This window comes from Melopsittacus undulatus, chromosome 3, assembly GCF_012275295.1.
Source record: "Melopsittacus undulatus isolate bMelUnd1 chromosome 3, bMelUnd1.mat.Z, whole genome shotgun sequence".
Taxonomy (NCBI): Eukaryota; Metazoa; Chordata; class Aves; order Psittaciformes; family Psittaculidae; genus Melopsittacus; species Melopsittacus undulatus.
This window is the reverse complement of record NC_047529.1, coordinates 62,444,599-62,516,444: the sequence shown is the minus strand read 5'-3', so window position 1 is coordinate 62,516,444 and position 71,846 is coordinate 62,444,599. Positions and strand designations below refer to the sequence as shown.

Below are 71,846 nucleotides of genomic sequence, written 5' to 3'. Positions count from 1 at the left end.
TTGTCTGTAACTTTTATTTAATATAAACTTCTACCCTTCATACTATTTTTCAAGACACTTGCATGGTGAGGACTGGAGTCACAAAGACTTGTTCGTTACTATGATTAATCACCTTTTTCTTTGCTATACAGGGGTGACCAAAAGAAACCCAGAAGTTGCCTCTTTCTTTCTGTCCGTCTAAAAAAGTTAAGCTTGGTTTTCCCTGTTCTTCCTAGCCACTTAAGTAATCTCTTCTATGCACAGGCTTTCTGTAGCTTTAAAGCAATGTTCTGAAATGACAGGACAAGAAGAGTTGTCCTACTGCAACACTTATTATGATGGGCGAATAAAAAACCTAATGGTTCATTTAGTATGACTACTGATACTAAATGTCAAACACCTGTTGGGTGTATAATAGGTATTACTGAAATGAAAACACTAAGTTTGCATTGGTATTTATTGTTGCACTGAGCCTTACATTAACATTTTTATAAACTTCTACAGGATTAATTTTCTTCAGCATTCCTTATGCTTTTATAAAAAAAGTTATTATGAAAATCGGTCTGAGATGCTAATTTAGCAAGCAACATAAATATTATTCTTGTTATTGATAGTAATTAATAATACATTACATGTATGTTGAACTTCTGCTAAACCTTGAATCCAACCTGTTTGAATCATTCATTTTCTGGATTTTCTTGGGTTTGTGTTTTTTTAATGAGGCAATTAAGAGTTTTATAGGCAACAAAATGCAGTATAGTATCTGTTGGGTCTGCAGTATTTCAGGGTTCTTTTCTTGATTTGCACCAGGTGGCAAAGCTACTTCAGTTGCTCATACAGCTCAGATTTTTTTCCATCTTACATATCTGGGAAACCAAGAGAGCTGCTGCCTCCTACAGATGCCTTTCAGTATGCTGTATCTCCCTGGAGTGTGTACTGTCTTTGCACCAGTTCACTCTGTAAGCAAGACTTAGCAACCTCTAATACAGGTTCAAACTTAGAAGTAGAAAGGACCAAGTAACTGATTTACTGTTTTCCCTTCCTTCCCTGTTGCATTTGATGTGCCAAATTGTCCCTAGATTTGTTACTGTGTGTTGACTTCAGTTACGAAAAGACAAAATGCTAAACTTCCTAAGAGCATTTCAGAAAAGCAGCGATAGCTCATCATGCAAAGTCTCTGAAGGCTGGGGTGGATAATTAATGTTCAATGTATTTTGTACATTTTTTATCTGTAGGACTTGACTTTTTGTGAGGTTGAACTTAGTTCTAGGGGGAGACAGTTCTGTTTTACTTGAATCAATTCAGTTCTTACGTGATAAGTGCAACTGCATATGTCTATTAAATAGTTAATTATATATTTTTCTCTTTAGTAGATATTTTGCACGTATTGTCAACTCTTTTTGTGTTTGACAGGTCATGCTAAATGTGTGGAAGTTGTAAAAACTTTTAACTTGCCATTGCTGATGTTGGGAGGAGGAGGATATACAATTCGTAATGTTGCTCGATGCTGGACATATGAAACTGCTGTTGCCTTAGATTGTGAAATTCCTAATGGTAAATATTAATACCCAAGTTAATGTTTTCTTAAAAGAATAATCATGAGAGGGTTTAAGTGAACAGATAGCAAATATTTCTAAGCATCTGTTTAGAATAAACAATGAAGAAAGTTATTGTTAGGATTTAGACAATAAAATTTCAGTAGCTTATGCACTAAATAAAAGTAAGAATTTGGGTCTTCTTTTATGCTTTGGCAAAAAATTAAATGATTGGATCATTTTTTGGAAATTCAAAACATCTAAAGCTTACAGAACCTTGCTTGTAACTTTTTAATATGAATGTCATTAGTATGATAGAATATATCCTGCATTTTGATTGTAACAGGTAGATCTAAGTAAGGTGAGCACCACAGACATACTATTTAAAAGAAATTAATGAGTGTGCAGGTGTCTGTTTTACTATGTAAAACAACTGTTTCTTCATTGTATCCGTGACTTAAAAGTAACTGTGAAAGTATATTGACTTTGTTCATTTTATTCAATTTTGCTTATACAAGCTATCTTAAAACAATTTAAAAGTCAAAAAAACAATAGTGGACTCCTTTTGCTTAGTTAAACAATGAAGTAGTTTCTCTAAGGAAGTTCCCCAAGGTCCTGCACTCCCTCTAGTTCTGGCCAAATATATTTCTAAACATGGTTTTGGAATGTCTCTTTGCAAAATTATTTGGACTGGTTTGTTGCATATCAGTCAACAGTATTTTTCATGTTGGACTGCAGCTTTTCCTGATAAGCTTTTGCTGTTATTTATCTCTTGCTGGATTCATAGTGTTTCTGTCTGACTTCAGTGGAATGTTGCTGTCAGTGAGAAAAGAATATTTGGACAGTACCTTTCAAGATGTATATTTTCCATTGTGCATGTCAATTTATATTCTTTGTCAGTCAAAGTTTTTGATGAGAGTCTTTAACTTTGGTGATTAGATGTTCCAGTCAGGGACAGTTGTGTGTGCAAGTATAAAAAGCGAGGGAAGGGGGAAATGAACAGACATGGGCATCACTGAATCTCTGTACAGTGCTCACTTACCATGGATGTTGAGCTAGCTGTAAATGTCAACTTAGTATTGAGTATTACTAATTTTACTGAAGGAATATTTTGAATGGCTCACTTAAGCCTTTTGAACCAGATTGATTTTGAAAACAGCCATAAGAAATCATCAGTTGATCTTCTCTTTCCTGCAGAAGTAGCATTTTTAATTATTTTCTCAAATCTATGTATGTTGTTCCAGTGTATGTTCTAACATGACTGCAGTAGAGCTTGCTCTTTTCTTTGTATTTTGCTAACAAATTTGAATTCATTTACTGAATAATTCAGAGGAAAAACACTGAACAGTTTAGGCAGTACTTACTTATTGATTACCGAAATGCTTCAGGTTTGATAGTTCTCTAACTAAAATCCTGTTAAAACAATTGTTGAATTTAAAATGTTTGAAATCTTTTCGGGTGACAAAGGTGTCTTTTGTGTCTTGGTTTATAGAGTTGCCATACAATGACTACTTTGAGTATTTTGGACCAGATTTCAAGCTTCATATTAGTCCTTCGAATATGACTAATCAGAATACACCCGAATATATGGAGAAGATCAAGTAAGTAGTGATTATTTTATTTGTCAAGTAGGTCATATGGATCACATTTGTCTAGAGGTTTGTTAGGGTGTTTTTTAAAACTCTATGCCTTTCTCTATTACAATCTAAAAATAAATGCTGAATAGGTTTTACATATATTTTTCACTTCTGTAAGAGGAACTTTTTAGAAGTCTCTTGCTACAAACAGTATATATGCTTGTGAAGTCCTATGCCTATAAATATGAAAATTTAAGACCCAGCTTGCATTTTTACATTTTCCACCCTCTAGACTGTTTTACTTGGCTTCCCCTTATAACTTTGTGGAAAGTTTATCCCACCAGGAAGGAGGCTGGTGTGCCGTGATGATTAGGATTTCTAATTCTCAGCTCCATGTCAAAACACAAACTGAGATTGCCATCCTCTGTACCTGTCAGCTGTAAAAATAAGAAGTCACATGTGAGCTTGGACACCCAAAACCATGGAAAGATAGCAATATGTGTGCAGGCAATTGAGTGACTTTGGTTTGACAAATCCACATGGTGTAAGTGCTCATTGCCAAGCTGATGGCAACCTTATGAAGTTTAACCATGCCACGTGCAAGGTCCTACACCTGGGTCGAAACAATCCCAGCCACAGCTACAGTTTGGGCAAAAAAGAGATTCAGAGCAGCCCTGCAGAGAAGGACGTGGGGGTATTGGTCAATGAGAAAATTAACATGAGCCCGCAGTGTTCTCTTGCAGCACCGAAAGCCAAGCATATCCTGGGCTGCCTCAAAAAGAGTACGACCAGCAGGTCGAAGGAGGTGATCCTGCCCCTCTCCTCTGCTCTCGTGAGACCTCACTTGGAGTATTCTGTGCAGTTCTGGTGTCCTCAACATAAAAAACACAAGGAACTGTTAGAACATGTCCAGAGGAGGGCCGCGAGGATGATCAGGGGACTGGAGCACCTCCCATATGAAGACAGGCTGAGCAAGTTGGGGTTTTCATCCTGGAGAAGAGAAGGTTCTGTGGAGACCTCATAGCAGCCTTCCAGTATCTGAAGGGGGGCCTACAAAGATGCTGGGGATGGCTCTTCATTAGGGACTGTAGTGATAGGACAAGGGGTAATGGGTTAAAACTTGAACAGGGGAAGTTTAGAATGGATATACCAAAGGTCTTTATTGTAAGAATGGTGAGGCACTGGAATGGGTTGCCCAGGGAACTTGTGAATGAGCCATCCCTGGCTGTGTTCAGGGCTAGGTTGGGCAGAGTCTTGGGTGACATGGTTTAGTGTGAGGTGTCCCTGTCCACGCAGGGGGGTTGGAACTAGATGACCTTAAGGTCCTTTCCAACCCTAACTATTCTATGATTCTATATGTCAGTGTTCATAACACAAATATATAAATCATAGTCAAATAAAGGGAGTTAGTTTTTGATAATGTGCAAGGGAAGGGGGAACACACCCATCTGTTCATTGATGGAATTCTGCAAAATTTCTCTGTGGTAGTGTAAGTGCTCCAGCTGGTGATCTGCCAGGCTGCTTGCTATATATTTGTGTATTGTTGAGCTTTTGTGGTGCGAGTAGCGTGCAAAATTTGGTTTTTAACACATTCCTGGGAACAGATTGTGTGTTTTGTATTGACAGAGGTATGATCTCATATCCTCATATTGGCACCCACAAGAAGAGCAATAACCCATCATTTCAGAGAATCCTCCTTCAGTTAGCTGTATGCTTTCTTAGAGACCTAGCATTAGGGACTCCCTGGATTGGCAAAACTCCTTTGCCAGGTCATGTGATTTAAACAGAGGCGAAGAGTATAAGGATTCCAGAAAAACACCAGTTACACTTTGGCTCTTCAAGATACTAAGATAGTTGTTATAAATGCTGATATTTGATACTTTCCAAACCTTTTTCTGTGCTTGGACTTCTTCGTAACTATAGTCTTGAGTCCCAGGAGAAGCCTATTGTCCTCCCTGTTCCTGCACGTGGTGCTTTGGAGTGTGGAGTCCATTGTATAAGGTTGCTTGGACAGAGAATATGCCTCTCTGTTCTCTCTGAAATGGACAACAGGAAATTTTATGCAGATGGATTGCTTTTGACCCTGGTATCACCGCTACATGTAGTTGGGAAGTCTTTATGCTTAAAGAGTCCGACTTTCTGAGAAACTAGAGGGTAGCTTATTATTCAGCTTCCTACTTACAAACAGAGTAATACTGTCACTTGATTCAGCCCATGTGGCCAGGACTTATGCTGACCCTGAGTGGAACTAAAGGTGGAAGTTGATTGAAATAAGTGTTTAAGAAGATCAGAAAAATTGATGCTCCAGTACACTGTGGATACTAATGATCTCTTAGGGATGGAAACTTTCTGAAATAGGCATGCCTATTTTTAATTGAACAGTGAAACAGCAACTGTAATGCAAAGCAGGTGAACCTTGAACTCAGTTTTCAGAATCTAATACAAAATCCAAGGAGGAGCTACTTTTGTATAGTAATAACTTCCCTTGCTTGTTACTTGTAGGCAACGCTTATTTGAAAACTTGCGTATGCTACCTCATGCACCTGGTGTACAGATGCAGGCCATTCCTGAAGATGCTGTTCACGAAGACAGTGGTGATGAGGATGGAGAAGATCCAGACAAACGCATTTCTAGTAAGAAATACATTTTCATGATGGAGCATGAGCGAGTAGTGTCATTTTAGACTTAACTGGTCTAAATCTTAGTCCTAGTAGTGTAGTATTGGAAGACTGGCATTTTTTTTTTTTTCCTGGGTAAAAAAATTTGCCACTGATGTGTTAGTTTTGCTGATCTTAAGGTGGCATCTGTGCAGACATCTAAACCTGTTAAAGGGGTCTAAAGAAGCACTGAAAGAGTACGGGGTTTTGAAATTCTTATGAAACACTGGCTATTGCAAATCTGAATTAGATACTCCAGAAGTCTCAGACGAATTTCAACTGAAGGCACACAGTATTTCGCCTCTGTCTTCTGCTATTCACAGAAAATAGGCATGTTTCTCCATAATGTGAAGTGCTTAAAAAAAGAAACAAAAAAAATTCACTTTTTGGGGGAAAGGTTTTCCACATTTGCAACACTACCCTTCATTTCATTACCATCAGCCTTTTTTCAGCTAGAGTTTCTTAATACATTTAACCTTTTTTGATGGTGATTGAAACCATCTTAAGTTCTTATTGATGCACTGTCCATTTTCTCAACTGTTTAAACAATGTTTTCTCTTGTGATATAGTTTTCAGTATTTGAAATTAATTTGTTAACTGTTAAAATACTCCCAATCCACCCCTGTGTCTCTATAAAGCTGTATTCATAAGCCATTGTGAGAGTCCCAGAATATCTTGAAAGGTAGTATTTGCATCCATAATTTGGTTCATCAACATTGAATGATTATATTTCTTAATTTGATAGTTCTTTTTTGTTAGACCTCTTGTAATTGAGTTTTATACTCAATTAAATTAATTCTGAATCCTAGTTCGAGCATCTGATAAGCGCATAGCCTGTGATGAAGAATTCTCAGATTCTGAAGATGAAGGGGAAGGTGGACGACGAAATGTTGCAGATCATAAGAAAGGAGCAAAGAAAGCCAGGATAGAGGAAGACAAAAAAGAGACGGAGGACAAAAAAGCAGGTAGGACTCCGGTGTGATTTCATCCTACATTTTAGAACGGCAGATATCAGTTCTTCCAGGAGAAAGATGCATTTTTTTTAACAGTTAATTAGCTGTTGAGATGATTTTTTTACATCATATTTAAGACATCTATTTTAAATAAGTCAGTTTCAACATGCAGCTATTCAGACCAGAGTAGTATTTTCTGCCAAGAGTTATTGCTTCCTCACAAATTTGAAATCTTACAGCCAGGGATTTGTATAGTTTAATGAAAATGGTGATTAAAGTTCTTGCTTTAAAAACATTAGACAAAGGGTTTGTTCCTGTTTGCTTTTGTGGGGTGGTCCCAGCTGACTTTCTCTGAAACAGAAGTGGGATGGGATATAGTGTAATTTGAAGGACTCCTGACTTTTCCAGGAACAGGCTGTGGTTTAAGGCTACAAGACTACCATAGCGGGGAAATCCAGGTTTTGTTACTGCATACCCTCATTATGGCTGGTCAAGAGAGACCTTGCCTCGGGGTATTTTGAGTCATTGGCTTAGTGCTCCCATCACTCCTTTGAAAGGCTGCAGTTCATGCACTGTGCTCATATGTAACCAGTGACTTCTTTTAAAAGCTAATTAACCCTGACTAGGAGTAGATTAAAAAAGTTACTTTTTTTCCTCCCAAAGTATTTTAAGGTTTTCTTGCATCTTTTGAATTATTTACAATCTTGTTATTTTTCAGATGTTAAAGAGGAGGATAAATCCAAGGACAGCAGTGGTGAAAAGACAGATGCCAAAGGGTAAACACTAATTAATAATGAGTGTCACCTTTTTGGAGCGTGTTTGTTTAAATCAGTACTTTATAATATCTTAAATTCTGAAGAGATCACTTTAAGTTCCTCATAATACTAAGTATTTTAGACTCATGACAGTAGTAATTAAAATAACATTTCTAAAGCAGTTAATTGAAAAATGAAACAACTTAATAGGTTATTTTTGCCTTTTTGCAGAGCAAAATCTGAACAGCTCAGCAATCCTTGAACAAAAGATAGCTCTCATCAGTTGCAGAACATAATACTAGAGTTGGAGAATATCTAAAAGAAGAAAAGTTTTCATATGGAGAGAGACTGCTGATTTCATTTTGTACTATTTGGCATGGACCGTATTTATTTTCAAACGGCTTTGTTCTGGTTTTTGGCAAGTTGTATTGTGAGTTTTCTAATTATGAGGCAGAAATTCTTTTCTTCACCATGCTTTATGTAATAGTATTTAAAAATGGATGTGAGTTATTATGTTAAATGTCTAAACTGATCTATTAAAGTAATTTGCCTTTCCTGAGCTGATTTTACCTTTTTTGTAATTCTATCTTTATTAAAAAAAAAAAAAAAAAAAAGAAAAATTGTACTTGGTTGTCCTTTGTCTTTCATTGAACTACAAAGAGGAAAAACTGGATATAAATAAGCAGGCTTACACTTGCTTGTGAATAAGCAGTGGAGTTAAATGGACAGCTGGAGAGGAGACAAATTGAACTGTAGGGCTTTCATTGACTCTGCACGTTTCACTGTCTTCTGTGTGGGGTGCAAACAAATGTATGGGAATATAAGTACATGAAATTTGAACAGGCTGAATAAATGGGTGAAGAGACCTTGGCATAAGGTGCTTGAATGGACTTGAATTTTAATTTAAAAGTTAAAACTCTGCAGTCATGTGCCTTGTACTGTCCAAGAACCTTTTCCACGTCACAATCTACCCAGAAGACTGACTCATTTGCTGTTTATGAAATTTGTATATTGTCACCTTTCAGAGCTTGGAAGATAGGAATTGAAAGTTTACGGTTGTCTTAAAACCCATTCTTATTTTTACAACTATGAGCAACATAAAACTTTTTCTCTTTACAAAGGGGTTTATTGCCTGCTGCAGCCTTTGATTCATTACTTAGTTCTAGTTCCCGAATAGAAACAGACCTGAGTGCCTGCATCCCTTTTCTTTTTTTTCTTTTTCTGTCTCAGTCTACAGCAGTTGTCTTGTAGGTTGGCATTTAATGAAATGCACAAGCTTTGGTATCAAGATTTCAGAGCAGTGAGCACAGAAGTTCAGAGAACCACATTGCTACCCCGTCTTTTTCCCTTTTTAAAATAAAAGTAAATCTTACTACTTTTTTAACCTATTCTCCATTAAATTCTGGGATTTTGTAGTCTGTGGCTTAATTGATTTAGTTTGTGTGAAGATTATAGTGTACTGATTTAAATAGTTTGTGCATTTGTTCTTGTCCTGGATTCAGCTGCAACAGTTATTAGTAGCTGCTGCAGTGCTGTGTTTTCAACTTTAGCCTGAGAACAATGCTGATAACACTGATGTTTGTAGTTCTTGCTAAGTAACATTCACTCCAATCAAGGACTTTTTCAGTCTCATGCTCTGCCAGTGGGGAGGGGCATGGGAAGTTGGGAGGGAACAGGGGCAGGACAACCTGACCCGAACTAGCCAAAGGGTTATTCCATACCACAGCACATCATCCCAAATATAACTACGTCAGTTTTGTCCAAATGGTATACTGAAGTCTCTTCTGAAGGCATGTCATGTGTTGAGTAATTTGACTTTTCCCCTTTTTCCCCTCCATAATGTAACTTTTAAGTAAAGCTGGGACTGCTTGAATATGTAGGAGGGGAAAGGTTCTGTTAATGGCTTTTTAGTACATAGCTTTTTGTTGTTTGGTTTTGGTTTTTATTTGTTTTGGTTTTTAATCTTTCTGGGCACTTCATCTTTGACTCTTCCATTTGGATCCTCGGGTAAACCTGATGAGGGTTAGATTCTTAAATGTAGGATTTTTCATCACCCATGTAGTAGTGCTATGTTCTTTCCAGGAAAATATTCATATGACTCATAAAATCATAGAATAGTTAGGGTTGGAAAGGACCTTGAGATCATCAGGTTCCAACCCCCCTGCCATGGGCAGGGACACCTCACTCTAAACCATGCCACACAAGGCTTTGTCCAGCCTAGCCTTGAACACTGCCAGGGATGGAGCATTCACAGCTTCCCTGGGCAACCCATTCCAGTTCCTCACCAACCTTACAGCAAAGAATTTCCTTTTTATATCCAATGTAAACTTCCCCTAAGTTTTAACTCATTACCCCTTGGCCTATCACTGCAGTCCCTAACGAAGAGTCCTTCCCCACCATCCCTATAGCCCCCTTCAGATACTGGAAGGCTGCTATGAGGTCTCCACACAGCCTTCTTTTCTCCAGGCTGAATAGCCCCATTTGTCTGATGTTGTATTAGAAAATGAAATTTATTTTTTTACTGCAATTTGAGCTGACTAGTGCTTTCCTGACATTTGCATAATAATATTTTAATAGTAAATTTGCCCAGTGATTTAAATACTAAGCTAACTTGTTCCTGTATATGACTACAGAAAAGCCTTACAATTCAGTTTTATAGAGGGTAGTATGAACTCTTCATTGCCTGTTTCAAGTGTTTGCTATGTTTTAGAGCCTGAAATTTAGCAGAAAGATGGTTATTCTCTAGTTAAAGATGCTGTTAATTTTAAATAGGTTGTGGATTAATTGTTGGTTCTGTTGTGCATGAAGACCAAGTTTATTAATAGAATTAGTAGACTGGAAGTATTTAAAGGGATAAATTAGTAGGGTTTCTTATTGTGAAAGAGTGTTGCTGTCAGTAAATTCTTTGACTTGTCAGTTTGGTTTTGGTAGGCTGAGTACCTCTTCACCACATGGGCACTACTGGAATGAAGTATTGCTGCTTCTGTTTTGAGTGGAGATATTTAAGGTACAGAATGCAGAATTTACAGAATTTAATAAGGTACAGAAATACAGAATTTAAGGTCTGTGCCCTGGCCCAATGGCGTGCTTGCCTTCCTCTGGTCTCATGTTACCTATTCCTGAATTGGATACCCCCACTTTTTCCTCTTTTTTTCTTTTGATAAGAAGAAAAAAGCTTTTCATTTAACATTTCTAACATCACGTAGCTCTTCTGCAGCCTTGGTGTGCTGTAATAGAATCTGGATTGCAGTTGACTTCCAAAAGAATGGGAAGACTATTTGGAGAGAGGTGGGAGGTTGTTGTGGAAATTAACTTATTTACTCTTTCAGTGGCTCATACACTCTGGACACCTCCTAGAGTATCTGCAATTTCAGAGATGCTTTTTGTGACCTAACAGGCTTGGGAAGGACTTGCTGCATTTTTCTTTTCTTGATTGAACTATGGATTTAGAGACAGCATCTGGGAGCAGGTGTGCAGTCTCCCAAGTGAATCTAACACCTGCCATCTCTAGGGCAAAGAGGATAAAAGTTGGATTTCTGGAAGTTGTAGGAAAGATGTAGGATTGTGCTAAGAGGATGGGGAGAGGTCAGTGATACAGTAAGGAATTCTGTTTGTAAGGATTTTGGCACTCTGCATTTTGTTACAGAAGTTTTCACTTTATAGAACTGAACAGAACATATATTTGCAGGGTATTAGTGTTTTCAGTAAGTTGTTATATGCCTTCTTCATATCTATTACAGGGTTCTTGGTCAAGTACCTTGTAACTTACGCCACCATTACAAGTAGATCAAGGACTGTTCATGAGCTGGATTTCACAGAAAAAGGTATTGAAAAGATCCAAGCTTGTGACTTGGCTCACTACTGCACAAAGCAGCAAAATGTAGAGACCATTCATAATAGGAATATGAATTCATAATGTATGAATGAAATCCAGGAGTATGTGTGAGTCATATCCTCAACTCAAGATGAGCAAAAAGGTCAACTGTTTTGCCTCATCCTCAAACTCCTATTGAAAATGACAATGCTACTCATATCTGCTACTCATATCAATGACAATACTGAAGTTCAATGAATTTCTCTTCTTATTGTTAAAGGGGGGTGTAATACTAAAACATATAACCTTATGTCTGTACATAGCCTCACTACTTGGTCAATTTTCCTTGAATTAACTATGCAAGTTCTCTGAGCACAAGCATTTCATTCTTCCCCCTTGAAGAAAAGCTGTTGCTCATACTTTTACTGCTCATGCAGACTTGATCCACAAGATCTGACCATCTCTAATGCCTTGTGTAAAGTTACTTTTTGCATAGTGTTTGTGCCTGGAGGAGGGAAGTTTGTTTCCCTCACCCTTAAAGAACTGATCCATATTTCAAGCATAATTTGCTTTTAGCATTATCCAAGAAAAGATTTTTTTGCTTATTCCAAACACTGGCAATCACCATCAATTTTAAAAACCCAAAAGCTAAGAATAACAGTAGGTATCTTATAAATGTTCATGCTGGCTATCAATGCTGAAGGAATTTTCTATTAATATTTTTCTTGTATTTCATTTATTACAACCATCTCCATTATTTTACAAAGGGTCTTGTAAAACATGGGATTTGTTGTCACTTCAGGAGGAGTTTGTGAATGTTTTATCTTGGGAAGAGCTCAGGATACTTAAAAGTGTTTCCAAAATGCAGTGGTCAGGTATTTTGCAGGCTGCTTTCTGGTGTAAACAGATACTTTCTGCTCAGAAATATGGGCTGTTGCCATTTCATGAGCTGTAGTACCCATACGAGGATATTTTCTAATACATTTGCTGTAGGTCTGCATACAGGAAGAAACAAATTTTTATTGTTGATTTTTTTGTTCAACAGGAATATAAATATAAGTTACCATCAACAGCTATTTCTTGGAGAAGGATGAGAGAAGGGTCAGGATTTTTTTTACTTTTCATTTGTATTCCTTCTTCTGTTCCCCAAGTAACAGTGCAATGTTTGACTGGTTTTTCAGGGAGGACAGAAGTAAAGGAAGAGCACAGTAGCCCTTTTAGCAGAAGAGCTACTTCAAAATGCACTTGAAATTGTGGCCAAGAACTTAAATTTATAACGTGGTTTGCATTTATGTATCTGCAAGCCCTACTGAAAATACATTTCATGTACTTGCAGATTTCTGTTCCTTCAGTAAGTAGCATTTTGGGAACATGAGTTTGTGTGTGGGGATGAAAAAAAGCCTGAAAGGGAGGTCAGCATCCAGAATTTATTTTACCCAGAGCCTAGAATTGCCCGTTGCTGATCACATATAAGCTAGTGGTTTAAGACAGATGATGTGGCTCTTTTTAGCCAAGTTTTCAGTGGGATTTAAGAATCTGTAAATTGAACCATATTAGAAAGGATTATTATATATGGTTTATAGATGTTGCAAACATACAATCTGTAAGATAGTATTCAGGGTAGCATAAATAGTACCTGTTATCAATACAGTTACCAACCATGGGGTAGTTTGGGTGGTTTTTTTGGAGGGAAGGGTCCAAAAATGTAATAATTCATAATAATTATTTATGAGGTGAAGACGTCAAGTATAGAGACTAATGTGTGTTCATATTTGGTCATATTATAATTCACTCCAAATGACTGAAAGGTGACTTCAATAAACATAATTGTAAATGCAAAAGTAGACATCTGTTCTGGGATATGGCTGAAGCACTGGCAAAAATGATAGATGTGCGGAGAGAGGGAATTGGGTAAGCTACAGGCATTGCCTTTATTCCCTCTTGTTGCTGTTTCCTCAGCACCTCCAAACACATTATTTGTTCCCCATCCCACAGCAAGAGAGTAGCTTCAATTTATTATTCCCCCATCTATTGCTGTATCTTGATTTAACCAGCTGTCTTTTAGTCTTTGGTTTTGTGGAGGGTTTTTGTTTGGTTGGTTGGTTTGGGTTTGGTTTTGGTTTGTTTGGATTTTTTTAGGTGAGAATTTGATGCCTGAAAACTGTTCTTCAGCTCCCTAAAACTATGAAGAGGCAGCCATTTGAAAACGTCCTCCAAGTGACAGTGTTGCCACTGTTTTGTTAGTAAAAGGATCCTCAAAAATCTTTACCTTTTTTTGTCTCACTTGTGTCATTCTGTTTAGTCATATCACCTCTGTAAGAGTACATGCAAATGGGACAGGGAATTGTATCAGCTTATTTTAAGAGATTATATACCACAGTCAGCAGTAAATTTACTGAAGTGTTTAATGCTTTTCAGCTTACCTTAGAGCATACCTTATCTTTTTTAAATGGCATTCTTTGTGAACAGATGACCTGGCAAAAATAGCTATTGAAGCTGGATAGCAACAGGCAGAAATAAAGAATAACTTCCTACATTAGAAACTTGTATTAATAATAGTCAAGGCCTAATGTTTTCCATGATCATGCTTCCAGAAGTGGGGGTGGGGGGAGAGAAGGGGGAAAGAAAAAGACTGTGGGCTAGCTTTAAGTAATTCCATGTTGCAGTTGCCAAACCAGCTCCACATGGATAATGTATATGCTGAATTGCTCTTTGTTTTTTAAATCTATTTTAAAAACTTTATGTGATGCTGCTTTTAACAATATTTGATTCCATAAAATGCCCTAGGGACTTAGCTGGTGGAGGAAAAAATTCTGTATCATTGCAGATTATATCATGCTGCTGTATTAAGCTTCGAACAAAATTTGACTCAGTGTTTTAGAAGCAGTTACTTCTTTCTTTTGTTTTCTGGGCTAGCAAGCAATTGAAGACAGATAAATCTGCATTCAGACTTGAAGTGAAGGGAAGATCAGAGCAACCGAGAAGGGTTCTGAGTCAGAAAACCATGCACTTGTGTGGCTGACTGAGACCTCATTTGATCTGGAAGATTTCTAAACACAATAGCAATGTTTCTTTAAAGTTTCCACTTAGTACCTTTCCGTGGAGACCAAAATTAGGAGGGAGATTTCTGGCAGCTCAGGTTGGAAGAAAAAGACTTAGACACCATGTATTTTTAAACAGATTCTTTTTTCGTGCTGACAGTCCACATGTTAACCTTTTAATTATGCGAATGGAAGGGCCATGCTTCCCTACTTGCATCACTCTGCAGGGTTTCTTGGTTGTTTCCCTTCCCTATTTTTTTTCCCCTATTTTTTTTGGCAGCATTTTTTCATTCCATGGTCAGTGAGTGGTAACACACTGAAGGAATGCAAGAATAGACAGTGCTTCTGTAACTGCAGATACATGTGTTACCAGCCTAAAAAATTGCACTGTGCACCTGAACAACAAAAATCTTGATGCTCTCCTTCTTTTTTTTAATTCTTTTTTTATTTTAATTAAGAAACTAAAATATCTGGATATTGCTGGAATTGCCCTGCAGTATCTTACATGGTTCTTCCATCTCAAGGGAAACATTAAACCAGTAAATGTGGCACATTCCCATCCAGCCAGGTGTTGGTCTAAACCGCTGATGACACAGGAATGATATCTGCTCCCTCTACCTACAACCATCAGGAGCCTGTGACTCCATGTGCACAAAAAGCACGTCAAAAACAGCTCCTCAGTCACTGGTGCTGAGATCACAGCTTTGTGTTTTTCAGAAGTAAGGACTTGCACTGTATGTGTTCAGCTTCCTGGATGAAGCACCTGTACAAAGCTGTGCTGCTCTGAAAACCCTAGTCAAGGTTTCTGTGATACCTTTAAAAAGGCTTGCTCAGCTTTCAGGAGCAACCCAAGGGGGACAATATGGGTCTCTGTTTGGCCTAATTTAAACTTTTCCTTGATTACCCCTCACAGCCTGGTGTTTCTTAGCCTTGACTGCGTGCAAAGGTCAGCTCTAAGACTCCCATAAGCTCCTAAACTGATACTGTTTAAAAACCCACTTTATGCTTCATGCCTCTGCCTAATGCTATGTTTGCTATATTAGTGGGAAGGAGGCTTGGAGGCAATAAAAATATCCAACCCCTGATCTGTAAATTTTGACAAAAGTATTTTCTGTCGTTTACCTTGCTGGATATTTTCTGTTCCCAGGTGGATGGTACCCTAAGTCTTGGTGGGTTAAATTTAAGATATGAGCTATTTTGGGAGCCTAATCTGAAAGAGCCGTTTGGGATTTGATGTTGAGAGGCAGATAAACAGCAGTTCTGCAAATCAGCACCTCCAAATGAAAGTTGCTATGGAGAACCTGAACATCTTATAGTTCCTAAATTGATGAACTGAAATTTTGGAACATGAGTTAAGTCTTTATATGACAGTAACAATAGTTACTTGCTGCACACATGCCTCTTCTGGTTTCACTGTGGTACGTGATGACATGAAAAGTTTCAAATTAATTTCTATTTTTAATATTACAAATATTTCCAGCACTGTTACAAAATCACTTTGGTAAGGGTTCATTGTTTAGTTTCTTTTCTCAGATTGCTAAATTGCCTTCTGAAAGCAAACTAGGAGAATTGTAATGCAGGCCTTGGCATGTCCCTATTGTGTTCATCGTTAGTGTGTGGTAAGCATGTTTAGGCAAGTTACAAAGGAGCAACAGTGCATGATACCAGGACTGGTTTGGCTCTTTGAAGCCCAGAGTGATATAAACCTTGACAAGTGGTTGGGATAGCTCCTGCAGGGACAAGTTTTGAGACAGACCGCAACTAAAGGTGTGTCTCTTCTAAGGTGCTGCCTTGAAACGACCTTGCCAGGACAGAGTTCAGCTCAGGTTTATTTAAAATTAGGTCTCAGGTAGGCTGAGCTTGTGTATAAATGAAGCAATGCTTTTGCAGGGCTTGTGGAATGCATCCCAGCAGCCGGGAGCTGAACTCTAATATTAAGACTGAAACTGAGATATGTGATAAAAAGGAGGTAGATGAAAGGGAAATTTGTTGCTGCTGCCACATCAGAGGGTGCAACAGTAGCACTTTCACTGTTAGTCCTGGAGATCTTGCTCCACCAGAGCTGCCTCCTCCCCTAAGAAGCCCGTCCTGGCTGTGCTGTCCCAACCATGGCATTTCGTATTTGAGCTCTCCAATAGGAGGATATGGGAGCTACCAGGGGTACTGAACCATGCGTGAAGGGCCTTTGGATAAGGTATTTAGGGAGTTTTAGATGTTGCAAGGTTACCTATGGTGCACTTCTCTGTTCCCTTTCTTTCGATAGATCACTTCTGTTTCTGGGGCAGCATTCAGCTTACTTATGCACACTACCCATGTGCTGTATGAGCTGGTGGATATGACCAGTTATTTGTGCCCAACCAGAACCTGGAATTATTTCTGGGAAGGACAAGTCTGTGGCTCTGAGGGGGTGGGAGCCACCAAAAGAGGCATTGAGGGCTCCCCCTCTTCTCCTGAAGCAGGAAGTTATGTGGGAGTTTGTTAGGCTGTCACCCTCACTAGGACACAGGATGCTGCCTCCAGGACAAACAGAGGAGGTATGATCTCACTCAGTTCTGCTCCTTCGCAATGAAGTACTGTAAACAAGGGCTGCCTGCATGTGATAGTTCTCATTAATCTAAACACAGCTAATACAAAAGATGTGCAAGGCCCTCGAGAAACTCTTCAGCAAAACATTGGAGCCAAAAACCTCATTAGCAAGCACTTAACTAACAAATATGCTTCTGATTTCCTTAAAAAAGAAGTTCAGAAAATGCCTAGTGAACTACTGAAGCCTTTCTCCTGATCTCCTGAATGGTCATTAAAATCACTGTTTCCCTGCTGAAGGAATTTGAAGTGTGTTTCTTAAGGCTAAACTGTGTACAGAGTATCCTCATCTCACCCTGGTGGAATAAGATAAGTCCCAGCAACTGAGAGCACTGGGTGAGCTTTGGCTCCCTGTAGTGTCAGCTCAAGCACTGCTTTCTTTACTTCTTTTTCTCTTCCCCTCACACCTCCTCAGCCTGTGCCATAACCCAGACAAAGGTAACATAACAAGGCTGGGGGTTGGGGAATTGATCTGGGACTTGGAATAATCCAGAAAATAGGTTCTGTGCTCTTTTTTCTCTCAGGGTCTGGCACTGCTATGAGGCTCATGTGGACAGTAGGCAGGAAAAGGCAGAGGTCAATTAATGTGGTACCAGTACAAAGAGAAAGGCTTATCAAGCCGGTTTTCTTTGGTGTTCTTTCTTCTCACTACTTATAAGACTAATTTTTTCAGTGTAAAAATTACTTCCATTTAAAAGCAGTATTACTGAAGTATTACATATTGAAGGTGCCCAGTCTTTTCAGTATTAATATTCAAGTAGTGAGTAAATGAGACCTTGCTTAATAAGACAAGTGGAAAATGTCATCTGATTTTTAAAAGGAGAACAGCTCCCAGTTTAAAGCAGTCTTAAACATTTGATGCTTAGCTCCTGTTGAATTGCCAGGTTGCTGTCCTAGTAAGACATCTTGTTAAGTCAGGTGATAAAAACTTGACTACTTTTCTAGGGTAAAACCTTACATGCTATGTTAAAAAACCCAAAGTGAAGTATCTGCAAAATACTTTGTCCTGTTTGATCTTTTCACTCTTTCAGCTTTCTTTTCTTTTGTCCACATTCTCCAACCCCAGGTGATGAAGCCAGTGAAATGTTGGTGCTTGTTATCCATGGAGCACCAAAGACCTGTTACAAACTGCTGTTGTGCTACTATGCGTAGTCCTGTTTATTGTTCCACTTCTGCCTGAAGTTTTGTTATGGATAGAGAGTTTGTTTGTAAATTCCTTTGGAGTTTCTCAGTTTGGTGAGGGTTTGGTATGTTATTCCTCTGCCAAAAATACTTGGACACGTCCTTCAAATGTTCTATTGTCTTAAGCTTCTTGCAGCTGCTTTGTGATTTTATTTATTTTTTATTTTTTTTTTACTACCCCTGCTTTTACTGCTGAGTGCTTTTCTGATTCATCCAAATTTAACAGTCCTGGAGACTCTGCAGTATTACTTATTTATCAGTGTAAAGTCCCTTCTTAAACAAGTCACTGCTTTATAAAACTTAATGGATGACCTGGCATGTACCTCATGTACTTGTGAGAGAGCCATTGTAACTTAGGTGTGTTCTGTTTTTCCTTCTATTTACTGGACAAGGAGGCAGTAATTAGCAAGTCCTAACCCAGTGCAAAATGAAGACAGTCTTTTACTGAGTTTTTTTCTTTTTTTTTTTTCATCTCCACTCCCATCCTTATAAGTTTCCATGTCACCAACAAGTGTCCTTTTTATGGTCTGAAGCAGACAATAGATAAAGATTATAGTGAAAATAGCTGCAGACGTGACAAATGCCAGATATTGAAAGAGCATGTGTAGTACTGGGTAGAATATTAGCAACTCATACATTCATGTTGAACTTTGTCCTTTAATGCCAGAATGCTTGTGCTACTTGAAAGCAGCATATTGAGAAATAAATCGCTTCTTATTAACCCAACCATCACAGAACAAATAAGGCAGTTTTAGCTCACTGCCCTGAAATGGAAGGCACATTGGTAGGAATGCATTTTGGAAAATTTAAAAGGCTTAATTTAGGCAATCTGAACCCCTCTCCCCAAGTTCTTAAGATCACTAATCTTCTGGGAAAGTTCTATTGAATTAGAAAGCCAAATAACTTGGAATGAGGCGATCTGTTTGTGTGGTTTGAATCCATCATTTGGAATGCTCTAGTGAAGAAGTAATTCCCTTGAAATTGCATGGATGCTAAAAAAAAAGTACTAGAAAGATTTTTCAGTTTTAACTATGCAGACTTTTATCAGGTAAACATTTCCTTTCTGCTCAGTGGCCAAGAAACTGCCAGGTAACTGAGGTTTACGTAGATAAATTGGATCTAACTGTTGTCAATTTTAGCATCACTGTGCCTAAATTTTGATTGCTCAAGAGAATGCAGATTCTTCAGTGTTATTCCTAAACTTTCTATGACATAAGTGAGGCAATTATACTGGAATCCTACTGAAAAGATAGCTTCTAAAAGTAGGGCTTAATAAAAGTTGATGTATGTTTTATAAACTACTTCTCCAGCTCCCCTTGGCAGACACACACTGAGAGGTGCTCCATTTCTTTCCAATTCCTCTACTCTGGACCTTCTGAAAATAGGTACCTGAGTCTTAATTTTAAAGAAGAAAAGAAAAAAGTTACTTTTTTTCTCTCTTTGCAAATCACAGCTGGTCAAAGGCTAATGCTGCTTCTTGCACAAGTCATTTGGGCTTCGGAGCCATGGCTAAATCAAATCATGCTTTCCTTAGGGATAGCTCTTCTACAAGTCAGAAACTGTGGGGTCGAATTCTGTCAGTAAGAAGATAAAGAGCTAGTTTCTAGCATCTTGCGTAGGTTTCCTAGCTGCTGATCCATAAAAGAAGGAATATCCTGTAGGTGTCCTCATGGAACAGAAGACATTTCATGGAAGACGTCAAGAGCTCAAGGCTCTCATATAAGAGAAACAGAGGAACACTAGGCAAGCTCCCCAGTTCTTACATTCCCTGAATATGCTCCACAGATCTGAATTCTGAAACCCAATGTGCTTCTGCATCCAAGCATCAACTTGGATAATTATAAGATGTGAAGTTCCTACATTAATACAATTTTTGTTCTCCAATTTATAGCATTACAAGAGAGTATATGACAAAACATTTTATTCCATATGTTTGTGTCTGTATTATTGCCTCTGTCTTCCTCTATAGCCCACTACACACCATCTTACCACAGTCTTTCCTAGATGAAGCTCCTGTGGTAGGGGTGTATTGGCAATGAAGAGAATGGGGATAGATGCTCATGGTGTTCTCCAGCATCTTCAGGCATCACATATAAAGCAAATGTGCTGGCCATGCTGCATTTCAGAAGACAAATCTGTTCAGAAGTTGAGAAGGGATAGGACTGGAAATATGGAAACTCTTGAAGTCTCTACTTGAAGAAAAAGGTTTAGGATATGCTAGCATCTCATCCTGGAGTGAGGATGACAATGTTCCTGAGATGTGTTTAGAACTAAATGCAGCATTAATCCCATGCAGTGGTGTTTCTCTGAATTAAGTTCTGCTGAAGGACAGGACTTATTTGGTGCAGAGCCATATGGACATGGCTGAATCTGGATTTAGCTGAAAAAGCACTGTCTGCATGCAGCGTGCTAGCTGCACATGTCTGTTGGCACTCCATTGAACAGCTGATACAATATTTTAGTTCATGTTTTAGACTGGAAAGATAGGTTTTAGCTGTTTAACAAGCTTAAACAAACACTTTTTAGATCAATTTCTGAGTATCAGTGTAGTAGTTCTGTTGATAAAGTCCATAATCCCCCTTTCTCATCCCATGAATGGCCATGCTGAAGAAAACACCTTTGGGTTTTTTTAAGATTCTGAACTTGTTTAGGGTCAAGTCAGAGCCACCAGTTAGTTAAATTATCCACACCAAACTAATGCTCAGGTTAAATCCACCCTAAGGATACATGCATTATTTCAGCATACAGGATGTTCTTCATTAACTGATCATAATGTTTCTAGGTAACTGCCCTTTAAAAAGGAACAAATAATTCAAAATTAAATAGCCGAGTAATACAGACACTACAGCAAAGCATCTTTTTAAAAGGTCAACCACAGACCATGCGGAAGTGCCCCATTCAGGAAGCGGTGGTAAAAGCACATTGAACAAAAGACATTGGGGAAAATTCTCAGCTGATGTATATAAACCCATCTGTACTGACATGAGGCCTATTAAATCCTTGCTATTATTACACAGCATCCACAAACCAAGAAAACATATTGATACATTTGCTCTCTTAACATTTATTACTTTAAAACCTACAGGCTTTTGCCATTTTGACAGCATTGGATGCATTGTTTTCCGCAAAAGACAACAAAACTGCATTGTTCAAGCCTATCAACAGGCAGAGAATATTCTGCCACTAATGTGTTTCAAAGCTGGGTTGAATTTGGGGATATTTGTTGTTTCACCCCCCTGGCCCACCTTGTACATTAAGCGCTAATTCTGCTCTATTAGTTGGCAGATGCATTTGGTTCTAGATATCAGTTCCTTGGTATTGGTCTTTGTGTATTAGCTCAGGATTATTTTATTAAGACTTTTTATTCTATATGGAGAAATGTGTGGGTGTCTGAGTCCTCCTGATTATGACTGTTTTTCCTCACTGCATCTTTGAAAGACTGATGTAAGTTAGGGTTTTAAAGGCCTAAATAAAAACGTTATCTTATCAATCCATCCACCAATGGTCTGGTTTAGCAGAATTCACAATAAGCTGCCATATTTCTGGCATGACTGAGACCTTTTTTGTTTGTTTATTTGTTTGTAAGGCCATAGCAGGCCATTGATTTTTTAGGAAAATAAATGCTTTTTCTTAACACAAAACTGCATTTGGATGCAAATATCTTTTGAGATGCTCTCATAGGACTGATATTTTTTTCCATAAAACAGGCAGTACCTGGAATAGCTTGTCTGTACAGATAACATTTTCCTGTTGAATCAAAATAAGGCCAGAGGGTACATACATGTTTGTCAGTCAGGATGCAGCTATCTTCAGTGTGGTTTACAAACAAGCTTGATCTAGGTAGATCCTAAAGAAATACTCATCAGACTACAGAGTAAGCATACTCTCTGTTTTAAGGAAGACTGATCTATATATGTTTTTTAAGCTAATGTTTAACACAGAAATCACTGTATGTGTAGATAGCATCATTATTTACATCACTAGTGCTGCTGGTGGGTTTTCTTCTCACTTGGAGAGTTTGCAAACAACTCAAGGCTCTGAAAATGCTGAAGTCCTACTTCTAACCTTCTTCTCCATTTGCAAAGTGTGTTGTTCCCTCTTCAAAACCAATTTATGTTAGTAAATCTTAACATCCTGGTGCAATCCTGAAAAACATAACTTTCCTCCTTAATATTTTTTCTCCTTTGTCTGGAGGTTGTACTTTAAGCCCTTGGCATTCAGTGCTTTGCCAATCTATCTAAAGCTCTCTGTTGTTCTATGCCAAACAAAACACTATATACTTTTCTATAGCCTGGAGGCTTAGCACATGCTGTATATTACTTTCTGCAGCCTTACATGAGAAATGAGTATTTGTACATTTCTGAAAGACCCAAAGCTTTCTGTAACTTTATATATACATAAAGTTACATATATATGCATCCTGATAATCATGCTGTGGCACTACTGAAATAGCACATTCTCAATCAAGTTGTTTCATTGAGTTTGAAATTAAAGAGTCAATGGAAAAGTTATACAGTTCTCTACCAATTAACCTGTATTAGCAGGAAGAAGTTTGTTTCCATGACTTTTTTCCTGTTGGAGCCTTAAAATAATAGCTTTACTTTTTGAGAAAACTGAAAGTCTTCACAATTCCATTTCTTTCTGTTGTTATAGTTTCTGTTCTTGAAAAGAATAGCTTTAGTGCTGTGAAACTGTTTGACATGTAAAATATTAATATGTTCGACATATAAAAACTTGTTACCTGTGTTCTTTCTGATGCTTTCTGTTTGATATTTTATTCATTTGCAGAGCATATCATATGCTGCAATTTCAGCTTTCCAATACCTGTGTTTATAATCTTCGCTTAAGCAGCAGAGCCCAGAATTCTGTGTTATGAAAAGTTTTCTGTTTTCTTTCTTTTTTCTTTGTAAAATCAAAAATCTTTTGCAGTCCAGTCCTGACGTGGAGCCAGTTCTTTTCAGGCTTTCTGCCATCTCAGCAAACCTTCTGCTTGCTATTTCAAGTGGACCAGTCAGACATGCAACAAGCTACATATTTCAGACCTCCGTATACAGTAAAGCTGTTCCCTTTTTCTTATTGCAAATACTATGACCTGCTAGGCTTACCGAGTTTCCAGTCCTTACTTAAGCTCTTAGATTTGTTAACTGTTGCCAGATTTATTTATTTTTTTAAACCTTGGTTATAGCTGCAAAGTAGATAATTCAGAGTTAGAATAGGATTAATTTTTCAGATCTTATTCCCAAAATATGTCACTTAGAATTGACTGAAACCATTTTGAGAACTTCCAAAAGCTAAAACTATGCAGAATAGTAAAATATTTCATTTACAAATATTTCTTTTTATTTCTTTAGGTTTTTTTTCCTAGCAAGCTAACTACCTTTAAGTGAATTTTGAATTTAGAAGTAAACCTGAATTAGTAGCCTCTTTTGCCTTTATCATTTTCTATTCTCAAGAAAAAACAATTTTCTTCAGAATTCCTTTCAAAGTTGGAAAAAAACAGGTCCAGTAAACAAAACTCAAAGAAAACTCACATCAGCAAATATTCACTTTGATTAGTGAAAAAAAAGCAAACCCAGCAATCTTCAGCACAGCTCTTCTTGCCAGTTCTGGTGCTGAAGGCTGTAAACTTCCCCCCCTCTCCCTACAGTGCTGGGGTCATTCCAGATTCTTTTCTATTGTTTGAGATTTGAAAACATTAGGTGTATGGAGGTCTAGATAAGGGTAAGCATAATGCAATATTATGTGTGAGATGTGAGTGTATGGTATAGAGTATGTGGAATATCTATGCTGCTGCACCTGGGTTCCATGTTGCTTTCTTTAGCTGTGTACAAGTATACTCATCCTCCAGATGTTTTTGAGCTGGCCTACCTCTTGTGTGGAAAGCAGAGACATGAATAAAGATTATATGGTTTCTATATACTATGTAATCTGTTGATCTGACAGCTGAAAATGTGTGCCAATATTTGTAATAGGATCTTTCCTTGAAGAGGGAAAGGAATGTTTTTATGGAAAGGTATGCACTGTTCAGTTGTGTTTGCAATTAGCCACCTTGAAGAAAAAGATATGAATCTCAGGGGAAGGGCAAAACTCATTTGAAATTGGCTCTGTTGGAGAATCCTGAATAGTCTTCTGAGATCTGCTTGGAGTGTGTTCATTTGTCCTAATGGTAATTTATTGGATGGATTTAATATTTCTAAGTGTAATGGGACTTTGGGTTTTAGAATGCTGAAATAGATCATACTGTTTTTCTAGTAAAAGAAAGGGGATGAGGCTGAATATAAAACTCGTCCTTCTCCTGATTATTAAAAAGTGTGTCTGGAAAATGTGAATAAAGAAGTATTTATTCATGATTATGCTTTTTGAATGAGAGTAATAGTAGAGCTGTAGTTCTGGAAGAAGTATCCTACCTTTTTGGGGTGGGAGGGTAAATGATTCTTAGAGTAGGGGTGCTTCAGTAGTACAAGTATCCAAAATAGTACAGACAGCAATCTGAACATCCATTCTTATTAAAATACCAACAGAGTACCACCCTCCCAAGGAATGAAAATATTTTAACTGCTTCTAGGAAGCAGTAAGAAAGACGGATTTGAGCAGATGCCAGGAGATGTGTAAATAGCAATACTGATTGCACTGGCCTTCCTGCATAACTGAGAGCAAATGAAAAATATGCTCTAGCAATCCATTCTGAGAATTTAACATCTGAATGTGCAGTGATGCAGCCATGTCAATTCAGGCACCTATGATGGCCACAGTCTTCTTCATGGTATGTGCTGTGAAGTCCAGGGTACTGGAGATAACCTTCTCCAGCAAAGTCCCAGAATGTTTCATGCTTCTGCAGCAGACACAGGGCAGATATGAGACTTGATGCTGTTGCAGTATGGTGCCAAACAGCATTATGGTGCTGTCTGGCACCTGCTTTTGCAAGATCGGATGTGATGAAAATAGTTCTGAATCTCTCAATTTGAAGTTGACTCTTGTGAGTGCCAGTAAGTGCAGTGGCTGGGTCTGTGACTTCTTACCTGATCTGTTTGTCCTCTCCTTCCTGGTATACAGCCATCCTGAGTATAATGATTATGTCATTGTCTTCACTTGGACATGCAGACAGATCATAATATAATTGTAATATTATTCTTGGAAAAGCCATATGTGTATTATGTTCCAGTTGCTGTCATACTGTTATTTGAAAAAACAGTATCTCTCTGAACTTGATCTGTTTCTGTCACTTGAAATAATAACAAAGTCGTACATAAGTTCTCTCTCACACACTGATGTGAGAGAACCCATGGGAAAATCACAGCAACATGTTTCTCATTAATTAAAAAATGCCCCAAACTCCAGAAACAATAAACTAATAAAAAACAAATAACAGTCTGATAGTCCTTTACAAAATAATCTCCTGGGTAAAATCTGAAGAGTTAAAATGAAATTTCTTACAAAACATCACTATTTTCAACTTGACTTGTCACTGCAAAAGGAGCTTTATACTAACCACATGCAGAATTTTGGTAAAATGCTGCATATGCACTTATTTCCTCTGCTTTTTTTTACTGGATCAAATCTACTGCAGAGATACCTTTGTCTCCCTGATCATCACTTGGGTTAGGACCTGTGAGACAAGCATTCCTAAGCTCAAGAATGAATCTGTGCCACAATGTCCAAAAGCAGTGATTTAAGCTGGACTTTACTGATTAAGTTTCTAACCTATTTCTGATACTTTACACTAGGTTGTTATACCACATCACTCTTTGTCAAGTAGAAAAAGTGTTTCTCACTGTCCTTCAGTTCTCACTTTCCTCATGACTCACTACTGTAGGCAAGACAGGAGCAGCCTCTTGTCCTGGCTGATTATATGAGCCCAAGTGCAAGATGCTGCGTATGGGTCAGAGTCATTACAAACACAAATGCCAGATGGGCAAAGACTGGACTGAGAGCAGCCCTGCGGAGAAGGACTTGGGGGTGCTGGTCAATGAGAAAATGAACATGAGCAGACTTCAGTGTGTGCTTGCAGCCCAGAAAGCCAACTGTATCCTGGACTCTATCAAAAGGAGTGTGACCAGCAGGTCAATAAAGGTGACCTCTTCTGCACTCTTGTCATCCTACCTGGAGTCCTGCATTCAGCTCTGGGGCCCCCAGCACAAGGGGAATGCAGACCTAGTGGAGTGAGTCCAGAGGAGGGCCACAGAGAGGATCAGGGTGTTGGAGCACCTCTCCTGTGATGACAGGCTGACAGATTTAGGGCTGTTCAGCCTGGAAAAGAGAAGGCTTCAGGGAAACCTTGCAGCAGGCTTTCAGTACCTAAAGGGGGACTAAAAGAAAGCTGTAGAGGGACTTTTTATAAGGGCATGTGATAAGACAAGGGGGGAATGGCTTTAAGAAGAAAGAGGGAAATTTATATTAGCTATTAGGAAGAAATTCTTCACTGTAAGGGTGGTGAGGCACTGGCACAGATTGCCCAGAGAAACTGAGTCTGCCCCATCTCTGGAAGTGTTCAAAGACAAGTAGGATGAGGCTTTGAGCAACCTGGTCTAGTGGTCTGATATCTGGGAAATTCTTACATTTGCTCTATTGCCTGAAAGAATGTTGCATGGAACATCTTCTTGCTGTTTTATATCCTTTGCAGCTAAGATGATCATGAAAAGTTAACTTTAGTTTTGGATATGTATGAACTTTGCGCAAAACTGGATTCAAATCAGTATTTCCAGCAACTTTAACCAGAATAATGGTTCAAGTGCTAGGAGCTTCATGATATTCCTTTGGCATATGTTCCATTTAGATCACTGGGGGTTGAAATTTCAAAACCAAATTGCAAATATGACTTACAGTTTGAACTGAAATTCCATAAACCCTCAGAAGCTGGAGAAGCAGAGAGTAACCTGCTTGCTGCCTTACAGAGGTCTGCACTCTGGAAATTTAGGTTATAGTCACCTGAACCCACTGTAGAGTCACCTGGGTGATGCCAAAGCCAATGTGCATCTTCCTGAAAGACCACCAGGTTTGACTGTGAAACATCAGAAAGCAGAAAGCTATCTTCTCTTTGACTATCTCTCCTTATGCTCAATGGCCTTACTTTAAGAAGAATTTTGTCATATTTGCCTGACCAATTTGGTGGCCTTCTATGATGGGGCTGCAGAACTGATGGACAGGGGTAGAGTAGCTGACATCATCTACCTGGACTTGTGCAAAGCATTCAACACTGTCCCACACGACATCATTGTCTCTAAATTGGAGAGACATCAATTTGATGGATGAACCACTCGGGGGATAAAGAACTGGCTGGATGGCTGCACGCAAAGAGTTGTGGTCAATGGCTGAATGTCCAGCTGGTCTTGTTCAACATCTTTGTCAGTGACATGGACAGTGGGATTGAGTGCACCCTCAGCAAGTTTGCCAATGACACCAAGCTGTGTGGTTCAGTTGATACGCTAGAGGGAAGGAATGCCATCCAGAGGGACCTTGACACGCTTGTGAGGTGGGCTGATGCCAACCTCATGAAGTTTAACCGTGCCAAGTGCAAGGTCCTACAGCTGGGTCGGAGCAATCCCAGGCACAGCTACAGGCTGGGCAAAAAGGAAATTCAGTGCAGCCCTGCAGAGAAGGCCTTGGGGTGTTGGTCAATGAGAAAATGAACATGAGCCAGCTGCAGTGTGTGCTCGCAGCACGGAAAGCCAACCGTATTCTGGGCTGCATCAAAAGGAGAGTGACCAGCAGGTCAAAGGAGGTGATCCTGCCCCTCTACTCTGCTCTCGTGAGACCTCACTTGGAGTATTGTGTGCAGTTCTGGTGTCCTCAACATAAAAAGGACATGGAACTGTTGGAACAAGTCCAGAGGAGGGCCACGAGGATGATCAGGGGACTGGAGCACCTCCCATATGAAGACAGGCTGAGAAAGTTGGGGCTGTTCAGCCTGGAGAAGAGAAGGCTGTGGGGAGACTTCATAGCAGCCTTCCAGTATCTGAAGGGGGCTACAGGGATGGTGGGGAGGGACTATTCATTAGGGACTGTAATCATAGGACAAGGGGTAATGGGTTAAAACTTAAACAGGGGAAGTTTAGATTGGATATAAGGAGGAAATTCTTTACTGTGAGGGTGGTGAGGCATTGGAATGAGTTGTCCAAGGAAGCTGTGAATGCTTCATCCCTGCTCAAGGCCAGGTTGGATGTTCAAGGCCAGGTAGGACAGAGCTTTGGGTGACACGGATTAGTGTGAGGTGTCCCTGCCCATGGCAGGGGGGTTGGAACTAGATGATCTTAAGGTCCTTTCCAATCCTAACTATTCTATGATTCTATATTTCCAGTTTCCCCTGTCCACCTCATCTCATGGCCATTCATTTGCACTGTGATGTGTATTAAAGGAGAGATGTGAGAGAAGCACTGTTTTATGTGTAAAGGTCACAAAAAGAGACATTAAAAAGTGTGTCAGCATGGCCCTTTCTAGTTCCTTCCACTTTTGCTTTATCTCCTCCCCCCTGGCGCAGTGACTCTGAATGCCTGACAGTATGTTCTGCAGGAATGCAGCTAATTACTTAGACATAAGTAGCCTCATTTTTGAGGCTGAGCAGGGAACACTTCTGGGTCCACGTGCATTAATACTGATGCATGTATTTCTGCAAGAGTGGAAGCTGAGGTTGTTATCTGCAAAAATAAACATTTTTCTTCTTTGTATATAAACAGTTGGTTTAAGTCTCTTAATTCCTAAATATCTTCCAGAAAAAAAGAAAAAATCCTAGCTGCCCCATTTCTGCTGGAGGCAATATTGCCCAGCACTCAGCAGTACTGTGTAGCTTAATGATAACCCTAACCTATTCCTTTGATAATGCATTACCTTATCTGGCTTCCAATTTCTGGGTGTGCTCAGAGTAAAGATACTCCCACACAAAGGAGTGAAAAATGAGTGACATCTTGCATTCATACTGCCAAAATTTATATGTTTCAAGCCTTTAAATTGGGCATGGTGGGGATGGAAGTCACCTCTCCTATTAGAACTAGAGTATATTTTCTCCTTTTGACACTAAACTTGACTGCTAAGTGCAGAGTTCTAAGAAGTTTCTGGGGCAAGGCTGAAATCTAAGTGCTCTAGTGAGTCCAATTAACCACAAGCCTGTCTCTGAGCTACTGAGTTAACCTGTGCATATGACTACATGGATTGCAACTTTCTCATCTGCTAAACAGGGCCTATAATAGTTAGGCATACAGGATGAAAAGGCTGGCCATTTAATGTCTACTTGTGCTGAATTTAGAAGACTTTCACACCTTATAGTGGCTAATGCAGTAATTAAATTATCTATAGAGATCTTCAGGCATAAAATGAGAGTATACATATGGCATGGAATGGGGAGTTACAGATAAATTGATATTAAAATAAATAAGCTCGATTTGTTTCTTATACTGATTAAAATCTAGAAAAACAACTTTGTGATCCAGTGACTAATATTTAACATTGTCATGTGCCAGGGCACATAACTACAAGGAAACTGAACCATTACCACTGTTACCATTGACTGTCAAAGTGACCCAAAGGTGTGATGGAATTCATTTCTTCTCTTTTTTTTTTTTTTCAAAAGCATTAAATATAATAGATTATACAGTTCCTTCCCTCAGGGACCAGTTATTCTTTATAGAATGACACTGATCTTGGAGAAAAGCCTACAGCTTCAATAGATTTTTACAGCATCTTGGGAATGTACAATATCCACTCTTTAAAAAGCTTGTCACAGTTCTCTTTCTACTTATGTAAACAGAAACAAACATTTAAACTGTGGGCACAAACTCTGTTTTGTGCAAACTATGTTGCAGGCACATCCCAACAGAGGATTTATTTTTATTGCTTCTTTCATGTTTTTTCCCCACATAAAGACTGTCTACACGTAGGTGACAGGAAATGTTTCCTATAGGTACAAAGACATGAGAGGAGCATTTCAAAGATTTCAGTAACTATGAAATTTTACTTACTTTGGCCCTTCAAACTGTGTGTGCCCTGATTTACCAAAAAATGAAGAAGGCTGAGACAGTCTACAGTTTCCTCCATTAAAGAGTCCTCACTCTGTTTTTTCATGTGCAAATGTACCCTTCTGGATCAAAGCTCTGTTGCTTTAGAGCCCCTGGAAATACATATTGCAGCTGACCAGTCTCCAAACACCAAGGCTTTTTACTTTAAACTCAGCCATATCTACACTACAGCCAAAGCCTGCCCTATAAATTGAAGATACTCCCTTGTTCAAGAATCACCATTAACACAAGAGGCTTGGAAAATGCCTGTTTGCTATGAAAAACTGCAGTTACATATGTTGCAGCCCATTTTTACATATTCCTGCTTTTGATTTCTTGAGGGGGGGTTGATATTACCTGTGGTAGTAACATTTGCAGAAGATTCTGATGACACTCTTGTCCCACAAGTTCTCCCTAGTGTGCTCCTGCCAAGCAGCAACCCTTTCTTGCAAAGCAAAATGCATTTGTTGAGCTGGATTTCTCCCCAGCAGAATACCAAGAGCTCAAAGGGAGAAATTAAAGTGACAAAATCAGTGTCAGCTTTCTAAAGTGCTCTTCGTACTGAAACAAAAAAAAAACAAATGAGTACATTTTTATTTCACCCCAAGAGCTTTGCTATGGCTAAGGCTATCCCCACATACAGCTGAGGTCATCCTCTGGTGCACGCAGGACCCCAAGTGCCAGGACCCTCACACATCCTTCCAGGCACCTCTGGGTTCTCTCAGACACACACTAGTTGGAGGTGGCTTTTAGGTCAACAAAGTGGCCAGGTAGTTGGGAAGCCTCAGGGCACAATGGGCTCAGTCCCGCTTTTGCTCTCACCCTTAGCTGTCGCGATGCTATTACCTGAGTGTTGGGGTAAGGAGGTTTGTTTATAAAGCAGGCAGCAGAACTTTTGACTTTTACAGGAATGTTTCAGTGTGGTTGGACCACACAGGTAGCTTCTGGTTCGGTTTAGCAGAGCAGTATGGAAAAGCTAACTGTAAATGGGTTAAAAGCAAACAATTTGTCCCTTTATAAATCTTGTGCTCTCCCAGTTTCCTGTAGTGCTGTATCTACAGGAGAATAAAAAAAAACACCCAAACACTGCAAGCAGCCCTTCAGGCTCACAGCATTCTCACAGTGGAACCCAAGTGTCCCAACAGCTGTTACAGAAGCCTTTGCTTAGGGGATGGTGCACTATCATAATCATAGAATCATAGAATAGTTAGGGTTGGAAAGGACCTTAAGATCATCTAGTTCCAACCCCCCCTGCCATGGGCAGGGACACCTCACACTAAACCCTATCACCCAAGGCTTCATCCAGCCTGGTCTTGAGCACTGCCAGGGATGGAGCATTCACAACTTCCGTGGGCAACCCATTCCAGTGCCTCACCATCCTTACAGTAAAGAATTTCCTCCTTATATCCAATCTAAACTTCCCCTGTTTAAGTTTTAACCCGTTACTCCTTGTCCTATCACTACAGTCCCTAATGAATAGTCCCTCCCCACCATCCCTGTAGCCCCCTTCAGATACTGGAAGGCTGCTATGAGGTCTCCACACAGCCTTCTCTTCTCCAGGCTGAACAGCCCCAACTTTCTCAGCCTGTCTTCATATGGGAGGTGCTCCAGTCCCCTGATCATCCTCATGGCCCTCCTCTGGACTTGTTCCAACAGTTCCATGTCCTTTTTATGTTGAGGACACCAGAACTGCACACAGTACTCCAAATGAGGTCTCACAAGAGCAGAGTAGAGGGGCAGCATCGTTGTGTCCTGCATGAGAGAGCTCTGCATTTGCCCAAAACTACTGCTTGTGCTTTGCCACATATATGCTGCCCAGTGTTCCTGGGAACTGCTCTATGCTGTTTGCAACTTCAGGCTTGATTTGGGGTAATCAAGTTCACAAGGTGGGCAGCACCAGTGCATGGATACTCCAGTGAAGAAAATCTTCTATGGAAACACAGTCACTATGGTGGATCCTGTGGGTACATCATTTTTCAAAGTGATTCGGTTGATGAAATTCTCTTATGTACCCACTGCTATCAGAATAAATGACAGCTCCTATACTTGTTACAAGGTCTTGAGCTAACAAATATTAACCCTATTAAATGCAATGTTGCTACATTCAGTTTTGCTACTGGAGCATTTAGTGACTTAGTGGACTTCAAACCCTAGAAATGTTCTTTTGGTCTGAGGTAATAAAGGTTTTTTTGCAGTACATCAGTTGAAAGCCCCACAGTGACAAAGACCTAAATTATGAGCGTCAGGAAATGCTCAAGGAATCACAAAGTGGTGTATGTACAAACAAAATGTAGAAGTATCATTCAGGAAGAGCTTGGATTTCAGGATGAAAATGTCCATGTAAGTGCTGGAGCCAGGATGGAAACCTAAGTAGCTGATGCGGACAGAGGTAGAAGAAATTAATTTAGCCAAACCTAGTTACATTGGAAGGCAAGGTACTTCCATCTGATGATGTTCATCTTCCTGAGAAAAACAGCTCTGAAACTTCCAGAGCTTTAAATTCCTCCCACCCTGAGAGAAATTAGTAGGTATTTCACTGCTAAGGACAAACCACAGTTACAGGCAAGGGTGGAGTGAGCGAAGGGAAACACCAAACTGTTACCTTTACCTTACCTGAGGGTCCAGAGGGAAGTTGAAAGTTTTTACTATTCCCATTACAGCAATAGAAAAAACACAGTATTATGAATGAGATTTTAATCATCCGTACACATTTGTGTGTATGTGTGCATACACATGTTGCTCTCTTAACACAGTCAAACTGGAAATGGTTATTTCAACCAGGACTGCACTGTTATAAGAAAGGCTTTTAGTTTAGTTTAGTTTTATTTCCTATAAGCCCAGTAAAATAACCAAGAGAGAAAATACAAAACAGAAAAAAGAAAACTGAAATGGAATAAGCCTGTCAGTCTGACTTTTTTCAGCAGCACCTATATTGACAAGAACATCACTTACTGATCAACAGTTTAACGGGTATGAAACTTCCCAACATTGTCAGTATTGGCATTTTATCCATATATATAATACTAAACATAATAGTGAAGCTGGAACTCAGGGAATACAATTATTTCTTGCAAATGGTGTAAAGCTGTATTTAGGCATGGTGTGAGGCTAGTAAGTCTGTGCTACTAGGATTTATATTTGAGCCTGCATTTGCCTTTTTAAATGAAAAATGTAGTTTTGATGTTTATGGAATGACCATTTCTGTTCTCCACCTAGAGCACTAGGAGGTACTTGAGAGAAAGCAGTAGATATAAATCCATATTGTGCTATCAGTATACATGTTCTGCTTTGAGCAGAGTAAGTTTAACACCACCTATTTTGAGCTGCCTCAGTTTATTTAATAAAGCTGGTACTCCTCTCCATAAGTTTGCATGTAAGCAACTAGGCCCTAAGCAGCCTGAGAACAGAATCACCCAGCCATGAAATCCCCATACAGAGATCGCAGTTGGAAGTAAAACCTTACAGCCCCTTGTTCCAGTGAGTGGACTGTCTGTGCTGGGGAGGGAGTGAAAAGGAGCATGTGTTTTTCAGATAGATGCATTTCCCTTTGGAGTTAAGCTGAGCATGTCCCTCATATTTCATATAAGCTACTGAAGAGTCCGCACTTAATTAAGAGCTCTGAGTGGTTTGGTGGAGGGGTAAGATCCTGAGTTTAGGAAGGCAATTTTACCACATTCCTACCTCCCTGATCTTCCCCAATCATCCCAACATTCACTTTTTAATATGTGTGAAGCAGTATGCTAAACCAGATTCAGGGGTGCATCTTCAGAGAGTAACATATAAAAACCAAAAAGCAAATGAATAGAGTAGGGAATCTCCTAAACCTCAAATCCAACCCAAAGACCTCCTCCAGGCCCACCAACAGCAGCCTTCAGAAAATCACAAACCCAGATCTAAACAATGATCACAATTACATTTTGTACTTTAAAAAGCAATTAGATAAGTGATACTTCTAAGAAAGTAAACAACTACTACTATAAATGCTTGCTAAAGACCTAAACACTTTCTGAAACAGCAGCTTGCAGCTGGAGAAAGAGAATGCCACAACATTTAGGTGTAATCATTAAGAATTATGTTAAACAGTTTGATTGAGAGAAAATGCAGTTTTCATGAAAAAAAAAAAATCTAAAGAAAGAACTTGCAACTTTTGGAAACAAGACCCAGTGTACCAGATGTCTCTGATAACACTAAGTAATTTAAAACGTTTCTTACTATTTCTACAACTTGTTCAGCTTCATGGGGCTCAGCAAAAGCCAGCATTTTTGCACAGAATTCCACATAGCTGTTAGTACCCCTATTACAAGTTTGATCACAAATCACTGAAATTGAGAAAACCTCCCCTCATTTTCCAGTGGGACTGAGTTGGATGGAACATTGTATTCAACTGGAAACAGTGGCCAAGAATGAAACAAAAGATCATTGAGAATTTCTTAGGAATAAACTGCAACACACGACACAGGATTGACTCTTCATCATTAAGAAGAGTCAGCATCTTTTAAAAATCCAGGATGCATTTTTTTTAACCTCTTATAACACTAACTGCTCCACATTCTTGTATCCTTTTGATGTTATTGCCTGGCTCAGACCTTGGAGTGATGCTATCACATTCCGTTTCAGCCTCATTTCCCCTGCAAGGGACATAGGAAAGAGGACAGAGACAGCAACAAAGAGTAAATAAAATAAAACTATGATATTAGTAAATATATTTGTTTCCTGTCAATCTCAATACAAACTGGAGGGAGGCGATAAGAGAAAACACTGCTCCTGTCTCCAGCTGGGGCCTTGTTTCCAGTTGAAGCAGACAGAGGGAAAGAGCAGATGCTTCCATGGATACAGCAGAGACAGGACAACTGACAGTTACTTCTTTACTTCTTATGATGCACTTCGTTGTAACAGAAGTTGTTTGCCCTAACTCAGCAGAGGTTTAAGGCAGACTGATTTCACATCCTACAGATCCTCTTAATGAATTCTGTAAGAAACTAGAGAAAACTGACTGAGCCCCTGTTTGCTGACTGAGAGCACTATGTTCATACTCAGGAAAGACAGACATTTGGATGGATGTATATGCTTTTTAAATCATTAAGTTTAGTCCTTGGATTTCTCAGACACAACTGTCCTTTGGAAAAAAGAAAAAAAAACAAACCCAACCAAAAAACCTTGGGGAAAAGATTCCTTGAAAAGAAAACTTATTGAAAAAAAAGGATTTTATTTTGCTTTTAGCACAGAGCGAACTCTGAAGTGCAGAACATCAGTTATTAAAACAGTCAAAGTTTAGTCTGGTCAAGGCAAAAATAAAGATGGGCTATGTACGTATTTCAAATATATGGTCATATTATGTGGCATATCCTTTCAAAGGAAAAGACTGTCAGGCTGTGATGGATAAATCAGCTGCATTAGATTTTCTTTGAGCAAAATGTTGCAGTGAAATAGTTAACAAGTCTGGTTTTTACATTGTCATAAGCAGACTTCATTGCTAGCATCCCACTGAGATGAATGAAGGCAGCTTATGTCTAGTGTTATTGTTTCCATGTGTTTGGCTCCAGACTCAAGCCAGCATTCCCCTCAGTTTATACTTGAAAGGTTATCTTCACAACCAGAAGAGACAGAAACTTTCTGTAAATATATGTATGTGTAAAGAGAAGGGCAAATACAGGTTAACTCCACTTATTCAGTTCCAGTTTTCCTGAATTTATGTTTTGATAGTTATAGTGAAAAGAATTTTGTTTATAGAAGCTTCTGATTATCTGAGTGGCTGAGACTTTCCTTACAGCACATTTGCTCTGTTTTAAATATACAGGGAAATCTGATCAATATTAACATAATTTTATCTCATGGTTGATAATCTTTAGTCTTTTAGGCTAAGCAATGAAGTACTGACTAACAAAGAACACAGTAAAGTATGCAACAAGGAATTGAAAATGGAACAAAGTCTGAGTGTAATTTTTAAAGGGAAAGGCAAACAATCTGCATTTAGGTAAATGAAAATATACTGCTTGTAACAACAGCGCTCCAGAAAGAAAATGCCTGCAAAGAGTAGAAATATTTCAGTTGGCTTGAGTCTTGCCATGTGATTATCTCTAAAGCCTGTGTTTGTTTTCTTTCTCCATCAGCAATCTACAACTGAAGTTCCTGCAGGGAAGAGCTCACCTAATTATGCATTGCCTCTGCTTCCCTGGATACGAAAAGGATTCAGAAACAGCTGATGCAGATCTTTATTTTTGCCCTACCTTGAAAATTATCCTTATTTTCTGAATGATAGGCCTCAGATAAAGGATAATTACTGAAGTATTTTTCTTAGGGAAAAATAAAAGTGCTAAATACAGTGTCTTGAGCAATACATATTTTGGAGTTTTTGCTGAATACAGGATTCTTCTGATACTGAGTCTCGTACATACTCCTTATCTATGATGCTGCATGGTTCTTATTTTCTGTAATACTAGCTAATAGCTTGGGATTGTTTCTCTTTACAACATGGGATTTTTATTCTATTTTTACAATGATCTATAAGGATGTCATTCCACTGATTAGTTTATTAAACATCTGGTGAGGAAGGAGGTAATACATTGACAAGGGTGATATAGGCGTAGAATTTCAGTGCCTAACTTCTAGACACCTCCCCTTCTTTTAAGGTAGCAAGAGCTTTATACAGAGAGCCGTCAGAGTTGTATTGGGGCCAGAGTCATGGCCCCAGTTCCAGCCTTGTCCTGGGCCCACAGTTGCTTGTCAGCAAGAGGCCTCTGAGACCTTATCACTACCATGAGGAAACATGGACTTAGGTGAAATTTAAGATGTCTGAATATGGTGCCTGGGAGATCAGAGAATCAGCTCCCAAAAAGCCAGTCTGCAGATTGGGATGCAGAATGGATTGGAAATAGGAAACACGGGGTTATTCTTTAAGCTTGGTCCTTTTCAGGAACAGACCCAGAACAGGACCTTAACACTTCTATTCTTTGGGAGGTCCTTCTTTAGGTGCCTTAGTCCAAATCTAAGGTCAAGTTATCATTATTCATGTGCCCAATGGCAAAAGCATAGGCTCCCTGACAGGCTCTATTACCCCAAAAAAAAATTAGTTACTTGGGTAAACTAGAGCCAGGTAGATTATTTGAGAATTACAGCTCTTGCTATAGGCACCGAATGTTCACAAAGGGACGAATAAATCTATCAAACATATTTTAAAATATAAAGCCCATTTCCTGTAAAATTCTCTTTCTCATGCATTTCAAGTTTCTATGACAGAATTTGCTAAACAGCCAGAGACAAGGAAAATTTTTAATTGTGCAAATGTTCTAGTAATTTTTTTTCCCTTAGCAAGGAAGCCTTTGGCCACCTCAGAATTGAAAGCAGCAGTCCTATTTCTCACCCAGCCTGACATGGCATGAGTGCTACACTGATCTACACTGGAATGAAAGAACTTGTCATACAACGAGCTGTTCCCCTATTCAGCTTAATCTCATGGAATTTTACTGGCACTAGCCATCATACCTACTGAGGTCAATTAGCAATATCAGTCCTCTGGTGCTGATAGAACCACGTTTAACAATAGCTGTTTAGTGAAACTTAAAGTTGTGTATGAATCATATTAGAACTTCACTAGTTGCTCATTACTTCCAGTCAAAAAAAGACATTTTCTGAAGTTTGAAAGGGCTTGCAGAAAGCCTGTGAGGTGTGAGCAGTGGATGCAGATAAGCTACTCCAGAGAAGACAAGCCAAAACCAATGGCAACAGTGTGACCCAAATAGGTCCATGGTTTCAATTGTTGTTATGATGGCATATTGCTTGAGAAACCTTAATTGCATCTGAATGAAGGTTTATTTTGATGGGTGAAGCAGGAATGGACATGATTATTAATTTTTTTAAAGAAATGCTGGGGGAACAGTCTACAATCAAATTCCTATCTGATGGTAGAACAGAAATAATGAGGTTAAAGAAAGAGCAAAGAAAAAGTAGCCTAAATGGAGAGCTCTTCATCTCTGGAGCTACACAGATATGGATTTTGTCATAGCAAGTTGTATAAACATTTTCATCAAAAATACAGAGGCATAGATTAAATACCTTTCCAATGAAGATGGTTTCCAAGATAACAGGTTTGAGATGTGAGATGGACTAAATGCCCTTCTTCTTTCAGCTAGGTCTCAATCCATTCTTCATGTACATCATCCTCTTGTCCTTGAATGACTCAAGAAAAACTACAAAAGTTCTCCAGGCTATTTTATGACCCAGCTTTTACTCTTTTGTTTCCATGGCCATTCCTTCTCAATCCTCTGGGACCACAAACTCTGTCTCCCTTGGCTGCATAAATTTAATAAGAACCAAATTTTGATCCTGGTTGCATCTATTCATCTCCAGTCTAATAAATAGCATTATGTGAGTGAAATGGTAATTAGAAAAAATAGCTAAGGTTAAGTGTGAGGGGAATCTTTCAGTCTCTCTCACGCTCTTTGGGCTCAGGTTCTCCTTCATGGCTACATACCAAACAGTATTATGTTACCAAAGAAGGGAGCAATCTTCTCTGGGATGCAGGCTTGGAGCTCTTTCGGCTGCTGGGTGGGGAATGCAGTGGCTTGGCAGCATGGAGAGAGCACAGCAACAGTTTCAGCCTCATGAGTTCCATGAATCTCAGCAAATTTATCCCTTCAGCTCTCAAATTTGAAAAGATCTATTTCAGCAGAAACAAACTCAGAACAGAAATGTATGTAGGAATTAAAATAGTATCTGGAGGGAGAGAAAGGATTATGAGCAGGTAATATTGCCTGAATACATGAGAGTCTCTACTATGCTTTGCTTGTGTTTGCATCTCATATAAGCATCATATACCACAATTATTTTGACCGTGCGCAGGATCCACCTTAGAGGTGAGGCACAGTCATTGAAATCAGGGGAATTAAGGTGCTCCTTAGCACTGTCTCCTGAGGGACCTCCACATCTCTGAAATAAACAGTAGCAAAAGGCAGAAAATCAGGTCACCCAGTTTCAGTGGGATAACAAAAGGTGGACTTCCCATGGAGGCTTATGCATATGCAGGCTTTCCTTGTGCACAGGACAACTGAAAAGGCAGGATCTCTTCTGTCTTGAGGTATTAGTTAAGCAGTAGAAAACAATGAGAACATCATTTTCATTGTGCTAGTAGTGCACAGCAAACACTGGAGGAAAGGAGGAAAACAGGAAAGGAGGGTTCTCCTTTCTTCAGTATTGTGTTAAAGCCATCAGTGTTACAGCTGCAAGGGGCGCACACAAAGGACAACCTCAAGCCATCACTGCAGGCAGACACTCACCCCAGCCAACATACTGCATTCACAAGGCTACCAGCAGGAATCCAGCCTAGCAAACACTCTACCACAGGGAAAGGAGACCTCTTCCAGGTTCCAGGGAGGGAGCAGCAAACTAGGAACTCCTCTTGCACCCATGTGCAATGATAGGCTCTGCAGAAATGTCCCCCAAAACAGTTTCAGATCTCCTGGAGCTTGGAAAATTGTCAGAGGACAGTAACATCTGTGTTTTCTTCTTTAGCCGTACAAATTGTAGGATATTACACCTGGTCTTTAAAATCTCTCTCAGATACACCTTCATGTGAGAAGGCTTGCCCAGTGGCCACAGGCACTTTGTACTAACAGTACTACATACCTACTAGGTCTTACATTACAGATACACACACACACAAAATACTTAATTTTTTTAGTTCTTATCTCTTACAAAGACTTTGAGCAGTTGTCATAATAGTCTGTTTTTCTTCCTCCTGGAAAAGCAGATTGAATTTGTGGCTGTTTCCCCTCAGTTTGGAGCACAAAGATAGGATCCTGTCAACAGCTGGAAAAAAATACTTAAAGGTTTAATTACCCTCCCCATCTCTGAGCAAATGGCTACCTAAAAAACAGCTGCAATGGAGGCAGTCCTGCGATAGCATGCTGCTTTGAGGAGTCTTCAGGTCAATCCAAATAGTTTAATAAAAAGAAAACTGCTAGCAGGTGGGGATATCAGAAAATACAAATAGATGTTCCTTTTTCTGCTTTTCACTGAGGTCCTGGTTTGGAATCTGTAGTTGAACTACAATATTTCCAGGAAAAAATAAAAAAATAAAAACTGGAAAGTTTGTTTAGGTAGAATTTAAGATGTCTGAGTTACTATTTGGGATTTATGAATATTTGTGTCCAGTTTTCCTGAACAAATCACAGCTCAGCTACGAACAGCAACGTTTCTGACACGCAGAATTCAGGCAGGCAATGTGTGTGAGGTGTCTCTGTAGACTGAAGTCCCAGTATTTGTGCTATGAGAAAAAGTAGGCTATGCGAAAGTATGTCATTTTGCATGCATAATTGTAGCTAAAAATACAGGTGTGCCTACTTGATAGGGAATATGTGCCTGGGTTAGTCTAACTCTCCTTTTGGGCTGCTAGCAGCCAGTGCAGATGCTGATGCTCTTGGCATCTTTCATTATTTTACATGCATTGAGGAAGGAACAAGAGGGAGGCAATTGATAGGGTGGAACGGTCCCTTCCTTCCATCCATCCGTCCCATGCAAGTCCTCGATAGTTCTGGGGAGAAGTGGAGACAGGGAAGATAAATCTTTAGGGACCAAAGAGACTTTGGGGGAGGGCAAAGAGCGGTGGGGACTTTGTATGTGATGCGCATAGGGAGGCAGGAAGAACAGGCACGTTTTTTCATTAGTAAAGTAAAAATTATAGAGCTTTTGCAGGGTCATTAAGACAAGGTAGTCTTAGAGCCTGTGATGTCATTAATATAACAGGGAGGTTAAAAATTAAAAGGGGAGAGCTCTGGGAGGAAGGAAAGGACTTTGTGTGTCCCTCAAGGTGCACATGTACCTTACTAACAAGATACTAGTTCCAACCACAATGTTTCCAGTTGTTACACTTCAGCCCGATTTTAAAAAGCCACTTGCCTTTACAAGGAAAACAGCCTGAGAGAGGGCTCTGTGATTGCCTGATGTTTTCTCACTTTTTTGGAAAAAGAACCCAACAAAACAAACAAACCCAAAACATCTGCAGTTCTGTTATTTGTACAGTGAAGAACTATGAGCGTTCACAACTGTCAAAGTTTTTTTGGTTGAAAATTATTGGAGATATTTCTTTTCTTGTAGGCTGAACTGAAAGAGACCCACTAATGTGACTTGTACAAAATGGAGCAGTTAAGGAGGAAAGGTAAAACAGATGTCTTTGCGCTCTCTCTTATTTTGGGCCACCAGAGCCAAGTTCTGAGTGATGCTCACTGCTTTGAAGTGTCTGGCTGCAGCTCCCACCCGCCTTTGCCATGCTGCCTGCATGAGGGTGGGGTGTGGAAGGCATAAGACGAATGGGTCTGCTGATGGCCCAGACAGCTTGACGCTGGGCAGTGACAGAAATCTTCTATAATGCACCCCAACATCTGGCCCATGTCATCTTTTTCTGGTTCAGCTGATGCCTTTTATCATGTGAAAATACTAAAAACAGATCCAAACCCTCCATGTATAATTGAGGCCATAGCTGTTGTTCCTTTTTTTATTATTTGAGAAAACCTTTATAGCTCCCTTTAGATTTTGCTGCTCATGGATTATAAATCTGCTCTTCAAAGTAGAGGAATGCTTTCTGGTGCTGGGAGCTGTCACATCGCCTGTAGGAAGGTAGACAGTTTGACTGTTCCAAGCTGTATAATTGCAACAGCCAAAGAAAGGATTCACTTCTTTTTCTTTTCTAGGGCACAAATTATGAAGAGATGGACAAGCTGTCTTTATACTGTCCCTCAAAAACATGCTTACATGTTGTCCTTTCTCGTTAATCCCATTTCTGTGAATGAACAGAGCAAGGGCAGGAGCAGCACAGACCTTGCCTTGTTTGCTTTCTTTCCCACAGAGAACTTCATATGTTGCCTTCAGAAAGTCCACTTGTAGATGTTGCATGGGTTTGCAACCAATTTCTCTGGGCCACTTGGAAGGACAGGTTAAGTGGAAAGAGTGAGAACTTGGTCTCTAGTGATCACAGGGAGCAAGGAGAGGGGTGATAATGAGCATTCTGGGGGTAGAGCACCACAGCTTCACTATGAGGAGGACGGATTGTCCTGCCAAAGCCTCCCAGCATCTTCCTTCTACAGCTGGCAGGCAGCTGCAGTGCTGGGACTGCCTATAGGTCTGAAAGCATTCATGGGAGAGGCTGCAGCTTCCTGAATAGTGGCAGTGTGCACCCTGTCCAGAGGCAATGAACCAGTAGCTGTAGGGAGCAAAGGAGCACATGGGAATGGAGGTCAGAAGAAGGGTGTTACAGGACCACTGCAGGATATAAAGTTCTCTTCCTGGGCTTCTTGGTTTTGGCTGCTTTCATCTTTAGGGGCAGAGTGCCCTGTCTATGTTTTCATAGCCTGTAATAACAGACGCTTTTTAATGTGTTCATGGACAGACAATCTATTGTCTGGGTTTGTGCCTCAGAACTGCATGGTGGGAAGGGCTATTGGCACTTGCTTTTGTTTACTCTGTTTCTAAGGATGTGTGGTCCTTAGAAGGATGGGGGCCTTTATGTCTTTCAGGTGTTTTATGGACCAGAACATAGCCTGTCTGTGTTCTCTTTGCTTTTCTCAGAATAACCCATCTCATGCCCCTGCCTGAGGAAGACCTCTGTGCACATTTAAACTGAGCACACTCTGAGGTTATCTAAAGGTCCTGATAAACAAGGGTGGCCTATCTGAAAATATTGTCTGGTTGCAACCATTGCAGTGTAGGCTGAGCATAGTTAGAAAGCCTGTCTTGTGTGTATGTATTTTCTCTTCTTTTAGTGTCCCAGTGGGGCAGAGCATCCCTGGAAGGCTATCAAGCATGGACTGGCTTTCAGAGCTTACTCCTTGCCAGCAGCCTCTCTGTGTGAGGCCAATAAAATTTGTTTGCACTTGACAACAACAGAGTATTTTTGCATTTCTCAGTGTGCCTCCTCAGGACTAACTGCTCTTTGAGAAGGCCCTTCAGTCTCTCCCTCCCCTTTATCCCATGCAGGATGAAGACACCATGCTTTATGCCTTATCTCTAGAAGATGGTGACTGTTATAAACACTGGTTTGGGCTTGCAGATGGACTGAAGAGGAGTTGCTTCCAAGCATACACCTAGGAGGGGTCAAAGGAGGCATAAAAGCAGGGGAAGTGGAACTTGCTTCTGAAGTCAAATAACTGATGGTTACAGGGTGCTCTTTGAAGAGGAATTGAGATGTGGTAAGAGCATGGGGCAGCTAGCTGTCTGTTCTTCCCCCAGACCTGAAATCTACCCTCTACTCCACTGGTAGTAAGTACTCTGTTCAGCTCTGGGGGCCCTAACACAGGAGGGATGTGGACTTGTTGGAGCGAGACCAGGCAAGGGAGCTCACTTTGGCATGGGGCCATGCAGAAGCCTTTTATTTTCTGAAATTGTCAACCCCAGGTTGATCACCTCACACCTGGAGAGTGGTGTGGTCCCTGGAGCAATGCCAACCCTGAGCACCCAGAGGGCTAGGTGGCAGCTTGCTCCAGGATAAATGGCTTGTTCTTAGTTCAGCAAAGGGTATTTCTAGTTCTAGTGGAACACTGAGAGATGTCAGGCACTAGGCATTGCGAAAGTTTTTCATCGCCCTCTCTGTTGCCACCAGGGAAGCTTTTGGATCCTTCCTCTTTTTTTCCAGCCTTATGAGATAACTGTAGATTCTAAATAAATCAGAATAGACTGGAAAGGAGGTCTTAGGATTGTGTATAGGACTGGTAGCAGGGGCAGAGCCTCACTAAAGGATGCCATAATTATCTGTTTTGCTTAGAACAACCCAAGTTCTGTGCAGCAGGGTGTTACCTGTGGCCATCTAAAATGCCCTCTGAATTTGTGAGAAAAACTCCTTCATCGAGATATGACACCGTTGCTGGCATGTAACAGCCTGCAGAGCAGATTGCAGTGTATTTTACTATTGTGCAATAAAAAAAAAATAGAGTGAACAGATATATCTTCCTCAAACTTAGCTCATGGCATTGCTAACCTGATAGTTGGGTGACCATAGATCTCCCCTTGCTTACAGTGCCCTCAAAACATCACACAGAAGACTTCTGTTGTGCTGCATGCATCAGTTCTTAGCCCCTTATCAAATAAAATACTGTCCTGAGAAGGGTAATTGTTACAGATCTTATGATCCAGAAAAGTGTTCTAATAGCTCAGATGTACATTTCATAAATTATAATGTATTGCTAAGAAAATGACAGTGTTTCTATTTCAGAAATGGTCAGAGAGGGTTATATTTAATACAGTTGTCTAAAATATTGCACAGTACATTTTACTCCTGTGCAATAAATAAATAAATAATGGCAACAGTTATATCTTCCTTAAACTTGGCAGCTGGATCTTTTTTTTTTTAAATCTTAAGAGCTTGACTTGCCCAGCTCTTGTAAGGGATAATTAAACTTAATGATCTAGACTTCAAAAAATGACCTGTGGAAAACCTGAAGGGGTAAAGGAGAAAAAGCAGTAGAAACCATCTGGCAACTTGTGTTCTTCATTGCACAAACACATTTCTTTCAGGAAGTAGTTCACACACTTATTTAATTTTGGAAAGGATTATTTGTTTGAAAAGGATACAGAGCAGTTTTGGCCGTCTGTTACCAATAAATCAGTTTTTCTGGACGTTGACTGACTCTTTTGGAGGTTTGAAATGTGTTTGCTTTGCTGAATAAGATAATGAAAAGCAACCAGTCTGGCCATTAATTATATCATTTGTCATATTTAAGTCAGCATAAGTACCATGCCACAGTGCTGTACATGAGAATTAGCCCTTGATTCTGATGCATGCAGGAGCTCTTTATACTGGCACTGAAGTCAGTGAGATGGTTCCCATGAAGTAAGCTTGCAGAATTCAGTTTTCAGCTGGGGGCAAAACTGAAGTCTTGCTGTTCATTGCAGGCCGTCACAGCAAAAGCTGAATAAAACACAGCAAGATAAAATCAATTAGCAGCTGAGGCCTGCACACAAAATATTTTTATGCTCAGCATTTAGTGCAATGCTCTATGTATAAATATCATGATTCATTCCATTCTTTCATACAGTTAAACAATGGGTGTTCCTTAACAAGGGATGTCCTTATACACACTATATTATGCATCTTGGAAAGTACAGGCAGCATTCACTCTTGACAGCTGTAGATCAAATTACAAGCAAGCCACAAAGAATTATGTTTCTGCAGAGGGAACCCTTAGTCCCCCGCTGGAGTCCTCTGAAGGAGGTGGCCAAAAGCCAGCCAACTTTGCTTCCCAACTGCAAGAAGCCAGGCTGCATTACACTGCTGGCAGCACTCAGCATCCCTGAGGAGGTTGTTCTGAGAAGAGCCCAAGCACAGCCACCACCCACGGCTGCACGGTCTGGTCTGCAGCTGGGGGAAGCTCACACTGCAACTCACGGCTGGGGTGGTGGCCAGAAGAAGACCCAGCCAGGACAGCTGGAGCCTCACCTCTTCCAGCCACCAACGCTGCTCCTGCAGGGCACATCAGTGTTGGTGTGGGTGCCACCACATCCATGCCTGTCTGCTCATGACCATCCCCATAAGCAGGGAGCACAGTTGACACAGATGCTGCCTACAGTGTAGTCTTCATGGTCATACCATGTGAGCGGCCCTGGCCTCCTCAAGGTGCAAGACCCCAGGCACTTGCTTCTCCATTTGAGCTGATGAAAGAATACCTCCCCATCTCATGTTCTTCCATAGAGAGGAGAGTTACTTACATAGAAAAAATGTGCTTCACACAGGTATAGCTGTGTTCTCACCATGGGTTGTATAACTCATTTGGTAAAACTGGCACTCTAGCGCCACAGTATAGGGAGCAAATTTATACATAAAACCTTTATAGTGTACAAATGACAATGAGGTTGTAGTGTTGTATGCCATGACTTAAATGGGGGTGGTGAGGAAGATGCCTTTACCAATTTCTGTTAACAGTTAACATTGACAATTACCATTTCCATTGTTCACCAAAACATTTGCATCCTTGCTTGATATTGGTTTTCGAAGTTGCAGCTTATGTTCGTTTGTGTTCTATGCCCATATTGATCTCCCCCAAGACATATGGGGGTTATATATACATACATACATGTACTATAAAAGTGGTGTTTCTTTGTAGGCCTGGTGGAACATTGCAAATTCTAGTAACAGGCTTGAAAAGGCTGCCCTTTGAAGGATTTGTGAGTGGCTACACAGGATTTTTGTGGGTCTTTTACTTTTCCTTTCTTTCTTTCTCTCTTCCTTTCTTTCTCTCTTTCTTTCTTTCTTTCTTTCTCTCTCTCTCTCTCTCTCTCTCTCTCTCTCTCTCTTTCTTTCTTTCTTTCTTTCTTTCTTTCTTTCTTTCTTTCTTTCTTTCTTTCTTTCTTTCTTTCTTTCTTTCTTTCTTTCTTTCTTTCTTTCTTTCTTTCCTTCTTTCCCAAGATGGATGTTACTCTATTAAAAGTCCATCCTAATGACCATTCAGGTAGAGTTCAGTGCCAACTTTCATCTTAACTTCAGCTTAGCACCTCTCATTAATTTCTTAAATTCTTCTGGGATTGAGGATTTCCATATTTGGTTTTACTCTCTGATTATGTCAGAAAAGTTTGAACAAAATGGTTTCAGCCAAATGAATGTGAAAAAAAAAAAAAACAAAATATCTTCCATATGTTGTTATCGAAATCTTCTGCATGTGTTTAAGTCAAAGATGGCAAGCCAGAAATCTTAATGTTGGCTTATGATACAGCCTCTTCAAGAATACAGTCCCGGGTTGAAGAAAATTGGTTAAGTAGTTTTAAATCAACTTGTCATTTTTCTGCATACTATGTAGACCTTTCCCCCTTTCCCCTTTTCTTAATTTAGTTTCAAATCCTTGTTTAAAATGAGTTTGCCAGAAATTCATTTACCAAGAATATCCTCAATGACATCTCAGTTATGGATATATTTGTCAAGAACCCCAGCTGTTAAGGCTGATTGACTTGAAAAAGCCAGAGTGGATGCCACTGCTTCAGCGTATGAGGGATGAAAAGGTCTAGTGTGTACTGTCAGCTCTTTCCAAATTCATGCCATTTTAAGCATCATACCTGATGATCTCACTTAAGTCAGTACATTGACATAATTTTGCATGTGTATAGTCAGACTATTTCTTGCCCTTTTTATCTAAAGCAGAGAAATAACATATGAAAACTTGTCCAAATAGAAAAGTTGACAAATGGCCACTTAAAGTCAGAAAATCTCAAAGGCTGAGGTTGCTACAGCAGTGCTAAGACTTCACACAATCTTTATATTCTTATAAAGCTTACAACCCACTTTAACAAAGACCAGTGTTTAGAAAAAGAATAAGCTTTTAAATCTAAAGTTTAAATTTAAATTTAAACTAAAAATAAGTATTTAAATCCAGGAAAAACTAAGACTTAAGGTAGCTCACTCTCTGGCCCACTAAGTATCTCATAATTTGGAGTGCAATAGGATGGCCTCAATGAGAGAGAGATACTAACCTCTCCCTTTCTTGTTCCTTCTCTCCTGCAAGAGTGAATACACTGGGGAGGGAGGAGGAGACTTTTCTTCGATATGAGTATTCAAATCTCTTCAGCCAGGCATGTAAGCTTGCCAGCAGTTCCCAAGAGCACTCTAACTCTCAGCCATTGTAAAAATAAGTGCATAAAAACATATGTAGAAAGTCCCCCACATCCTTTTTTTCCCCCTCTTTGCTGTATTTCCCACTGGCTAAACAGGGCATCTGGGAGCAGGACATTGGAAATGTCTTTCCCAGGTAGCTAATTTTCTCCAGACATTATAAGGGAAGCCTAGATGTCAAAATAGTGTACAAATTTGAGGACTTAGGTTATTCCCCCTTATACAGGGAGAACTACAGTGCAGAGTGGTTAAACCCCAAATTTCTAAATGCTCCACTTCATTATTCATTCTTGTGCAGAAAACCTTAAATACCAAAGGACAGGCTGTTCCCATTTTGTTAAATTGGTAAATATTCAGACAACCTGAAAAAAAACCTAACCCAACCGAAAAACAAGCCACAAAGTACTTCTAAAGTACTGGACTAATCATTTGCCCAAGGTTGTACGGGAAACCAGCGACAGAGAGCATGGCGGAACACATTTTCCTAGGACTCCAGTTCAGTGCTTTGAGCACACAACAGTCCTTCCTCATCTTCATTCCTGCTTTGCTACCTAAATGATAGGAAATGATAGGGATATAAGAGATGTCAACCTCATTCTGTTCTGAGAAATACGGAATTACTGTTCTATTTGCTGATCTACTGCATAAATAACCATGCCTTACATGGTTACAGGGATATGAGGGGTAGATACTACTGAAAGCCATGTGCTGGCTAGGCAGACACACTACAAAAAATCCTTCATGTTTATGATGACATTAAAGTTTCCATGAAAACTGTGTATGTTAAAAGAAGATAATTTGAAGTTTTATGTGTAACTTTATTTATTAGTTTCTCAACCTTGGCTTTGCACTTTGTTTGTGTTTCCTTATTTGAAGAGAAACCTGGGCTCATAACTGATGCCTGAAAGTCACATTTCTGCATCTTGTTTTAGTGGATAAATGAGAAATTTTAACACTTTAAAAAGAAAGAATGGGGGTGGAGGGTGGTGTTGTTCTGTAGTGTTGAGATTGACAGCAGTCAGAGATCATGGAATCTCAGTCTTCACCTTGATCAGATCTTGGTGATTATTGCTCTTGGAGTGACAGAAATTCACCACATTCCCTTTTGGCACTTAGGTGATTAATGAAATTACATGCATATGAGCAGGTGGCTGAATTTCCCTTGGAATAAGACCAGTTACAGTCATAGGAGAGTGTTAAGATGTTTACATTTGGAGAAAATGTCAAATGAAGTACTGTGTGTCCTGGGTAGACTTAACAGGTAATTAATGAAGTTGTGATGGAGCATCTAACACAACATTCCTGAAACCCACAATCTGTTCAAATGTGGTTAGTACAATGCGGTAAGCAAGATTACCACTGCTGTTGTTTGTGGATTCTACATATGTATGTATATGTGAACATATATATATATGTACACACACTATATTATATAGTGTATATATATATTTGAGGTTATAGACTATAAAAAGGTGAATCTGTTTTTAGCACCTGAAGATCAGTGTAAATGGAGAACTCATTGAAGAATGATGAGCATCTCTCTTTCTATTTGCCTACAAATGTTACTTTCAGTTTGATCTGCTGCTGGTCAACATTATGGACATGCTTGCAATTGTGTGCTGCTGTACTCTATAACACTATTTAGGTGTATAATACATTCGCTGTAGGTCTGTCACAGATTATAATATATAGCTATACTTGTAGACATGAAAATTGCTAGATTTAGCAGACAGTTCTTGTACCTCTGGTCACCATAAACACTTAATTCAAGTGGGTTAACACCAGATGCAAAAGGGCTAAGGCACTCCTACAGGATAATCAGTTCCTCCTCATGAAACCAGGATGTCAATACTTCAGTGCTGTTTTGCTTATGACTCTTTTCCTATACAGGCTGTAGATTTTAATGGGGATCTAATTTTTGCTATGAGTGTATAATACCTAATTCAATAAAGTCCATGTCTTAGACTGAATAGTTAACAAGTAATGGAATATATTATTATTATTATTATTTTATAAAATAAATATTAAAAACACTTTATGTGTTTCCAAAACCTGTTTCTGCTTAGAAACCTGACTGATAACTGCATTAAGAATAATATGTGGCTCTGTCAGTGCATGTGTATTTTTATTTAGTTGGATGTTTATACATATGTATCTCATGAGGTAAATTCTGGACAACTGTTATTGTACCCTCCCTTTCCTGCACAGCAGATTAACTTGTACTGAAACACAAGACAAAGCTTTCCCTGGTCTCTCAAGACCTTTTGGAAATCACTAGTTTGAATTAAAACTCTAAAGCAAAAATATATAGGTAGAAAAGGCATCCTGAGCTATACTTTTCACCTCTACTGGCATTAATGTAGGATAAAGACAGCCTATCCCTTTCAGATTATATGCTCTAACCTCAAACCTCCACAGGAAAAAAGGTTTTCCACAACTTTCCTGTTGTGTAATCTGTTAGACCATTGAATTATGCTTGCACTCAGAAATCCTTTCCTGAAAACTTAAGCAATATCCTCTTTCTTACAAACTATATTAATTATTTCAGTCCAACCTCCAGCTGACATAGAGAACAACTTGATTTATCTTTATTATAACCTTTCATGTCTTGAAAACCCAAACTAAACTCCTAGCCCTCTAAACATCTCCTGATCTGGAGTACACAAAACCAACACTTTTTTTCTGTGAAGTCTCTGTGATGCCTTCCTATGCAATTCCCATATTGCCTAGGATTGTTCTTAAAGAACACCTTTTTTGAGCATCTTATGCTCAATATGACCCTGTTGAGATCTTGCTACAGCTCTTGGAAAAGAGCTAGCACTTGACTGATACTGCCTGTGAGCCACCTTGACCCCAGGCTTCTTTCCTGTTGTCTGGGTAGTCCCCATTTTCTGTTTCTGAATTGTATTTCTTCTCTTTCCTGAGGCATACCCCTTTGCCGAACTTGCGCTTGATTTTTGGATAGCGTCTCCTGTTTATTACCATGTGAAGTCCAATAGTATTCTGAGCTCCCTTTTACGTGCACTTCCAGGCCTCGCAGTATGGCAGCAAACCATTGACGGTTATACCTGGAGGTTATTTTTTCAGCTGACTTTGCTCAGCACATATTTTCTTAGTTCTTATTTCCCTGGCTGTGCTTATGAGAATGGTGCACAGGACGGCACTGAAAATATTAGTGAAGTCAAGATCCATCACAGCTCCTGACTCCCACTGAACTACTAGGCTGGATATACTGTCAGAAGAGAAAATTACACTGACTTGACATGTTTTATTCTTGTGAATCTTATCTTGACTATTTCTTCCTATTTTATTCCCCTATAAATGTATTTGCTTTAGTGTCTTCAGTTATCTTGGTTGGCCTCTTTGTCTGTAATTTCCCCAGTCCTGCCTTCCTAGATTGTTGTTCCACATAACACCTATGTCCCTTTGTCCTTCTGCCAGTGCGCCTCTTTTCTTTTTACTCTTCAATCACTTCTCACCCTTCTACGTTTTTTTTTCACCAGTTCCTTTGTGAAACTGTACCTACAGTAGGTATTCTATTTATCATTCTTCAGTTCTCTAGACTATCCCATTTCTTTTTGTTGTCAAAAGCTCTCACTAATGGCTCAGAAATTGTTCAGTTAATTTCCTAATGTTGTATGAAATCCTTTGACTAATACTTTGTTAAATTATTTTTTTAACTTATTATTTCCCCCTCTTGGTATGTTGTAGATAGTTTTCCAAGTTAACCACTCCTGGTAGCAGCAAATGCTAGATGTCTCAGTGGTCACATTGGCTACAATAATTTTAGGGAAATTCCCTCCTATAGCTCTCCCATGCTGCTAGCAATACCAAGACTATAAGCATAGCCAAACCACAAACATTTTTTCCACTTTAGCTGATTTATGCAATATGATGGTGAAAATGTCGTCAGGCAATCCCTGCACTACCATTCCTGTCTATGTTAAAGAAAAAGTTGGAGAAGTCTTTAAACTTGTGATTTTCAGGTAAGTTCCTTTGATAAACTTGGCACTGTGTGCTAGCAATGATAGTGAATACTATAAATTTGACAGCCCAGTAAGGCCACTTTCTTTCAATGCCATATGAAAATAAATGTAAAAAATATCTAATAAGTGTGCTTTTTCTTTTATTTAATACATAAATACTCATGCATTTCAGCTCATTGAGCTGTTGGTTCATGAGGACTCATGGTATTTCAGATGATAGGTCTGAACCAATTTCTCTTGGTTTTCTATAGCAAATCAGCTGGAATACACACATTTGCTTTTGAGGTCGGTAATTTTAAAATACAATTTAGACTGAGAAAACTTCTTATTAATACTCTTAGGAATCACAAATAACTGGAAGTTTTTAGAGTGTTAAGGCACTTTCCCAATAGAAAAAAAATCTATGAAGAATCTTAATTTCTGTACTTTAATATGCCAATATTTAATAGGTAAGGATATATTTTTATAAAAAATGAACAGCCCCTAAATAAAAAACACATATCTACATACAAATATTCTGCCTAAACTAGGCACCTTCCTGCCCTCCTTCCCAAAAAGTCACAGTACTCCCAGAGTGGAAATTGCTCCCGGTGCTCAGAGCAGACAGCTGAAGGAGTAAAACATTTTAGTTTCAGTACAGGAAAATGGCCTCAAAGTGTCACTAGAGAGCTATAGATAGATAATCTGTTTCTAGCTACATTTTAAGGTTTCAGGGCTTCAAGATCTTTTCACTCAAGAGCACTTGTAACTTACTTAATCCTTCTTATCCCTTAAAATGCCCATCACTATGTACGCCGATGAAAATGCCCTGGCCACTTGTACATGGATGGCAACTGTTCAGGTTTCACAGCTTGACCTTTATGAAGGCAAAAAGCATTAAGTGAGAAAAGACACTTGAAAAAAGCATTGAGATATTAAAAAAAAAAAAAAAGGAAGTTGGCAATTTATTCCTTCCCCCTTCATAATCTTGACCAAGACAAATAGAAATGTGATTTTAACAATGGTAGGAAGTGAAACAGCCTAACCTTTCTGCATTTAGCCTGGAAGTTTTTTTCAGAGCAGAGACTCTCTCTCTCACGTGTTTACACAGTGCCAAGCACAGGCAAGGCTCATATTTAATCTGGGCCTTTTGAGGCTGTATCAAAATATAAATATTTCCTAATAGTAGTTCTTACGGGAATGGACCTTTGTTTGTGCTGCTGTTCAGAGTGGTCCCTGGCCATGCTCCTCCTTTGAAATTCCTTCCCATCTGCCTACGTCACTGTCATCTGCTACTCGACTGCCTTTAATGTACCATATTCACATAAAAAGAAGCCTGCATTAAGACCATGACAAAATGTCAAATGTAACCAGTTTCACTTGAAAATGGTGCATTTCTTACTTGTATGTCACTTCACTGAAATGCTATTGGGACCATCTTGCATTTAGCTCCCTTTTACATTCTCATTTGAACTTATATGACTTTCCTGAAAAGTTACATTACATGTGTTCCTCATTTTATCTTTGTCACAAAAGACAGAGGGTATATTATTTCTCCTAAAATCCTCAGGAACAATTTAGCACTTCCACCTTCTGCATCTCTACACAGACGGCCGGGCAGAATGTTTCCCATGATTGCTCCTAGCAGTTACACCCAGTACACCTACCATGAAGGGTTCAGAAGAGAAACTTCAGAAGTGCTATTTTGTTTCTACTTTTATATATCCACAGATTATTAAACTAATGACTATCATGTATGCAATAACAACAACAAGATGCAAGTCAAAGCTCTAAAGCCTCTTTAGATTAGATTAGATTAGATTAGATTAGATTAGATTAGCACTGGGATTTCAATAGAGAACAGTTGGCTTTGAATCTCTCTTTTCTGTTTATGAAAGCTGATGGTCCTATTCTAACATCACTGGAAAGATATTTTCCCCTTCTCCTCTTTGGCCCAGCTTATAATAACATCAGAAGCTTTGTGATCTTGAAATGACAACTTTCTGTGTAGGCAAAAACATCACCCAATAACACAGCGTTCAGTGGATATTAATGATCACAAAAAAGTTCTCAGCTTTACATCGAAAATAGCAATTTTTGCTGATGATTAATCCACATGAGCTTTAAAATATATTTATGCATCATCACTTCAATGTATAGGCTTGTCAAGTATTAGACAGACTCCATGTGGTGGTGGCAGGGGAAAAGCTAGGCCTGATGAACCTCCAGGATATAAACTCTCCCACATAAAATAATGAGGATCAGTTTCCAGTGACATTTCGTTTTTGTCATTTGTGACAGCAATGCTTGAAAGTGCTCCAGTCCATTTTGCCAGCATGGTTCTGTGTCTCTTAATTCATGCAAACCAGTCACTTTCTTATCCTTTTATTGTACACCCTGCATTTTGGGTGGATTGCAGCTGGATGCTTTGTAGAAGATTCAAATGTGTTTCTCTTCTCATTACCAACATTTATGGGGAAAATTTAGAAGTGCTTTGTATTGCTTAGCTTTCCTCTCATACACAGATCTCAGTGACAGAAGAATGAGGCCAAAGTGACTCCTTCGTAAAATTCTTTACCTAATTTAGTATACATATGACACTGTTTCTCCATGTCAGCACTAACTCCTAAAGTGAAAAGCAGCAAAATAAAATACTTTATTACCAACAGGACCAGCTGTGATGCTGGAAAGGACCTCAGAAGGTAGCATTGCTTGGCTCGAAACAACTCTTCAGCACCCAAGAATCGGAAGACCTGTAACATTTACCTACTTGGTGGCAACAATGTATACACCCCCAGCAACATTTCCCTGTTCTAAAATCAGAGCAGTGTAAGGCACCAAAAAAAAAAAAAAAAAAAAAAAAAAAAGGAGAGAGAGAAAGAAATTACTTTTAATTGAATAATTACTTTGTTACTTTACTTAAATTCAACACAGCTTTAAGAACTAATATTCCATATATTTTGTTTTGGTCTTTCTTGTGCAAGCATTAATGTCCTGTTTCACCTAGTATCTTGGTAGTCCTGCTCTGGACAAACATGCCTACAACAAAGACTGTGGGCAAAGATGTATAAATAATACTTGTAACCTTCCTCAAGTTTTCAAAACATTCTGAAAGCACTAACTGAAGTTTTATGTCACTTCTATCAGATAACATCAGGACATATCCTACAAGAGAGGCATCCTGAAGACCAGTATCTTCATGTAGAAAGTGTAGTCAGTAACACAGCCCAAATTTACATATTCTTAAATCCCTACTTTGTTCACAGGGGAACACTTTTGTCACTCATCTGTTTAGCTATAATCATCATTTTGATCCCACTGCTGGCTCTCTGCTGATCTTCCCAATAGGCAGTGTTCTTAGTCCAGAGTGATCTCAACAGTTGTTTCAATAAACACATCATGAAGCATGCTGGCTACAGCTTCCCGCTCTGAATCCTCAAACAAGAAACAGGTCTTAAAGGCTCACCAGCACACTGGCTCTCCTCAGGGCAAGCTAATACAGAGACTTTTAGTAACCTCATTTACAGAGACTTTAGTAACTTCACTGTAGCACCACCTCTTACATTCCTTTATTCAAGCAACAGGAGGCTGCCTGGCCTGCTTGCCTCTGCCCTGCTGGACTCAGTTGCAATCGCAATAGTCTCCATTCATTGTCAATTAGCTGAGGTCCCCAGAATTGTAAAGAGGACAAATTAACCCCACTGTCTACAGTGTGTTATAAACACATTATTTTCACTTACTGCATACTTTAGGTAGAAAAGTACCCGCTTTATTCTATTGCAGTGACCTGAGCATGGTAACAAAAATTGCTATAACCTAGAAACAGGATGCTTTCAACTCAGCTACATCATTATGGAAAACACATTTTATCTCAGCTTCTTAAAACCTTACAAATGAATGCTGAAATGAGTCCAATATCACCAGTGATGACCTTTTACTACTCTTTCACTGTACAAGTAGCATAAAGACTGAATTCACAGGGATTTTGCAGGAAACCATTAACTGTTCTTACAGCTTCAGACTAGCATGTGTATTATTCTAAATATTAAAAAAAAAAGTAAGCAACATAAAAGGACTCACAACTTAGAAAAACCCAATCAAAGCAGGTAAGAACTTTGACCTCTATCTAACCACCTGCAAGTGAAGTTCAAGAGTTAGCTCTTTCAAAGTGTTAGGTAACAAAACATATTCTTAAAACATGGACAACATCTTCACTCATAATAAAAGAGTAAAATACTCATACATGCAATGTTTGCATCAGATACAACCAACACGAGTTTTTAGCTATATCAGAAGTTGATACATGGACACTGCTTTGTGTACAGTGGTTGTGTACCCAAGCTCCAATAGTTGCCAAAGCTGAGGCTCCAGGTCCCTCCCCCAGCTTGCCTTTCCCTTTTCTTGTCTTGTTTCCTTGCCTGAAGGCAAAGTCTCTACAATTTCACATTAATAACTATCAGTACCAGATATGGAAATTGAGTACTTGGGATACATAGTGATTTTGAGAGTCTGGAATTTAGATATTACCAAGATAGGCATAAAATTTGAAAGGACTTCTGTACAACCATGTTTTAACCTTGAACAAGGAAGACTGTTGCCTTAGTCTAAGCAAATAAACATAAAAGAAGTAAATGTCTGGAGCCTCTAGTTAGGCAAAATTAGATTCCAGTGTAAGTTTTACCTAAAACATGACATTTCAGCACAACAGAAGTTACCTTGTTCATAGCAATAATAACATTCTGCTTAAAAAGAACCATAGCAAGCCACATGATAGGAAAGTCAGCTTGAAATCACACATTTTAGTCACATGCATTCCAATTTTGAGAGAAATCATTGGAATTACAATACTTATTATGATTAGCATTTTCACCAAGGCAACCAATGCAAAAATAAGAAAGATATAAAGCTTTCTCAGTAAAATTAACCATCTCACCAGTCACCAACACCCAGCCCCTTCGTTTTCCTTGCGCATGAATAAGGAAATTCTATAATTGCAAGGGAGTGACCAGTCTTTCTGGGACCAAGGGAGAAGAGATGTTCTTGCACAATTTTTGGCAGGAGGAAGCAGCTCAAAACTCCTCCATTTCCACTATTCCAAGCACTTTCCAGTTACCACCTTCTTAAGCCACGGTGGAAAACTGGTATCGCTGAATCTCACCCAACTGCTGAGACCAGAAGAGTAGACCACAAAACTAGTCTTCTCAAGATATACTCTTTAAACTGCTAGTGTCAAGACTTGGAAGGAGATTTCAAGTCAAGGCAAGCCATGGAATGATGAAGCCCTAGGCCAGAAGCTGGGTAGGATTGATTCTGCACCCCTGGAAACTGGAAGTGCTTCAGAAAACACCACCAGCTGAGTGAGGGAAAAATATTAAAGTGTGAGGAGAACACATTGGGGAAAATCTGAAAAATAACTTCACTAGTGATTATTTTCTTCATATGTACACATATGGTTTGACAAAGGAAAAAAAAAAAGAAAGAAATTCAGACTTCTCTTTTAAGAATCCTTGGATTTAAATATATATATTTATTAAAAAGAGACATTGACTCTATGGCCAAGACATCATGCGTCTCAGAACAGGTTTTTACAGCCATGTTATAAAAACCCCTTAGCAAAGCAGTTATGCACTAGACTTCAAACACATGTACTCCAAGAATGACACTGGTGTGGAGGATCTTGTTTTACATCCATTTATTTTTGTCCCTCAGCAATTATAGCATAGTTTCAATACATTTCTAAAGCTATAGAGAAATACCAGGGCAACTAGAGTACATACAAGCCAAAGTTAAAATGGTAGACAGCTGAATTAAAAAAGAAGAAAAAAATCAAACAAAAACAAAAAAAGCACGCATTCAGCAGGAAATCTACTATACTTCATTCAGTTTAGGCTTTGTTCTTTAGGGAACAAGGTGCTAACGTGCCATTTTCTCATAAAATGAATCATAATTGCTTCCAAAGAGTTTCTGCAGAAAATTTAGGTGGAAGCAAATAAGTGTAACACTAAACTTTCTCCTATAAACTTAGAAGCAACACTTTCTTGAATCAATTTCCACCCTCCAAATACCACCACTGCTTTTCTTGCATGAGCCCACTGTTTTATTAAGGCATATTATGCCCTGAGCAATATGCTGGAAATTGGCCAAAAAGCCTAACAATTAAAGGCAAGCACCAAGTGATTATTTTTATAGACAAATCTTGAAATCTGTTTTGTAACTCACCTGTACTTGGGAGTAGCACTTGAGGAAAAAAAGAGACTATTGCTTTTAATTACTTTGAGCAGAATGGCAGTGTTAATTCTCCTTTTCCCCCTCCAGGCTAAGGCTTTCAAGGTAATCACCTAGGTCCCAAAGTCGGACCAGCATACCAAGACGTAAGTGGGACATCTGTTCAAGAGCTTAATTTTTAAGCAACTCACCATAAAAATCTTGGTGTCCCATCTTAAGCAATTCAAACAAAATCTTATTTTCCTCAAGCAAGACTCTCGTATGTTGGATACCTCTGGTCTTAAAAGCAAGATGGAGCATGGACAGTAGAATTGTACACTGTACATCCTCAAACTGCCTTCCAATCTTCTCTTTAAAGCCAGAAAAGCCTATAAATTACCTGGTGCACTGCCCAATATCTCTAAAAGATGCACAGTACTACAGAGTCCAGGATCTAGGAAGGTAGTTCTCTAAGCTAGTGCTAACAGCACACAAGACTTTCCCTATACAAATTTAGGCAATACTGACTAGTCCCTTTAAGCTACCAGTGTCCATAAAAGAAAGACAACCAAATTATACATTTTATTCACATTTATTTTTCGCTTTTAGTGTGCTCACAGAAAATTAGAACACCTTAAGCAGGAGTTTAATAGCAAGTTTTTGTAAGCAAAGTTACATTCCATCTCTAAGTCAAATTGGTCAAAGCTTCTCCAGTATTTACAAAAACATGATAGACAAGATGCTACACAAAAAAAAAAAAAAACATTGCATCTGAAGAGTTTTCCTTTATTTTCAAAGACAACTGGAAAAGAAAGCATTGTCTGCTGTAATCAAAAACATACCACAGTATAAACAGTAACCATTCCACTTATCACAGCTTGGTTGAGTTTAAAATTTGTGTTTAAAAGGTCCAAGATGACTGCAGTTTTACAAAAATGGGCAGGGTGGAAAGAGTTGCAAACTTCATGTGCTTCTGGATATCAAGATTTGTTTTTGTTTTTGTTTTTTTTTATACAATAGTCACAGTTAAAAACACCCTGCTGGTAATACATAATTACACTTTATTAAGGTCATAAACCAGCAATAAACAATAAAGCCTATACAACTTGTATTTCTACTTAATCACTGACTGATACAGCTAACATGAGATAAGTGAAAAGTTCCTATGGTTTAAATGAATTCCTAAGACTATGATCTCTTTATCTGGGTATTGATTTTTTATTTTTTTTTCCTTTTTCCTTTCCTTCTTAATCAAGACTTGTAGTGTTGTAAACCTTATAGAACATCTGCCTCACAAAATACATCGTAATAACTTTCTTTTAAAAAAAAGACTAACCCCTTACATCATTTCTGGCAGGGCGCGCTCCCAGCAAGGGCTGCGCACCCCGGGTTCCCCACTGCGGCCCCTGTCACTTCATTTGATATCCCTTATTGACCCACCCATCTCCTTCATATATGGGCATGTCCATAGACCGATCGGGAAAAGTTTTATAATATGAAGAGTTGCAAAGTATGAAATTAAAAAACAAAATTGAAAAAAAAAAAAACGAAACAAAAAAAAACCCGAACCAACCAAAACAAAACATTAATACTGATGGAAAAAAAAAAAAAAAAGGAAAAAAATTATAGAGGGTGGGAGGAGAAGAGAGCGGAGGGGGGCCCCCCTCCGCCAGTTGGAATGGCGGCAACACACAACGATTTGAGATGGGAGCTGCGGGGGGAGAGAAAAAAAAGAAACTAAACATCTTTTAAATCAATCCCTGGTTGTAGACAAGTTCTCCGAGACCAGTACCTGGCACCACTCCAACAAACAAACAGGGGGGAAGAAAAGTCCGTCGGCGAGGGGCGGCGGCGGCACTTACTCCGCCGGCTCGGCGGCGGGCCCCTCCGGACTGCTCTCGGAGGGGGGCTCCTGCCGCGCCGCCGCCGGCTCCTCCGCGGGGACCGCCTCCTGATCGCCGCTGCCCGCCTCACTCGTGGCGGCTCCGGCGCCCGCCGCCTCCTCAGCCGCCTTCGCCTTCCCCTCCGCCGCCTGCTGCGGCTCCTCCACCGCCGCCGCCGGGGCCTCTTCTCCCGCCGCCTTCTCTGGGGCGGCCTCGTCCGATTTGGTCTCCTGCGAGTCCCCTACCTCATCTTTCGCCGCCTCGGAGCTGCTGCCGGCGGCGGCAGCGGAGGCTTCCTCGGCGGCGGCCTTGCCTTCCTCGCTACCCGCTGCCTCGGGGGCTGCCACCTCCTCCTTCCCGCCCTCCGCCGCGGCGGCCGCGCCGCCCTCGCTCTCGGCGCCCTCGCCGGCCTCCTTCTTGTTCTTCTTGAAGGAGAAGCCGCTCAGCTTAAAGGACTTCTTGAAGGAAAAGCGCTTCTTTTTTTTTTTCGGGGTCTCGCTGCTGGACGAGGGGGTCGCACCCTCCTCAGTCTTGGGGGAGGACTCCCCCTCCGCCGGGGAGGCCGGCTCGGTGCTCTCCGCCTCGGCCGCCTCCTTTTCGGAGGCGGGCTCCGACGAGGCCACCTCCTCCTTGCCCGTCTCTTCGGCGGGAGCGCTGCCGTTGGCCTGCACCTCCTCCTTACCCGCCTCCGCTGCCGCGGGGGAGGCGTCGCCGTTCACTTTCACGTGGCCGTTCTCCTGCAAGACAGCGACCAGTGTTACCAGTGGTGCCGAGAGGTTGGGGGAAACACAGGACGCGACCGCCCTCTCCGCCCAGCGGCCTTCCCTGGCCCGCCTTTTGCTCCCAAGGTTTAAACTCCCGGGCCCTCCGCCGACCCTCGCTGGGCCGGGTCTCGGCGGGCGCCCCCAGCGGCGGGAGCGACGTGCGGCAGCCGCCAGAGGGCGCCGCGGCTCCACGCAGCGGCTGCTGCGCCGCTCACCCCCGCCCCCGGCGCGCCCCGTCCAGCCGCGGCGGCGGCACGGGGCGGGGAAGGCAAGGCAAGACTAACAAAGCTCGCCCGGCCCCGTCCCCCGCCCGCCACCGCTGCCCCTCTCCGCCCGGGTGCTGCGGCGAAGCGCCCCCGCCCTCCCCTCCCCGGTCTCCCCCCGCGTCGTATTTGCATCTCTCCGGCGCCCGGAGAGCGGCGGGCTGCCCCGGGCGGCAGCTGCGGGGGCAGCGGGGGGTGCCCGCCCGCAACGCCGCCGCTGAGCGAGGCACGGCCGGCTCAGCAGCCGGCTCACGCTTGGGGGTGGGGTGACTGAGAGAGCCTTCAGCCCCGCGGCTGCTTGACCCCCCGGCGGAGCTGCCGCGGACGGGGCGGGAGGAGCAGCCCCTGCTCCGCGCTCCCGCCCGAGGGGGCTGCCCGCCGCGCTCCCGCCGAGCCTCGGCCGGGCGGCTCCGTTCCCCGCCACCACACGGGTATCCGGCTACCGCGGGAGGCGTTTCGGCTAGTCAGCGGGGGTCTTCGGGAGGAGGGTAAGCGGACAGAAAAGCCGAGCGGTGTAAGATCCTTCCGTTTACGAGCCATTGGGACGCTTCACCACGATACACGAGGGATTAAAAAAAATAGAAAAAAAAAGGGGAAAAAAAAGATATGCCCCCTCCTCCCCCTCCCCCCTGAGGAAAGATAAAGGAACGAATCATTCAAAGTCGAACCCGTTTAAAAAAGAAAAACAAATTATTCCTTTGCCTCGAGTTGCAAAGATAAAAGGATCGACCGTATTCTCCATTGAATGTGCCACTGGGGCATCAAAGGAAGAAGAATTAAACAGGATATGAAAAAGAGTCCGTCGAAGTTGGCTTAAAAAAAGGAGTAGGTTTAATATTTTTTTTATGTTTTTGTTGGTTTTTACCTGTCCATTCGCCTTGGATGGAGATGCAGCCACTGCTTCCCCCGGTTTCTCGGCGGAGGCTTCGCCCTTTGCAGCGGTCTTGGAGAACTGGGCACCCATGCTGTCTTATTCAACAAAGAAACTCAACAGATCCAAAAGGAGGGGAAACAAAGAGCGTTGGTTTGGTATAAATACTGGGTGACCAGCAGCAGTAGCAACACACACACACACCAGAGGGGAAAAAAAAGGAGAAGAGAGAACAGAACCGATTATAATGCACTCCTTTTAAAAAATTTAAAGTTGAAGAGATCAAAAAGCAGCAGCACAGGAGGGAGGGGAAAAAAAGGGAGGAAAAAGTCGAGCAAAAAAAAAAAAAAAGGAGCCCAAGTTTAGTAAAAAGAAGTAATAAAAAATCCCAGATTTGTAGCCGTACTGTAGACAAGGAGAAAATGGAGAAATCTCCCTGGTTGCTAATAAGATGCGGAGTCCAACGCCCAAGTGCACAGATGAATGGGCTTCCCGAGCGGTGACGGCAGCCCTCCGCCCGGCGCCGGCCAATCGCCGCCGCTCCACACAAAGGGGGGCGGGGCCTGGCCGCCCGGCGAACAATGGAGCCGCGATGGCAGCGGTTTGAAATCAGCCCCCGGCCGATAATGAATGTGTGCGCCGCTCCGGCGAGGCGCGGGCGGGCGCGCAGAGATCCGCGCCACGCCACGCCGGGGAGCGGACAAAACACCCCGATAAAGCGGAGCGGGCGGGCGGGACAATGGTGCCCGGGGCGTGAGTGTGAGTGTGAGCGAGCGAGTGTGAGTCCGGCCCTGCCCCGCCGCCTGCCCCCACCCGCTGCCGCCGTGAGAGAGCAACAGATAGTGTGTGCGATCCCGGGCGGGGGGAGAGGGAAGGAAGGAAGGAGAGGATTTGCTGCTGCTGCTGCCTTTTCTCCTTTTTTTTTTTTTCTTTTTTTCCTTTTCTTCCCTGGGTTTAATTGGTCGCGATTGTTAAATCGCCCCCAATTTAGAAGGTATTTGAACCACGTAGATCGTGTTTCGCCAAACGAGATCACGAGTAGGAATTAGTAGGTCTGTAGGCCAGATGTTGCAAACGCGACAGCAGCAGCAGCAGCGACGGCGGGAGCTGCTGCCTAGGCAGGAGCGGACCCCTCCCCCACAGCGATGTCGGTTTGGAATAAAATATTTTGTGATTAGCCTCCGGCTCTAATTAAATTCTGCTGTCTGATTATTCCTGATTTGTGTTTTGAAAGTGTTTTCTGACGCTGTGACCCATTTCACCGTTGCGTTTCCACGCGTTCAAGCAGTGGGAGAAGCCGCGTTATCGGGGCGAATTGACGTTGTCCGGGGAACGTTCGCGCTTTCCCAAACCCCAGATACCCCGGGTGTGTATTTACGTTGAATTTAAACCATTGAACAAGATGTAACCCTAAACTAACGAGTGCCCAATTAACGGAGATCTCCAGCTCTCAGCAGCTATGGGGTGGGTGCTATAGCAGGACCCGACCGGTTTCCTTCTCGGGGGAGGGGGCGGCGTATTCGGGAGCCGGGTGGCCCCCCCGCCGGGCTGTGCGGGCAAGGCTGGCCCAGAGCCCCCCTCCCTTCCCCTTCCCAGCCCCATTTAAGGAGCAGAAACGAGCGTCAGAAACGATCGTTTCCCAAACTCGGGTAATCTCCTCCAAACGCCTTTTGTTTATAAACAAGGATGTTAAAATTACTCTGGCGAGGAAGGGCTGCAGAGGGGGCGGCCCGGCCAGCGGACTACCCGGTGCTGGGGGGGGGCCGGGGTCTTTGTGCGAAAGCCGCCGCCTTTCGGTAACCCCGGCGAGGGCAGCCGCTAGTTTTTCATCGGTCAAGAGAATATGACGTTTCTTGGGGGCAACTGGGGCATTTGGTTGGGGTTGGTTTTTGAGGGGGACGGAGCCTGTCCCTCCCTCCGCCGCATTTCACGCAAAGCTCCCCGCCGCCGAGTGCCGCCGCTCCCTTTGTCTCGGCCGCAGCGCCCGCCCCACCGAACCCGGCGCAGCGGCCTCCCGCTCCTCCGCAGGGCTGCCCCTCCTTCCGCCCCCCGCTCCGCGGCCTCGCACCCCTGGCAGGCAACACCCGCACCCGCGGGCCGGGTCGGGGGGCGGCCGCTGGCCGCGCTGGGGTGAACGCCCAGGGCGGGTTGGGGGTGCCAGGGACGCCACCAAAGCTGCCGCTGAGCCCGGGGCTCCCTCGGTGGGGCCGCGCCGCCGGGCGGTTTCCCTGGCGACGACCGGGGAGCGGCGGGGGCTCCGCGGCGGGGCCGGCCCTGCCCACCCGGGCAGCACCTGCAGCCGCTGGACCTGGCGCTGCGGGGCCGGGACGGGGTCGATGGGCCGGGAGCGCTGCGGCGGCCGCTCCCGGGGGTCCCTCTCCCTCTGCCCGCGCCTTCCCGGTCCCCGGACATGCTTGAGGAGCGGAGCGCGGCAGAGGGCATCGGCGGAGGGAGGGGACGAGGGGGAGCTGCAGAGGGCTCACCTTGCAGAGTGGTGGAGCGCTGCCGTGGGGCGCGGACGGCCGAACAGCTTCTGCTTCGTGATCCTCCTCCGCTTCCTAAGGGACTCCACGAATAGTGTCTTCCCCGCTTCTTTTAATCTGGATATTAAGCAGAACGTGGTTTTGTTGTTGGTTTTGGTCTTTGTCTGGGTTTTGGTTTTGTTTTTGGTTTGGGTTTTTTTTCACACTAGTTGCTATAACAGATCACCTCAGAAGACCTACTGGATGACCATGACAGGACTGCACAATCAGTATCAGAAGTCATCTGTTCACCTCTCCCGGCTATATGCAATCTCACCTGCACGAGCATATGCAGTTTTTACTTTCCATCGTAGCTACATCTGAATTTCAGAGTTAGTGTCACTGAAAGATTTCACAGAGTGACTGTGGGAGTTGTGACAGCGGATGCTTTGCATTATGCTTTTGGTATGTTTTTCAACCATTTTAATGTTTCATAACTTTAAGGGGTGAAAAAAAATATATATAAAGAAAAAGCCTTGTCTGATGTTATCTTGGGAGCTTAGTTCCACAAGCTCTTCTGTAGAATCTCTTTTCTGGACAAGCAGGAAATCTGGAATATACGTACACTCCGCCTGTCAGTCTCAGTGCACTGCAACCTGGACAGCTATCTCTGCTTTCTAACCCAAACCCTTGAATGCGAGATGCAAATACAAGATTTAACCCCTTGACTGACCTCTTGAGCCCACCAGGCTCCCACAAGGCTGCTCCTTGTCATACTACACCTTTAAGCACCGAGCAAACAGATTCGCTGGAGGGGAGTTTCCTCATTCTAAAACTTGCACTTTATTCAAATTCCTGATCTTTTCATCTCCTTCCAAAGGGGGGGAAAAAGAGAAAAGATAAAGACAAACAAACAAACCCACAACCAAAAAAAACTAACCCAAACCCATCCCTCATTGGTGTGTACTGAAGCAGGACTAATCAGATATGAATGTGAAAATGCCAATTTTCTACGATGCCTTACACACAAAACATTGTTGCTGCATTCCTTTGTCAGGAACCAGGATGTACCAGTGTGAAGGTGCTTCTGTATAGGCTGTTGGAGATTCAGTGTCTGAAAAAAGTGGTACCTTTGTTAAGTGTGTTTGTGTTGGGGGTTTTATTATAATAGTTGTGTCAAAAAAAAAATACATATTCCCTCACCATGTGGCATGGGTGACAGTATTTCTAAGAACATGACAGCCATGACTGAGAGACAGTGCTGAAGAGTCTAAAAATGCCCAAGGAGAGATGAGGCTGAGAAGCTGTTCTTAGAAGGACAGCAGGATTTGCCTGCCCTATCTCTGCCAAAGGTTAAGGGCCCTGCCGCACTCAATTTCCTGATTTCTACTTGTCTTTTTTACCCGCCAGATTAAGTTGTCTTTTTGCAGTACTTCCAAAATGTGACTCCTCTCAGCATGTTTTGCCTGAGATTGTTTTCATCCTCTACCTTTTGGGAAGGTGAAGGACTGTTGTGAACTTACAAAATGGTTTGTACCATTTGAACCAGGGCTGCCCAGAAAATCAGTGCTGCAGCTGACTCAGAGTTACAGATGTTCAGTGGTGACTTCATGATCATTAATGTTGAATCTGTGCCTTGCAGCTATGACGTTCATTGGGCATAAACACAAACTTTTCTGTCTAGCTGGCCAGGTATAAGCATGGTACAGAGTGCTTATGGCAACTCTACGCTGACCTTCTGTGGGTAGGTCAGAATACAAGCTGCTAGCTTCTGGCCCAAGAGCATCTGAGGCAAAGCTGCCCTTGCAAAGCGTTTGGCCACATTTGAAACAAAAGCTGAATATGGTGCCATGCTCTAGGTTATGTGGCTATGAAAATCTTGATCTTGCATCAGGTCCTCTGAAACTGCAATTTGGCCCCCTATGCAAACATGGCTTCCTACTCGTAACCACCACCCAACCTCCCATCTGACTAATATTCAGCTTTTCATTTTTGATTTTCCCAGTATTGCATAAAACATTCATTTTAATCCATTCCTACAAAGCAAGTAAATGAAAAGCTACTTTCACTTGACAGTTCAGGAAAAGGAGAAAGCATCTAAACAAAGTTCCCTGCTGGTATGGCAGCTGCTCTCTAGAGTCCCAGGAAAACCCATCAGTGACACTCACCCTTGGCTAAGGTAAACACAATCATGAGCACGTTTTCACTCCTGTTAGATTCTGAAACTTTTAAAAACATGTCCTAACTTGCCACATGTAGTCAGGACACAAATGTATTTTAACAGGTTTGCTGGCAAATGCACTAAAATGCAACACACCCCATCAACAGAAAAATTGAAAACATGTTAATTAGAAGTTTTCACTGACACTTTTTTTTTTTTAAATACACCTTTATCCTCGTCCAGACAAGCCTTTAAAGAAAGTGAATCTGAGAGCGGTTTGGGGAGCTGGGATACAGTATTTACAGAAATCCTGAAACAGCGTGTGCTTTCTGGTGTTCCTGCTGTGCCTCTCCCTAGGCTACCTGAGCTCTGAGGAGGCACTGGGAAACCCTTTTGTGTCCTGGGGTGCATGGAGACCTTTTCCGTGTGCAGGGAGGACAACAAGCAAAATAATAAGTGGGAATCAAAGTTTACACCAAGAGATAATGTTCCCTATCTGCCAATTTACTCCAAAGCCCTTTCTTCTCTTGTCCTGGTCATTAAAAAGAGGTTGTGCAACATGGGCATTGGAAAGAAAACATCTTGCTTTCCCAGGAGCTGTTAGGCTGGGATGCTGAGGGAATTTCATTCTTGTTTTAATCTATATATACTTTCTGGTAATGCCATAACAGGACAATATGATCCAAATAGTGTTTAAAGTTTCAAGTTCACAAACTAAATTTATATCTGTGGAACAGTTGCATCTTTTCCTGTCTCTGAGAAATGAACATTTCATGGTGTTCTAATCAGTGCTGAGATTTCTTACTGACACATCACTTAAGTTTCTTCAAGCTTTACTCCATGTTGGTGCAATGCTATCAAAGGCTTTTTAGCTTTATGTCACTCACAACCATTACAAGCCCTTTCCTAATATTTGCCAAGCTTTTATTAGCTGAATACATTCAACAATGTTTGTTAAATAGGATCCAGACTGTTTGAATGTCCAGTGTGCTGGGAAACTGAAAACAGAGCTTATATGTTTTAAAAATATCATACAGTCTGTCTTTCTTATGCCTAATAAAAACTAAAATTTGCCAGTGAACTAGATAACCACCCTCCAGTAATGATGATGGTTACTTCTGGGGAGAAACAAGAAAAAGACCCACAGGGTTAAATCAAGAATAGGAAAACCTGACAACAAACCCAACCCCAAACAAATAAAAATTCCTTAGATCATACAAAAGCCAAAACACTCCAGTAAAGCTCAAGCTCCTCCCTTAAGAACAAGCACAGCAATAAACAACAACTAACAGGGAAGGTGCAAATATACCACTAAACACCTGGTCCCTGCTATATGCTGATTCTGCTTTAAAGAACTATTTCAGAAGCAAAGAAAGGGCGTTTGGGCTCCATAGCATTGTGCATGGACAAAATTAAAAAAAAAAAAAGAAATAGTAAATGGAGATAGTGGCCCTGCAGTAGGGAACTGTAAACATTTTATATCCATCAGTTTTAAGGATAGATACTGCTCTGTCCATCGTCCCCTGACAGTTTTACCTGGGCTAAGCCAATGCAGTAGCAGTCCTTTGCTCCCTTCATTCCTGTGTTCTGGCCCTGCAGCTCTACTCCCTCTACTGTGTGTACCCTGGCTTCCCTCTGACCCCCTGATAAACCATTTTAGAGAGTTAAACCAGCAGAAAACTATTATTTCTCTCATTTTCATTTCCCCCCCCACTCTCCTTTTTGAAGGGGGAAGGATAGCTTCCTGCTGTTTTAGCTTCTGTAACACTTGGTGTGGCCAGACAAGTAGCAGTGTTGACAAGCAGGTGATAGCCTGATTCAGCATGAAGTTAAGCTGCAGTTCCAGTGACATTTACTTCAGCAGCACCACCGCCTCACACAAACCCCCTTCTCTGCATCTTCTGCTCATTTCCATTTTCATGCTTCTCCGTCAGTTTTGCTGGGATGAGTGATCTGAGGAAAAAATATCTGATAACCAGGTATTTATTAGAATAGCATTGATACGTGATGCCTCATCAAGTTTTACTGAAAGATCGCGTGTGCTATAATGACCAGTGCTTTGCATTGTGTGGCTACAGCATTTCTGATGAGCAAGCCAGCCTGGCTTTTATGAATCCCAGCTACACTGGGAGGGAGACATATTTAAATAAGAGTGGAACCATGCCCAATTATACTGAAAAGTGTTACAAGGTATGAAATGAAACTGATGGCCCCAGCTAAACAGAAAATTGTCTGAAATAGGAAACAGGAAGCATTTGTGCTTGACTCAGAGACTTGAATTCCTAACATTTGGTTGTTGTGAATGGAAACTGATTTAGGACTAAATCAAGCAAGGGCTTGGGGTTGTGGAATTAACAACCTCCACATCAAGTGCCTCAGCTCTCTGTAGGACTTAGTCTGTGGGGAGAAAGCCAAGCACCAAAGTCTGTCATTTGCCCAGCTGGCAGGTAGAGGCTGGTACCCTGAGTCTGGTTTTATGATTCTTACTGCCCAAACATATGGACTGTAGCCACAAGGTGCAAAAGGCTAAGCCAGTACAAGTTGTTGTTATTATTATTATTACTATTACTATTATATTCAGCTCAGTAAGACTGTTTGTTTCAGGTGGTTGGAGTAAACACTATGTAGTGCATCCCAGTCAACTTGGCAGAAATGTGTGTGACCGCTACTGTCTGGTCTCCTAGTAGGGCACAAATTTTATATCAGTAGTCATATGATCCCCAGCTGCACAAAAATAAATCTGAAATAGAAATACAAAGAATTTTTGCCTTTCTCAGAGACTTGGATTCCTTGTATTTGGTTGTAGAGAAGTATATCTCCTCACGTGGGAGCCAGAGCTGTGACCTGTTTCCTGCCGTGAGGTGCTTTAGCCCCTTTGAAAGCTTAAGAGGCAGTCCCCTTTCATGAGCAGCTCAATGGTGGGGCTCAGGAAACATGGGTTTAATTCCCACCTAAGAAAATTCGAATCCCTTCATTTACCTCCCCCTGCTTTTCCCATGAAGTTCTGGGGTGAGGGAGTTCGAGCACAAATTGTTTCCATGTTCTCTTGCTGAAGCTGCTCAGCAAAGGAATTAAGAGTAACTCTTTGGCATGGAGAATTATATAGTAATTGCTGAAAAAAAAAAACAAAACAAAAAAAAAAGCATGGTTCTGTGGTCTGATTGTTTAGCATGCTTGCCTGGGAGTGGGAGACAGCTTGCCTCTGGTTCTTGCTCCACTGAAAATGCAACTGTTCCCAAGTTTCTAGCTCTTGGAACAAGTGAGGGCTGGCATGCAGAGTTCAGTCTTAGCAGTTTCACACAGTGACTACAATATACAGTTGTGATCCCTTTTTATCTCATTCTTCAGCCCTCAAATAATCATTTCTTTGCAAAGTGGAACAAACTGAGCAGAGAGCTGATACACCCTGGCACTGTCATGCTTCCAGTGAGGCAGGACTGCTGCATGGCTTACACTGGGGGCAAGAGAGGACTGCATGCCATGACCCCTTCCCTGCCATGTGACAGGACCTCCTTCACAGGCAAGTTAGTTCCACGCCCATCAATTGCTCTGAACACCATGCACACAGAGACCTGCTCTGTGTCTATTCAGTGATGGCCTTTGGGCAGCTGCTTCTGAAGTGCTTTGGAGACAGGACGACACAGTCCCTTGGCTGAGCACCTCTGATGGCACCTCCACCCCCTCTCTCTCCCAGTATTTTGAAAAGCAGTGACAGATCACATCTTCAAGACATGATGTCTAATGAATTCAGCAACTAAGTGATAGCTTAAAAATCTCGGTTTGGGTTCGGATGACCAAAATGCACATATATTCTTTTGGAGATTTATCTGAAGGTGGCCTACAGGGATGCTGGGGAGGGACTATTCATTAGGGACTGTAGTGATAGGACAAGGGGTAATGGGTTCAAACTTAAACAGCAGAGGTTTAGATTGGATCTAAGGAAGAAATTCTTTACTGTTAGGGTGGTGAGGTACTGGAATGGGTTGCCCAGGGAGGTTGTGAATGCTCCATCCCTGGCAGTGTTCAAGGCCAGGTTGGATGAAGCCTTGGGTGATATGGTTTAGTGTGAGGTGTCCCTGCCCATGGCAGGGAGGTTGGAACTAGATGATCTTAAGGTCCTTTCCAACCCTAACTATTCTATGATTCTCTGATTTAGCTGCAGTTCGTAACCCCTCAACAGAGAGGCAAGTTCATTGATGCTTCATAATAAATACGTTAGTCTTTCTTTTTTTATTTTTTTATTTTATTTTTATTTTCATTAGCACAGTGAAAGAATGGATCAGATTATTCAGAATATCATTCCCATATTATATACCCATCACAATTTTATTTTGGTTTATGTTATGACTAAACATTTTCATAGTAGAGCTGGTTTATTCTATGTGTATTTTGTCTTTTAACACCTTGCTTTTCATAGTAACCTGATACGAAAGGATTAAGTTTATACCAAGTTCTGTGACCCCCAGAAGAGGATTAAGTTCATTCCCAGTTCTACAAACCCCTAGAAAGATCAATCTTTATACAAAGCATCCAGTTGTCATTAAGAGTATGTATATGTAGAATAAGAGCCATCACTTTAATATTAACAGTGTTCCTGCAGCCACATACTGATTTTTGAATATGTAGTGACTGTGACAACTGAGGGATCAGTTTTGTAGCCAGTATTGCTAGAAACCACAGCTATGAGGCTCAAGGCTGCAGGCTGCAGGCAAGTAAATTAAAGGTTGTTAAAACAAATGGGTTAACAGTTACAAATTCATCTGCTTTAGAATGGCACATATACTTAATGCAAGAAACAGGAGGAGTTATTGGTGAAATAACTAGTTTAAGACAGGGCCATTTCTGTCTGTATGGCAGACTTGTGGCAGACTGCCTATGTGATTGGGGTAAATAACTGTAGGTGCATCTTCCCTGCAGACCAGGGTGGGAGGTTGGGGCACTAGCTATGCTACATCTTCTTGTGGATACTGGAAGCAGATGTGGAGATAAGCACAGAAGAATTGACACCACGTCTTGGTGAAAAAAAAAAATCTGCCTTGAACTCTCTGTGTCTGTGTGGCTAAAAACAACTTTTACCCAAGCTGGTTTCAAGCAGGGTTTGGACCAAGTGATCCCCAGAAGGGCCTTCCCACCACAGTTACACCTTGGTTCTGTGTGATTCAGAGTGTGGTACAGTTTTTAGTACTACCTGAGCTATGCTTGTACTCACTTCAGTTTCAAGAGATTGCATTTCTGCCACCTTGTGCCTCAGTTAAATGGTTTATGGAACATGGATATTAATGCAACCTCTTATGTGCCTAGGAAGAATAAATATGCCAAAGAGTGTGAAGTGTTTTCAGAGAATGGGGCATACAAATGCCTTCTGTACACATTTATAGGAAAAGAAACTTTACAATCTTTTCCTCCTGTACAGTACAAATTACGTTAAAGTGTGAGAAAACAATATCTGCAATAATGTTCTTGAAACTAGGTCCTCAGAAGCTGAGAAAATAATAGGTTTAGTGTGAACCCCTGCCTTAGTAAGTTCCCGTGCTTTCTATGATACTATGCTGGAGTCTATAGAGAGCAGATGAAGTTGCATCATAGTAATTTTTGTTTATTCCTTTTAAATTGTACTTTTTCACCCTTTCCT

General features: G+C 41.0%; 2 protein-coding genes across 4 annotated transcripts in view; one reads left to right on the top strand and one right to left on the bottom strand.

The window, feature by feature from the left end:
* HDAC2 (histone deacetylase 2) overlaps window positions 1-8,015 on the top strand; it is a 23,732-nt gene extending 15,717 nt beyond the window's left edge. For both annotated transcript variants that reach the window (XM_005154695.3, XM_031053958.1), the window contains exons 9-14: window positions 1,393-1,533; window positions 3,007-3,115; window positions 5,594-5,724; window positions 6,558-6,713; window positions 7,420-7,477; window positions 7,688-8,015. In XM_005154695.3, coding sequence (XP_005154752.1) covers window positions 1,393-1,533; window positions 3,007-3,115; window positions 5,594-5,724; window positions 6,558-6,713; window positions 7,420-7,477; window positions 7,688-7,718 — 626 coding nt within the window. In that variant the 3' untranslated portion in view covers window positions 7,719-8,015. The remainder of the gene's footprint in view (window positions 1-1,392; window positions 1,534-3,006; window positions 3,116-5,593; window positions 5,725-6,557; window positions 6,714-7,419; window positions 7,478-7,687) is intronic.
* A 50,371-nt stretch (window positions 8,016-58,386) lies between these two features.
* On the bottom strand, window positions 58,387-62,091 carry MARCKS (myristoylated alanine rich protein kinase C substrate). 2 transcript variants are annotated; one of them, XM_034060441.1, is made up of 3 exons: window positions 61,998-62,091; window positions 61,586-61,758; window positions 58,387-60,430 (listed from the first exon to the last, which is right to left on the bottom strand). In XM_034060441.1, exons 2-3 carry the CDS (start codon window positions 61,682-61,684, stop codon window positions 59,669-59,671), a joined length of 861 nt encoding a protein of 286 aa, XP_033916332.1. In that variant the 5' UTR covers window positions 61,685-61,758; window positions 61,998-62,091; the 3' UTR covers window positions 58,387-59,668. The 2 variants fall into 2 exon arrangements, with proteins under 2 accessions (XP_033916332.1, XP_033916333.1); XM_034060442.1 differs by having other exon boundaries at window positions 61,586-61,706; window positions 61,998-62,066.
* Between the last annotated feature and the right edge of the window lie 9,755 nt (window positions 62,092-71,846).

What these genes read in the sequence shown, in the direction of transcription:
- MARCKS (XM_034060441.1), bottom strand. Translation starts at nt 61,684, where the DNA reads ATGGGTGCCCAGTTCTCCAAGACCGCTGCAAAGGGCGAAGCCTCCGCC. An exon ending in CATCCAAGGCGAATGGACAG is followed by an intron (nt 60,431 to 61,585) that starts GTAAAAACCAAC and finishes GCTGTCTTGCAG; the next exon opens with GAGAACGGCCACGTGAAAGT.